Source organism: Schistocerca cancellata, chromosome 3 (genome assembly GCF_023864275.1).
Source record: "Schistocerca cancellata isolate TAMUIC-IGC-003103 chromosome 3, iqSchCanc2.1, whole genome shotgun sequence".
Taxonomy (NCBI): Eukaryota; Metazoa; Arthropoda; class Insecta; order Orthoptera; family Acrididae; genus Schistocerca; species Schistocerca cancellata.
In genome coordinates, this window is record NC_064628.1 from 391,849,936 (window position 1) to 391,922,024 (window position 72,089).

The following is a 72,089-nucleotide window of genomic DNA, read 5'->3' on the forward strand; positions in this document are numbered from 1 at the left end:
GCATGAATTTAGTCAATCCCCGTAGACGTCTTTCGAGAGGACGACGGTTCAAACCCGCTTCCAGCCATCCAGAGTTAGGTTTTCCGTGATTTCCTTAAATCGCTCCCGGCAAATGCCGGGATGGTTCATTTGAAACGGCACGGCCGATTTCCTTGCGCATCCTTGACACAATCCGAACTTATGCTCCATTTCTAATGACTTCGATGTTGACGGGACGCTACACCCAACCTTCCGGCCTTCCTTCCCACCAGACGCCACGCTAACAGTGTGTAATAACGTCCCTAGCCGTGACAGCGGACTAAATTCAGGGAGAAAGCGAGTCCACAAGTTTGTTCAGGTTTTCCACACTCAATAGTAGATACTAATGTCGGTGCTTTTCCACGCTCTCGATGCTTTTATTGGGTCTGCAATTGCATAATCGTTACCGCACAAGTAGGTATGAAAAGTCTGCTCGCAGAACACCGGTTTGCGGGAGGGGGACGGCCGGGAGATGGTTCCCATTTGAGGCAGCAACACTGGATGTAAAGTTTTCGGTTTCGCCCGGACCAGCGACCATTTGTGTAGCCATTCGAACATCTCTCTTACTGTGTCTAAAGCACAGTATGTTAAGCAAAATACACGGTGACAGTTATTGAACTATGTGAAAAAAACGTGAATTAGTTACAAACTACGGCGTGCACACACTTTATTCAACATGTTAACGTCACTACACGTATTCGCATCTACGTTGTGACATGTTCGATATGCCTCCCATCATTGACGATCACATAGTGTACGAAACTCAGTGTTTCCCGGGTCAGAATATATGGCATGGGAGAAGGCATGAATACGATTATAGAGATACAAGATGCATGCAGAAGTATATCTCATTAAAAATATTATGAATGCAGTCATAGATTAAAAACTGATCTATATGATAGTACACCTCGTTATTAAATATGTGGTTGACGAAACCGCGTCAGCATCGTATTATCTCGGACGAATGGAACAATAAATGCATTTTCACATGTACGGTAAAATTAGGATAACGCTCATTTCACACTACTTTCCGCACAGGCGACGTCATGTTCATGTCAAGCGCATTATCGACGACGGCATGATCAGTTATCGAAACATCGAATATTGCAAAATATACGTGAGTTACATTCATAAGACAGTCCCAGAACGTGTCAACAACGTTAAAATGAAAAAAAAGTTTGCTTGTGACGAGACACGAACCAACTACTTTCGACTCTGGTAATCACGTTATCCATTACGCCATCATTAAACTGCGTCATATTTGTCTGCTGTTTTGGTTATCATATTCCCCCTTGAAAGCTTATATCGTTGATGCGTTATTATGTGAAATTTAATGATAATGGTGTCGCGTTTGTGATAAATTTTCAGTGCTCCGTTGCCTTGAAACTGCAAATTATAAAACGAGCGTGTTTCATGCTTAATTTCTAAATTATTGACGAAAAAACTCACTCCTGAGAGCATATCGTTATGGGACATTTTATTGTAGCAATGATTATAATAAATCATTCAAAGAATGTCGTGTTTTTTTAAATCTCCAGTACGCGCGCATCAAGTCTTGTGAGAGGCCCGTATCGAACGCTAACGAAAGTCGATAGCCGATCATGTGGTCGTCGATATTGCATGACACGTCAAAATAATGTCACGTTTGCCGGAAGAGTTGTGAAACGAGCGTCACCCGCAAAGTTCGTAAGTCACAGAGTATATACCTTTTCCTGAGAGTATTTACTGCTCCATTTTCTTGGATCTTTGTTTGCTAAACTCACCCACTGCCACGCACCGTTACCAAATTACCATAGCCACGAGTGCGTGGCAGTGGGTGGAAGTGGAGAAAAGTCTGTCAGTGCGTACACCCACAAGCCTTTCATGTATAGATTTTTCATCGATATGTATTTTACGCTTATGGAAATGTCCGTAGCACATACACATATATTTTAAATTTTTCTCAGGCCAGGAATACTTTTGTAATTGATTCTCAATCCAGAGCCATCTGTGTCTTCGTTCACTCACGAATAACTTTCTCCAGCAGACAATAGAAGTGGATTGCGGAAAGCTGCGCACACTCCGACGCAAAGTGAAAATTTCGTCCTGGAAACATCCCCCAGACTGAGGCTAAGCCATGTCTCCGCGATATCCTTTCTTCCAGGAGTGCATGTTCTGCAAAGTTCGCAGGAGAGCTTCTGTGAGGTTTGGAAGGTAGGAGACGAGGTATCGGCGGAAGTAAAGCTGTGGGAACTGGTAGTGAGTCGTGCTTGGTAACTCAGTCGGTAGAGCACACACCCGCGAAAGGCAAAGGTCCAGAGTTCGAGTCTCGATCAGGCACACAGTTTCAATCTGCCAGGAAGTTTCGAATCAGCACACACCGTGCTGCAGAGTGAAAATCTCACTCAGGTCATTTTCTCTTACACGAGTTCTGATGTCAAATTTTCTCAACAATTCTATTCAGAATTTTACACTACTGGCCATTAAAACTGCTACACCAAGAAGAAATGCATATGATAAACGGGTATTCATTGGACAAATATATTATACTAGAACTAACATGTGATTACAGTTTCACGCAATTTGGGTGCATAGATCCTGAGAAATCAGTACCCAGAACCACCACCTCTGGCAGTAATAACGACCTTGATACGCCTGGGCATTGAGTCAAACAGAGCTTGGATGGCGTGTACAGGTACAGCTGCCCACGCAGCTTCAACACGATACCACAGTCATCAAGAGTAGTGACTGACGTACTGTGACGAGCCAGTTCCTCGGCCACCATTGACCAGACGTTTTCAATTGGTGAGAGATCTGGAGAATGTGCTGGCCAGGGCAGCAGTCGAACATTTTTCTGTATCCAGAAAGGCCCGTACAGGACCTGCAACATACAGTCTTGCATTATCCTGCTGAAATGTAGGGTTTCGCAGGGTAGAGGCATGGGTCGTAACACATGCGAAACGTAACGTCCACTGTTCAAAGGTCCGTCAATGCTAACAAGAGGTGACCGAGACGTGTAACCAATGACACCCCATACGCTCACGCCGGGTAATACGCCAGTATGGTGATGACGAATATACGCTTCCAATGTGCGTTCACCGCGGTGTCGCCAAACACGGATGCGACCATCATGGTGCTGTAAACAGAACCTGGATTCATCCGAAAAAATGACTTTTTGCCATTCGTGCACCCAGGTTCGTCGTTGAGTACACCATCGCAGACGCTCCTGTCTCTGATGCAGCGTCAAGGGTAACCGCAGCCATGGTCTCCGAGCTGATAGTCCATGCTGCTGCAAACGTCATCGAACTGTTCGTGCAGATGGTTGTTGTCTTGCCAACGTCCCCATCTGTTGACTCAGGGATCGAGACGTGGCTGCACGATCCGTTACTGCCAGGCGGATAAGATGCCTCGTCTGCTAATGATACGAGGCCGTTGGGATTCAGCACGGCATTCCGTATTACCCTCCTGAACCCACCGATTCCATATTGTGCTAACAGTCATTGGATCTCGACAAACTCGAGCAGCAATGTCGGGATACGATAAACCGCATTCGCGATAGGCCTCAATCCGACCTGTATCTTATTCGGAAACGTGATGATACGCATTTCTCCTCCTTACACGAGGCATCACAACAAAGTTGCGCCAGACAACGCCGGTCAACTGCTGTTTGTGTATGAGAAATCGGTTGGAAACTTTCCTCATGTCAGGGCTTTGTAGGTGTCGCCACCGGCGCCAACCTTGTGTGAATGCTCTGAAAAGCTAATCATTTGCAAAACACAGCATGTTCTTCTTGTCGGTAAAACTTCGCGTCTGTAGCACGTCATCTTCGTGGTGAAGCAATTTTAATGGCCAGAAGTGTACTTGGGCGTCTCCGACGTCGATATCGATCTTATGACAACGTGTACCGTCTGGGGGTACAGCAGATGTACTGATAATGGTTTCAACGTCGTCCGCCAACAGATAGCATAGTGCCGCAGCTAACCAGAGCGCCGCCATCTGTGTCTACACATTAATAGGGAATGCTCACAGCCAGAAGGCTTAGGGCAGGGCTTCACAACATACGTGCTCGCGGAGCAAGCTGTGAGCAGCAAGGTGCGAGCACAGAGCAGAGCGAGCACGCTACCCCCACTACCGGACCAGAGTTGAGAGTGGGGAGAGTCACGTGGGGCACACAACAGCTGCTGCCAGTCGATGTAAATCCGCGGCCACCTGCAGGGATATCACTCACGAATTATTACTGAGACAATGGAAACAAACAAAAGGAGAATGTACACGTGCCACATAATTTTATTAGCTTAGTGTATGCCTCTACATTCGTATTAATTTGTGAGCTATTACACAATAAAAGGTGTCATTGAAGTGTGAGATTCTCGGTTATCTTGTACGTTTTGCCCTTTACAATTGCGTCTATGTTCGGAGTAATTGTTCTTGTGCATCGTAGGCGCAGCGTGCAGTTTAAATTTTGATCAGACAGTGCATTTCTCAGGCACGTCTTGTTACATTTCATTGCAGAGAACAGTTGTTCACAAACATACGTGGAACCGAACATTGATATTATTGTAGCCGCCAGTTTGTGCAAACGAGGAAATCTATCCTGAGGAAAGTGTCTGTAGAATTCCAAAATTTTTTTCTTGTTCTGAAATTTGTCTCTATATTCTCTGTCACACTGCAGGTCAATAATTTCTAGTTGCAGCTCAGGACGGATCTTTTTCAATATTCATTGAATATGGAGAGTAGAACAGATCAAAATCACTGTCTAGTGCTGTCAGATCTTGAAAGCGTTGATCAAATTGTTCCTTAAGGGCAGCTAAACTATGGGAATAACGTTCACAGTCTTTGTGAACATCTTGCATGGATGATAATTTAGGAAAATGAGCTAGATTTCCTGTTTCCAGCTGACTCACCCAAAGTGTCAATTTCATTTCGTATTCGATCTATGAAATGAGTAATTAGCAGATCTTTACCTTGTAGTAAAATGTTTAAAGCATTCAGATGTCTAGTTAAATCTGCTAAGAACGCGAGATCACATTTCCATGAAGGCTTTTTCAATTCAGGAACACACATGTTATTTATTTCCATGAACATATTTATCTCATCTAACAGGCAAAAAAATCGATTTAATAATTCGCCACAACTAAGCCAGCGGACGTCGCTGTAATAAGGCAGGCTGCCACACTGGCTTTCTACATCCTCAAGAAAGCTTTTAAATTGTCTGTGTTGTAGCCCATGCTTCCTTATATAATTGGTTGTACGAACAACAACACTCATTACATTTTTTAGAGTGATACTCTTTGCACATAAGTTTTCCTGGTGGATCACACAGTAAACGCCCCATATTTCATTCGGCATGGTCAGTTTTTGCATTTTCTCCTTCAACAGCGCAACGAAACCTGATTATTTCCCTGTCATCTCTGGTGCACCGTCTGTAGACACTGAAACTAAAGAATTCCACGACAATCCTATATTTTCAACGCTTTCTTCAATACTACTTAAAATATCACCTCCGGTTGTAGTGTTCTTCATGGGTACTACATTGAGGAGCTCCTCGACCTGCGGGATGGTCCTTTCGGAGAATTGCCGCATACGTTGGACATGTTGTGTCAGTTGTGCAACGATGCCTTGTACCAGTGGACACAACATTCAAACGCCTGTAAACGATGTTCTGGACGTTTCTCACAGCACAGACGGCCGCCAATATCTTCGTATTGCAGGGGTAGCAGTGGCAGATCGTACAGCTACCACAGGACAGATAAGAGGGCTTGTGAACCCAGGCGTATCAACACGACGTGTTGTTGCGAACCAGTTATTAGCAATATGACTACGGGCACGCACACCTCTAGTCCATTTTCCGCTCTCACCACAGCATCGACGTGTATGGTTCATCTGGTACCGTCAACGGATTACTTAGGAGATGGAATGGTGCGTCGTGGTCTTCACCGATGAAGGCAGATTCTGTCTGTACTCAAGTGACGGTCCTCTGAGCATTCAACGTAGACCTGGTGAGTTCTGTCTCACAGCATTCGAACAAGACACATTAGCCCCGTCCCAGGCCTTATGGTCTGTGATGCGAAATGCTGCTGTTCTCGTTCACCTGGTACTCAAGGGAACACTAACCAGTGCTCAATACGTGCTGAATGTTGTTAGTCCCGTTCTTTCGGCGTCCTTGAAAAAGGGAAGTGATCTGTTGTTCCAACGGCATATTGCTCGCCCGCACAATGCTCTTGATACTATAGGTGCTCTGCGAGATGTGCAGCAACAGCCCTGGCCAGCACGACCTCGAGACCTGTTTCCAGTCGTGCAGGTGTGGAATATGACGGGCCGAGAAGTGTCTCATCATCCAGAACTCTTATGGAAGTACGTGAACAGGTGAGCAGCCGTGGCATAAAGTATCCCAGGCTCCTGTGTTGCCAACCGTGGAGACTACACCACGTACCAGTACTGGTGTTTCAGAATGGTTCGATTCCCGGTATCTCAGAACCGCTTGTGTTATTGACCTGTACAACCAGCCGGGGTGGCCGAGTAGTTCTAGGCGTTAGAGTCTGTGTTGTGTACATAGTTCTGCGTAGTCAGCGAGTACACAACTTTCCCACTAGAGCGCGCCCCGCTAAGCACAACAGCGCAGGCGCAGCACTCGTCCGTCTCTGCACTACGAGATGGCGCTGCCTCAGAGACGGACCAAATTCTGCTTCCTCCGATCTGCGTATTAATATGTAACGCAGCCAATGAGATTGCTGCTAACGTAGAACCTTTTCTCCTTGCGGATCACACTCGCACAGTGATACCTGAACGCTCGAGGTATTATAATGAGTGTACAGACCTCTGATTAGTCAGTCTGCATTTATCTGCACCAGTCTGTACCAGTCTGCATTTGTCTGTACCAGTCTATAGTCAAGTTTCAGTCTGTGCCTAATAAGATTACCATATTCCTGTACATAGCCATGAAAATAAATGTATAGACACTTCGTCAAGTATCAGAGATATATGTGAGAATAAGATTAACATACCAGATCCAAAGGAACTTCAGATTGTCAACTGTAAATAGCATCCAGAATCAAGTTACATAATGTTTATGCTTGTTACTATTTTAATAAATGTGTGTGAAAATTAATCAAGTACTGTTTAAAGTTGGTCACCATCAATCTGCTACTCTAAGCGTGCAAGTGGCATTTCTATCGTCTGACCTAACGGCAGAAGATAAACACGCCACGATAAGACCATGAGACATATTGCTGACACTCGCCTACTTCACTTGAGCGACAAGTCAAATAATCTGATGGTGTGTGTACTGAAGGTCTTACAGTACGCACACCACAGTCTGGAACCGCGCGACCGCTATGGTTGCATGTTCGAATCCTGCCTCGGGCACAGATGTGTGTGATGTCCTTAGGTTAGTTAGGTTTAAGTAGTTATAAGTTCTAGGGGACTGATGACCTTAGAAGTTAAGTCCCATAGTGCTCAGAGCCATTTGAACCATTTTGACCTGAACATGTAATAATTTCATGTACTCTATATGCACTGTTGCAACAATAAATCTTGAGCAAACTGGCAACCTCTTAAAGGTTGTATTAATTTTTTTCGGCAATGTATCGGAAGCCATGGAGAAAGGCATTCGTGGCCGTGGATTTCCTGCACTTGGGTGCAATCATGGTTCTGTAATATAATGTTACTCTTTCCTTTTTTTCGTAAAAACCAATCTTGCAGCTGTAAATCTCAATTATGTACTCTTCTAGAATTAGACATTGCTGGTACATTACATATTAGATATAACAGGAAAGAGGCAATATTAACTACATTTCGTAGAAGAATGATAATTTGGTTAAAACTTATACGCACCTTTGTTGCAGTTCTGACTTTCAGGCTCGTCGTTTTCTCTCTAGAGGTAGACCAGAGATCCTTCGAAGTAAAGATGCTTCTTCACAGTATCGCAGTCCAAGGTTTTATTACACTTTTTCATACGACATAACAGTAGACACTTCAACCAGTCGTCCTTTTTGTGTTAAAGAGAGCTTCTGTTCGTGTTCATCTTTTTCCCGAGAACAAAAACGCACAGAGAATTGATACAGAGGACACACAATAAGCGCACTCACTGGCTGCCTACAATAGACTGAGACAAAGAACACGCGCGTGGCGCACACACCGCAACTGATAGCAGGCTCGGTGACAACTGAACAACGACTGACCCATTTGGCGTGGATTCGTATCTACATACGAGTATCATATCATGAAGTTCTTGTATGTTCCAGAAGCGGTATCTGGTCAGATTACTAATAAGGTTAACTTCCTGTTTTTATGTGAAAATTTTAAACAAAACGGCGTCTTTTAACGTTTATAAAATTGTAAGGATAAAAACAGTAATATAAATTACTTTAAATAGTTATGGAATAAAACTTTTTAAATTATAGAATACATCACGTGCAAAATACAGTAAATATTTGGCTTTTTCTGTCAAGTGATTGAGTTTATGAAAAGGTAAGTGGGTTTTTGAAACATTACAATTGTTTTCTATTTAGTGAATAAATATTTTTCGGAACCTATTGCGTACATTTGATCTTGGAAAATATTTGAAATATTTGACTTTTTCCGTAACTCATGTAAAGTGTAATCTATAGGACAACTTATTTTCTTAGCACAACGTTATCTCACATAAATATGGAAAAATATTATTACTTTATGGACAAATTTCAAAAGATAAAAGATTTCGCAAAGAAACGAGTGTGTGCCACAACTATTTGAGAAACATGAGTCTCATACTTCGTAGCCTAAAATCGGATTTAACATTGCTGTAAAGAACGTAGTACCGCAAACTTCGGCAAATCCGGAAAGCAGCCATAAAAATGGCTCTGAGCACTATGGGACTTAACTTCTGAGATCATCAGTCCCTGAAACTTAGAACTATTTAAACCTAACTAACCTAAGGACGTCACACACATCCAGGATTCGAACCTGCGACCGTAGCAGCCGCGTGGTTCTGGACTGAAGCGCCTAGAACCGCTCGGCCACTCTGGCCGGCGGAAAGTAGCCATAATCTCTGGAACAGTTTTGAAGCGAATGCCACGAAGTGGTTGCTTCATCTTCGGAATCAAGTCAAAGTCACAAAGACTTAAGACCGAGGAGTATGGTGGATGGCACAGTACTTCCCAGTCCTATCGACCGAACGGAGCAGCTTGCACATTGTCGTGCAAAATGATGGGTGGGTTGCGCAGAAAGTGTCGCCGCTTCTTTCGGAAAGGTGGTCGTAGGTGATGCTCCAAAAACGAACAGTAATACTGTACATTGACGGTCTGCCGTGGAGGAATATAATGCGTTAGGATAACGCCATCACAGTCGTACACGAGAATCACCATAACTTTCACCATACTGGTGCTCTGACGCACTATCGACTTTCGCGGCGACCCATAATGACACCATTCGTTGGATTGGCGTTTCACTTTTGGCTTCGAGGCATTCGTTTCAGAAATGTGCCAGAGATTCGACAGGCAGTAGACCGCTCCATTCGCACCATCAACAGAACAGGCTCTGCTAACGGTATACTACGCCTTCCACATCGCGGGCAACGGGTTCTACACAACGCTGGTGACTACTTTGAAGGACAGTAACAGGTGCAAACATGTAACTCTTTTGTATTGGTTGTGAATAAATAGTTGGCACTATTTAAGTTCCAACCCTTGTAAGAACAATAAAAAATGTTCAAATGTGTGTGAAATCGTATTGGACTTAATTGCTAAGGTCATCAGTCCCTAAGCGTACACACTACTTAACCTAAATTATCCTAAGGACAAACACACACACCCAGGACTCGAACCTCCGCCAGGTCCAGCCGCACAGTCCATGACTGCAGCGCCTAAGACCTCTCGGCTAATCCTGCGCGGCAACAAGAAAAAATTGTAACTAACTATGTACGAGAAATAAGTGTGGAAAATTCCAAAAAGAAGAACGGCCTAGGAACAGACGCCACTAGGTGTGCGATCTGTCTAGAAACCACGAGGGGATTGTTGACCCAGTCTGTGTAGCAAACCACAAAATGGGTTGTCGTTGAATGTTAAAGCTGTTCTCTCACTGGACATGAGAACGTTCACGGACGATGGACTGGTGAACGCACAGTGTGTAATTCCACGTTCCACTGCGCTCCGAGGTGTGAAAGGAAGACTCTGCCAGGGCAGAGAGGCGCGTAACCACTGAGAGGCAGCATCGGTCTTACGTCACAAGCAGAACTTGGGAAGCACGATGCTGGATTAAGCTACATACAGCTGAACTCCGTATGTCGTGGTTTTTATAATATAGTTTACATTGTACGAGTGTAGGATGTTTCAAAGCAGTAGGATATTGAGAATCTCTCGAAAACGCAGAATTTTTGGTACAATTTGTCGTAGTGAAATGTCAAATAAGTATATTTGTACTTACAGCCTTTAGACATCGTTTATGATATGACTTAGACGCTGCTGTCATGTTGAAGCTGTAGCGTAGTTGATAGCTTGGTAAATTATAAAGATAGCAGGTTTGTATTTAGGTACTTCCAAACTTTTTCTTTCGCATATTATTTTCTAATGCATTCTGTGACTTTCTTATAAATTGAAACTTTCCCGTCCCCTCTATACCTCTTTTGTTAATGATATCCTTCCCTTTTACAATAAATTATGTAACCTTCCCTTAGGATTTCTATCTCTTGCTTAATAATAACAAATGAAATCTTTCCTTTGAAATTTATTCTCTTTCTCAATCTTCGCATACAAATTTAATTGCTGCTTATTAAAAGTGATTTTCTGATTAATTCGACGAAACATAGAATGTGTCGTCGTCGTGGCCCTCAGTCGTTACCTGCAATAACCCTAAACTGTTCCTTACTTTTTTTTACTGTTACTGGATCGCCATCTGACTGCTACATCGAACTGCGACATGAATATACTTACTCTGTTTTACTATACTCTACTAGCTGCTGGTGGGCTGTCATAATAAGTGGCTGTATTTATTACCAAAGCTGACGTTATTCTTTAATTAATTTGACTGAAGTTACGTAATTCATAGTTACACTTTTTCTTGACAACAATAAAATTTTGCAAAGTTTTACGTTGATGGTTTTTGGGATGGATTATAATTAGAAATGCAATATTGCTGGAAAAAGTTAATTATATTCTGAATGAAATGATTTTACAAACGTTCAAATGGGACTTACTTTTTACAATAATCTTACAACTAGTAATGCGCAAACATACCTTCAGTAGTCTTGAGTTTCTCAAAAAAAAATTAATTCAATAAATATTAGTTCCTCTTATTTTAATAGTTAGCTAATGTCTCTGTACATCCGTTTATAATCTCTTGTAAATTATAGCTGGTGGCTGGCAGGCACACCGCTCCTCTCAACCTCTCGCTTCAGACCTGCTACCGACTCGCTTCACTTCTCGCTTACTACTGACTTCCTACGAACGGTAAAGTGCGGTCTCTCCTGCCAACAATGCTTTCTGGTGCAGACAGTCCCTGCTACCATTACAAAATGTATCAATGCGTGGTCTTTCCCGCTCTTTTCTTAAAATGTATCCATACGCGGTCTCTCCCGCCCTTTTTAAAATTATATCAATTTTCGGTCTCTCTTGTCAACAATACTTTGGTGCAGACATTCCCTGCTACCACAATTATTTCCAACATGACAAATATTAATTACTCCTACTTAATCCTATTAATAATATATAAACATCTTTCATAAATTGTGGTTTGACAATAGACAATAGAAATATACACGTCTTACAAAATTTAATAGAAATATTATCCGCAACAGTTCATGTTGTTTATTATAAAAAGGTGTTTGATGCAGCTCTTGTTGCGTAGGCCAGCGACTGGATTGTTTCTCCAATGGCCAGAAAATCTTAGCGTGACTGCCAGTCTGTGTCGGAAACACGTAAACACATTGAAAGTGTTTGCTATAACGAAAATTTGTGAAAAAGATATATAGGCCCTACCTATCTCTTGGTAACGTAATGTAATCGCGAGATAAGCCATTGTAGACGTGGAATGCTGGCACATTAATAACCGGTGTAAGGGTCAGAATGTTGAATGAGAGCATGCAAGCGTGCATGCATAGTGTTGTACAAGTGCCGGACATAAGTTTGCGGGATGGAGTCCGATGCCTGTTGCACTTGGTCGGTCAATACAGGAACAGTCAATGCTGTTTGTGGATGACGCTGGAGTTGTCGTCCGACGATGTCCCTTATGTGCTAGACTGGAGACAGGTCTGGAGACCGAGCAGGCCAAGGCAACATGTCGACAATCTGTAGAGCATTTTGAGTTACAACAATGATTTGCGGGCGAGCGTTAAGATGCTGGAAAACACCCCGGAAATGCTGTTCATGAATGGCAGCACAACAGGTCGAATCACCAGACTGACGTACAGATTTGCAGTCAGGGTGCGTGGGGTGACCACGAGATTGCTCCAGCTGTCATTGAAAATCGCACCGCAGACTACAACTCCATGTGTAGTTCCAGTGCGTCCAGCATGCAGACAGGGTGGCTGCAGGCCCTCAACTGGTCACGTGCTAACCGACACACGGCATCACTGGCACCGAGGCAGAACCAGCTTTCAGGAGAAAACACGACAGATCTCCATCCTGCCCTCCAATGAGCTCTCGCTTGACACCACTGTAGTCAAAAATGGCGGTGATTTGGTGTCAGTGGAATACTCATTACAGGGCGTCCGGCTCTGAGGTGTCCTTCAAGTAACCGATATGTAACGGTTCATTGTGTCACTGTGGTGTCAACGGCTGCTCAGACTGTTGCTGAAGATGCAGTACGATACGCCAGAGCCATGCGACGAACAAGATGGGTCTCCGCAGCCCATTCTTCTTGCGGCCGTACAGTCTCTTGACCACTGCTCCCAGCAATAATGTACAGTTTGACAAGTCTTTCTACTGTATTGCAGAAACAACATCCAGCTTCTGGTAGCCCTAATACACGCACTCGTTCATACTCAGTGAGGTGTTGATAATGACGTCTTTGCCGCCTTAAAGACGTTCACAACTAACATCAACTCACCACGTTCACTATCAAAGGTAAGTAATTCTCATAACCGTTGCCGTGCGTTGGCAGTAGTAGACTGAGGAGCCAAATCAACTTGTACACTTGCCTAATATAGTGTAGGGCTCCTGCGAGCACGCAGATTTGCTGCAACACGACGTGGCATGCACTTGAGTAATGTGTGAAGTAGTGCTGGCGGGAACTGAAACCATGAATCCTGCAGGGCTGTCCATAAATCCGTAAGAGTACGAGGGGCTCGAGATCTGATCTGAACAGCACCTTGCAGGCATCGCAGAGATGCTCAATGATGTACATGTCTGGGGAGTTTGGTGTCCAGCGGAAGTGTTTAAACTCAGAAGAGTGTTCCTGGAGCCACTCTGTAGAAATTCTGAACGTGTGGGGTGTTGCATTGGCCTGTTCGAATTTCTCAAGTCTGTCGGCATGCGCAATGGACATGAATGGATACAGGTGATCAGATAGGATGCATACTTACGTGTCTCCTGTTAGAGTCGTATCTAGAGCCTCCACCAGCTTGAACAGTTCCCTACTGACATGCAGGGCCCGCGGATTCATGAGGTTGTCTCCATACCCGGAGATGTTCATCCGTTCGATACAATTTGAAACGAGATTCGTCCGACCAGTCAACATATTTCCAGTCAGCGAAAGTCGAACGTCGATATTGACAGGCCCAGGCGAGGTGGAAAGCTTTCTGTCGTGCAGTGATCAAGGGTACACGAATAGACCATCGGCTTCGAAAGCCCCTATCGATGATGTCTCGTTGAATGTCTCTCACGCTGACAGATGTAGGTGGATCAGCATTGAAATCTGCAGCAAATTTGGAAGGGTTGCACTTGTGTCACGGTGAACGACTCTCTTCAGTCATCGTTTGTCTCGTTCTTGCAGGATCTTTTTTCCCGGAGATTTGATGTCTTACCCGATTCCTGATATTCACGGTACACTCGTGAAATGGTCGTACGGGAAAATTCCCACTTCGTCGCTACCTCGGAGATGCCGAGTCCCATAACTCGTGCGCCGACCATAACATCGCGTTAAAACTCTCTTAAATCTTGATAAACTGTCATTGTAGCAGCATTAACCGATCTAACAACTACGGCAGACACTTGTTGTCGTATGCAGGCGTTGCCTACCGCAGCGCCGTATCCTATCTGTTTACATATCTCTGTATTTGAAAACGCATGCGTCTACCAGTTTCTTTGGCGCTTCAGTGTACCAATCACTCTTAACCGACTGGCGGGAAATTTGAATAGATATCATCTTTCAGGTGTAGAAACACGCCTACAGTCTTTTGTTCAAGTCGCACAACTGCTTGTTCGTGTTGCGATATTTTTTTGACGGTGTATTTTACTCAAAGCCAAACAGATAATTGCAGCATCCAAGAAGAAATCTTGGGAAGACTTTGGAAACAGGTTGTAGACTTTGCGTCAAGCTGCTTGAAAACCATTCTGTAGTGTAACTACCAATCTACGAGAGGGAGGTAAGAAGGCAATGACAAGTATTTTGGACAGGTCAGGAATACTGCTGGTGAATCCTGTTGATGCCTTGGGCAGATGGAGGGAATATTTTGAAGAGTTGCTCAATGTAGGTGAAAATACGATCAGTAATGTTTCAGATTTCGATGTTCAATGGGATAGGAATGATGATGGAAACAGGATCACATTTGAGGAAGTGGATAAAATGGTCAATAGACAGAAACTTCCTGGCAGATTAAAACTGTGTGTCCGAGCGAGACTCGAACTCGGGACCTTTGCCTTTCGCGGGCAAGTGCTCTACCATCTGAGCTACCGAAGCACGACTCACGCCCGGTACTCACAGCTTTACTTCTGCCAGTATCTCGTCTCCTACCTTCCAAACTTTACAGAAGCTCTCCTGCTAACCTTGCAGAACTAGCACTCCTGAAAGAAAGCATATAGTGGAGACATGGCTTAGCCACAGCCTGGGGGATGTTTCCAGAATGAGATTTTCACTCTGCAGCGGAGTGTGCGCTGATATGAAACTTCGTGGCAGATTAAAACTGTGTGCCCGACCGAGACCCGAACTCGGGACCTTTGCCTTTCGCGGGCAAGTGCTCTACCACCTGAGCTACCGAAGCACGGCTCACCCCCGGTACTCACAGCTTTACTTCTGCCAGTATCTCGTCTCCTACCTTCCAAACTTTACAGAAGCTCTCCTGCGAACCTTGCAAGGTTGGTAGAGCACTTGCCCGCGAAGGGCAAAAGTCCCGACTTCGAGTCTCGGTCGGGCACACAGTTTTAATCTGCCAGGAAGTTTCATATCAGCGCACACTCCGCTGCAGAGTGAAAATCTCATTCTGGAAACATCCCCCAGGCTGTGGCTAAGCCATGTCTCCGCTATATCCTTTCTTTCAGGAGTGCTAGTTCTGCAAGGTTCGCAGGAGAGCTTCCGTAAAGTTTGGAAGGTAGGAGACGAGATACTGGCAGAAGTAATGCTGTGAGTACCGGGCGTGAGTCGTGCTTCGGTAGCTCAGGTGGTAGAGCACTTGCCCGCGAAAGGCAAAGGTCCCGAGTTCGAGTCTCGGTCGGGCACACAGTTTTAATCTGCCAGGAAGTTTCATATCAGCGCACACTCCACTGTAGAGTGAAAATCTCATTCTGGTCAATAGATTGCAGTGCAATAAAGCGGCTGGGGTGGATGAAATTAAGTCGGAACTCATCAAATACAGTGGAATGTCAGGTCTTAAATGGCTGCACGGGATAATTGAAATGCCGTGGGAGTTGGGATAGGTTCCATCAGACTGGACGAAGGCAGTAATCGCACCAATCTTTAAACATGGAAACAGAAAAGATTGTAACAACCACAGAGGTATCTCTTTAATCAGCGTTGAGGGTAAAATCTTCTCAGGTATTGTTAAAAGGAAAGTGCGAGTATTAGTTGAGGACAAATTGAATGAAAATCAGTGTGGGTTTAGACCTCTTTTAGGTTGTCAGGGCCAGATATTTAGCTTACGGCAAATAATGGAGAAGTGTTATGAATGGAACAGGGAATTGTATCTATGCTTTATAGATCTAGAAAAGGCATATGACCATATTCCTAGGAGGAAGTTATTGCCTGTTCTTCGAGATTATGGAATAGGAGACAAACTTTTGCAAGCATTTAAAGGTCTTTACATAGATAGTCAGGCAGCAGCTAGAGTTAATGGTAAATTGAGTTCATGGTTCAGAGTAGTTTCAAGGGTAAGACAAGGCTGCAACCTGTCTCCACTGTTGTTCATATTATTTATGGATCATATGTTGAAAACAGTAGACTGGCTGGGTGAGATTAAGACATGTGAACACAAAATAAGCAGTGTCGCATATGCGGATGACTTAGTTGTGATGGCAGATGCGATGGAAAGTTTGCAAAGTAATATTTCAGAGCTAGATCAGAAGTGTAAGGACTATGGTATGGAGATTAGCATCTCCAAAACGAAAGTAATGTCAGTGGGAAAGAGATATAAAAAGATTGAGTGCCAAATAGGAGGAACAAAGTTAGAACACGTGGGCGATCTCAAGTACTTAGGATGCATATTCTCACAGGATGGCAAGATAGTGAAGGAAATGGAAGCGAGGTGTAGCAAAGCTAATGCAGTGAGCGCTCAGCTACGATCTTCTTCTGCAAGAAGGAAGTCAGTACCAAGTTATCTGTGCACCGTTCAATCTTTCGACCAACTTTGTTGTATGGGAGTGAAAGCTGGGTGGATTCAGGTTACCTTATGAATAAGGTTGAGGTTACGGATATGAAAGTAGCTAGGATGATTTCAGGTACTAGTAGATGGGAACAATGGCAGGAGGGTGTCCACAATGAGGAAATCAAAGAAAAACTGGGAATGAACTCTATAGATGTAGCAGTCAGGGCGAACAGGCTTAGATGGTGGGGTCATGCTACACGCATGGGAGAAGCAAGGTTACCCAAGAGACTCGTAGGTTCAGCAGTAGATGGTAGGAGGAGTCGGGGTAGACCAAGGAGGAGGTACCTGGATTCGGTTAAGAATGATTTTGAAGTAATAGGCTTAACATGAGAAGAGCACCAATGTTAGCACTGAATAGGGGATCATGGAGGAATTTTATAAGCGGGACTCTGCTCCAGACTGAACGCTGAAAGACATAATCAGTCTTAAATGATGGTGTATTTTACGCACGGTCATTTTCGTAATGTAGGTGCGTGTTTGCGCGCCAAGATGCTGCCAAAGACTGCCGCTGGAGAGTGCTGCCGTCGCAAATCAAGACGAGCGTTTTCCGTGCAATGTATGGAGATTGTTTCAGAGCGTACATCAGTCACGGCGGTGAGAAAGACATCGCATCTTTGACCATTATTAGCGGGTGCCTAAAGCCTATTCACCGAGAGCTGGGACGAAACATAAACAGTGTCATGTGAGCGACTACGCTCGTTTCCAGAGAAAGCATTCGGTGTTCACGTGATACGTAGGGGTGTGGAAAATCCTTGGCGCACGCTTTGCAGCTGGCGGCGTTCGGCTGACTGCCGACCTGTCACAGCGGACCGTGAGAAACCTGGGCAACAATGTACGAAATAAATTTAACAATAATGTTAAAATATGTTAAACTGAGTTCATTCTGTCGAAGCAGATTTATTTTCATTCAGGTTGCTGACAAAACGCTCCATTAAAACACAATTAATTGTTAATTTTAATAACAATACCAGCAATAATAATGAGAAAGGACTAAACAAGGTTCACTCTGTCGAACTTGAACTGTTTTCATTGAGATTTATAACAAACCGCTCCTCTCTCTCCTCTATAATGCAGTCTAATTTGCACATTTGAGTTTCCACTTTTTCTACGACATGGAGGACGCACTTGTTCCAATCCTCTGCAGTCACTGTTCTTACTGCTTCTTCTAGCAGTACTTCCGGCATTTTGTATGTTTTCCTTTTCGCTGCAACCTTCTGCCTTTGATTCTGGCCCACACTAACTCGATGGTGTTTAATTCACAGTGGTACGGAGGAATTATGAGAACTGTTTTCCCTGCATTATTCGCCATTTCATCTATTGCGTATTCGTTGTGCGCTGTTCTGTGATTTTTAACTATATCTAAAAGTTCTTTCTTCAACATACCGTCTTCGAAATCGATGTTTTTAGATTTTAGCCACTCTGATATTTCGTGCTTATTGGAATTCGCATTGGGAACTTTTTCTTTTCTCCGAGAATAGTACGGCGCGTTATCAAGAACAATAACTGCATTTTCCTGAAGCTGAGGAAGAACATCTTGAAACCACTTCTCGAATGTTTCGGCGCACATCTCCTCATGATAATCTCCACTTTTCTTGGATTCGAAAGTCCACAAACATCCTTCAACGAACCCTCCTTTGCTGCCAATGTGTGCGATAATCAGATGTTTCCCTTTACCTGATGGGCCCTTGCTTCCGGTGGATAACCCGGACAGAAACACTCGTTTTGAGGAATTTATAGTGTCATCTACCCAGACGTAACTTCGGGTATGTCCTGCGTTCACCTACGTCTCGTCCAAATAGAAAATGGGTCTGCCTTCACCTCTCAACCGTTTAATGGTTCGAAAATAACGCCGCCTCCATAAAAAGATGTGATCCGTGTCTATCAGCATGCTATCGCGCGCACGCCGGACATATATGAAATTCATTTCTCTCAATAACTTATAAAATGTAGTTTTCCGAAAATTGGCCAGATCTGCATCTTCGTTCACGACTGTAACCACTTTGTCAATTGATGGCAATTCGTTACGACAAAAAAAAACTTGTACTTTCCTTCGTATCGCATTTCTATCGAAGTCATCAACATTTTCAGAAAGATTGTCGTAATTTTCCTTTCTTGGTAGACTTCAAAGAGTGTGTGGCCTTGTACTCACTTATCACACGATACACTGAAGAGCGTCCAACACCTGTAGCTGCAGCTGTTTTCGAAACAATATCACTCATCGACTGCTCTGGATGTAAAAGTTCCGTTTTATACACATTAAGCACCATGTGCTTCTCAGAAGAACTTAATGACTTTTTTTTTTTTTTTTTTTTTTTTGCTCGCTTCTTTGGTGGACTCAAAACTGACATGTCGACCTCGCTCGCTGAATCCGTGGATGACATAGTAAGGACAGCCGTATGTGATGCTAATGAAATAAGTGAACATATAAAATAAGAAACCATGTGATGCTATTGGATGCGCACATAAACAGTGAATGCTCAGCGTGACTACAAACACATATACTTACTCTAATAATCAACAACTAGTCTTTCAAGCGTCTTTACAGATGAACTTAAAATATCCTGAAACACCTACTGTACAACACCCACTAACGAGCTCACACCTGCAACTGAGGCGGCCACACTGACTGAGCGCCGCGCCTGCGAACCGCACAATGCATCGCTCATAAAGGACAAACGGTTGCACCCATCACATTCGAACAAACTACAAAATTAAATTCATACCTTTCTGAAACTTTTCTCGCTTACACCCGCACAAAAGAATTTAAAGGGAAAAAGTTTGTCGCCTACTATATTTCGGATGATGATTTGGTAAAAGTTCTATATCAGACGTGAGATTTTAATTCATTGCTTCACTATTACTGACTCTATTGAGCAGAAAATTTGCAGACGTCATCAACATATAGCATTGAAGGCAATTACAAAATTATTTTGCTGTGCGACACACAGTTTAGGAGATATGGCGTGATAAATATAGAGTAACGCGAAAAACAACTTTTCCTGAAAGCTTAAATATTTCTCTTTTTGGGTGACAATAAAATTTAATGTAATGTAAATAAAGGTGTCGGAAGGTAGTTCTCGGATCACTTTATCTTGTTCAGGTGCCAAATTATAAAAAACACGACTTTCATTTTTAATTTCTGACGCCCCAGCCTTGTACACCCCTCGACGGCAGCACTGTGGTCACGCGCCTTGCCGTGTTTACAGTACGTCTCTTGTTTCGGTGAATGGAGTATAGATGGCGGATGGCCGCTGCGCCACGTCCTCTCGCGGTAAGACGAGCCGCCGCCGGGCATTGTCCGCGCTGACCGCACAGCGGCTGGCAGCTGCTGGCCAGCAGGGCCTGCCGCCATTGTCCGCGGCGCCGGCACGTCGCTGCTCACACCCGCTGCGGCTATTGTGGCAGCAGCTGACGCTATGAGAAGCAGTTTTGTTCCGCTGACGCTACGTAACACTGTCATATACACTACTGGCCATTAAAATTGCAACACCACGAAGATGACGTGCTACAGACGCGAAATTTAAACGACAGGAAGAAGATGCTGTGATAGGCAACCGATTAGCTTTCCAGACCATTCACACAAGGTGGTGACGCCTACAACGTGCTGACATGAGGAAAGTTTCCAACCGATTCCTCATACACAAACAGCAGTCGACCGGCGTCGCCTGGTGAAACGTTGTTGTGATGCCTCGTGTAAGGAGGTGAAACGCGTACCATCACGTTTCCGACTAAGATAAAGGTCGGATTGTAGCCTATCGCGATTGCGGTTTATCGTATCGCGACATTGCTGCTCGCGTTGGTCGAGATCCGATGACTGCTAGCAGAATATGGAATCGGTGGGTTCAGGAGGGTAATACGGGACGCCGTGCTAGATCCCAACGGCCTCGTATCACTAGCAGTCGAGATGACAGGCATCTTATTCGCATGGCTGTAACGGATCGTGCAGTCACGTCACGATCCCTGAGTCAAAAGATGGGGGCGTTTGCAAGACGACAACCATCTGCACGAACAGTTCGACGACGTTTGCAGCAGCATAGACTATCAGCTCGGAGACCGTGGCTGCGGTTACCCTTGACGCTACACCACAGACAGGAGCGCCTGTGATGGTGTACTCAACGATGAACCTGGGTGCACGAATGGCAAAACGTCATTTTTTCAGATGAATCCAGGTTCTGTTTACAGCATCATGACAGTCGCATCCGTGTATGGCGACATCGCGGTGGTCGCACATTGGAAGCGTGTATTCGTCATCGCCATAGTGGCGTGATGCTATGGGGTGCCATTGGTTACACGTCTCGGTCACCTCTTGTTCGCATTGACGGCACTTTGAACAGTGGACGTTACATTTCAAATGTGTTACGACCCGTGGCTCTACCCTTCATTATATCCCTGCGAAACCCTACATTTCAGCAGGATAATGCACGATCGCATGTTGCAGGTCCTGTATGGGCCTTTCTTGATACAGAAAATGTTCGACTGCTGCCCTGGCCAGCACATTCTCCAGATCTCTCACCAACTGAAAACGTCTGGTCAATGGTGGCCGAACAACTGGCTCGTCACAATACGCCAGTCACTACTCTTGATGAACTGTGGTATCGTGTTGAAGCTGCATAGGCAGCTGTACCTGTACACGCTATCCAAGCTCTGTTTGACTCAATGCCCAGGCGTATCAAGGCTGTTATCACGGCGAGAGTTGGTTGTTCTGGGTACTGATTTCTCAGGATCTATGCACACAAATTGCGTGAAAATGTAATCACATGTGAATTCTAGTATAATATGAATACCCGTTTATCATCTACATTTCTTCATGGTGTTGAAATTTTAATGGGCAGTAGTGTATGTCCACTAAAGGTAGGTGGGGTCGAGCGCAGCATCACACACTCGCTGTCCTTACCTATCTGCAGTCCGTAGGCTCCAAACTGAAGGGAAGAATGGAGAGACGGCTTCACCAGCGAAGACACTGTACGGTGTACCTGGTACGAGGCGCTGTGGTAGAACCGCTACTGTACGCGACATAAAGAGGGCGAGCCAGCTCCGGCAGCCACATACATTCTTGGAAAGAAGGTATTCATACGCTGTTCATCGTGTACGAGGGTTGCCCAGAAAGTAACGCACCGCAATTTTTTTCCTCGACAATTCTTTATGGTGTAAGACGTGTATATTTCTATTGTCTATTGTCAAACCACAATTTATGAAAGATGTTTATATTTTATTAATAGGATTAAGTAGGAATAATTAATATTTGTCATGTTGGAAATAATTGTGGTAGCAGGGAATGTCCGCACCAAAGTATTGTTGGCAAGAGAGACCGCACATTGATATAATTTTAAAAAGGGCGGGAGAGACCGCTTATGGATACGTTTTAAGAAAAGAGCGGGAAAGACCGCGCATTGATACATTTTGCAAAGGTAGCAGGGATTGTATGCACCAGCAAGCATTGTTGGCAGGAGAGACCGCACTTTACCGTTCGTAGGAAGTCAGTAGTAAGCGAGAAGTGAAGCGAGTCGGTAGCAGGTCTGAAGCGAGAGGTTGAGAGGAGCGGTGTGCCTGCCAGCCACCAGCTATAATTTACAAGAGATTATAAACGGATCTACAGAGACATTAGCTAACTATTATCATAAGAGGAACTAATATTATTGAATTATTTTTTTGAGAAACTCAAGACTACTGAAGGTATGTTTGCGCAATGCTAGTTGTAAGATTATTGTGGAAAGTAAGTCCCATTTGAACGTTTGTAAAATCATTTCATTCAGAATATAATTAATTTTTGCCAGCAATATTGCATTACTGATTATAATCCATCTCAAAAACCATCAACGTAAAACTTCACAATATTTTATTGTTGTCAAGAGAAAGTTTAACTATGAATTACGTAACTTCAGACAAATTAATTAAAGAATAATGTCAGCTTTGCTATTAAAGAATAACGTCATCTTTGGTAATAAATACAGCCACTTATTATGACAGCCCACCAGCAGCTAATAGAGTATAGTAAAACAGAGTGAGTATATTCATGTCGCAGTTCGATATAGCTGTCAGATGGCGATACAGTAACAGTAAGAAAGTTACGGAACAGTTTTGGGTTATTGCAGGTAACGACTGAGGGCCACGACGGCGACACATTCTATGTTTCGTCGAAAGAATGTAATCCTTCAATGGGCCAGACAAGTGGAAGTCCGAGGGGGCTAGGTCAGGGCTCTAGGGTTGATGGGGTAACACTGTCCAACCCTGTTTCACGATATGTTCGGCAGTCCTTAGACTTGTGTGGGGCCGAGCGTTATCGTGTTGCAGCAAAACATCTCCTAGGTTGCGGTGGCGCCCAGGTCGCCCGAAACACGTCTTGAGGTTCGTTAATGCGTTGACATATGCTTCCAAATTAATAGTACTGCCTCTTGCCATCACATCAATGAGAATCATACCTTCACAGTCGCAGAACACAGTGATCATGACCGTACCAGCGGAAGCAGTTGCTTTGAATTTTTTCTTCTGTGGGTAGTGGGAATGGCGTCATTCCATCGACTGTCGTTTTGTTTCGGGCATAAAATGGTGAACCTAGGTTTCATCACCTGTCGCAATCCGGGACAAGAAGTCCTCCCCCCCAGCTTGAAAACGTTGCAACAAATCAAGACAAATGTTTTTTCTGTGCAATTTGTGACCCACAGTCAGACACCGCGGGATCCATCTTGTACACACTTTTGAATATTCAAGAGTGCGGATAACTGGATCCGCACTTACTTTCTGATTGTCAGATGCAGCGTCAACTGCCGAGTCGTAATGCGCCTGTCCTCGCTAATGACATCAGCTCGCTGCAACATGTCAGGTGTGACAGCCGTGGCTGGTCTCCCCGACTGCTGCAAATCGTGGAGCTCCGCCGAACCGCCTTCTGATGATCTCACCCTCCGTGCCCAGCGACTAACTGTGCTTCTGTCGACAGCAGAAGCTCCATAGACTTTGCACAACCGTTTGTGAATATTCCCCACAGTTTCTTTCTCTGCATTGAGAAATTCAGTGAAGGCACGTTGCTCGTAACGTACATCACCTACAGACGTTATTTTGAAACTGCCTGCAGATACGCTATCTATCGGAAGTGACGGAAACTTGGCGCGCGAACTGAGGAAACTTCAAATAACACATACGTAACATTTCGCATTCGTAGCATTATTTTCGGTTGAGAAAAAATATGCGGTGCCTTACTTTTTGGGCAACCCTCGTACAATAACTTTATTTGAGCTAAAGATCCCAAGCGGAAATGTTATTTGGTATGGGTTTTCCTTTCTAATACGTACATATACTGTAGAAGGATTAACTAAATTAGCCCTCTGCAAGAAGTAAACAAAAATTCTGTACCAGCTGGTTGCGCACACTGGGGAAAAAACTATTCAGACAGTACTACAAATAATGACTTCCTTTCAGGCTGTGTAGTTCTTTAGAAGATAGAGGCACGAGGAACAGATGCCGTTCATAAACAGAGAATTCAGATATTAATTTATTCTACATGTAATATCAAACCTGAAAATAATACATAACGATTTAGTTAACAATTTGAGCAGCCGCCTTAGGTTAGTTGTAGATGATGCTGTCGTTCATCGTCTAGGAAAGACATCAGAAGATCAAAGCAAATTCGAAACGATTTAGAAAAGATACCTGTAATGTGCTAAAATTGGCTATTGACCCTAAATAAAGAAAAGTGTGAGGTCATCCACATGAGTGCTAAAATGAATCCGTTGAACTTCGGTTACACGGTAAATCAGTCAAAAGTAAAGACCGCAAATTCAACTAAATACCTAGGAATTACAATTAAGAACAACTTAAATTGGAAGGAACACATAAAAAATGTCGTGGGGAAGGATAACCAAAGACTGCCTTTTACCGACAGCACACTTAGAAAATGTAACAGATCAGTAGATATCCTCGGAGTAACGAAGCAGCTTAAATCACTTAATAAAGGCAAGGCCTCCAGTCAAGATTGCATACCAGTCAGGTTCCTCTAAGAGTAGGCTGATAAAATATCTCCATATTTAGCAGTTATATACAACCACTCGCTCACAGAAAGATCCGTACCCAAAGACTGGAAAATTGCTCAAGTTACACCAGTACCCAAAAAGGGAAGTAGGAGTAATCCGTTGAGTTACAGGCCTATATCACTAACGTCGATTTGCAGTAGGGTTTTGGAACATATGCTGTATTCGAACATTATGAAGTACCTCGAAGAAAACGATGTATTGACACATAGAACGGATTCAGAAAACATCGTTCTTGTGAAACACAACTAGCTCTTTATACTCATGAAGTAATAAGTACTGTCGACAGGGGATGTCAAATTGATTCCATATTTTTAGATTTCCAGAAGGCTTTCGACACAGTTCCTCACAAGTATCCTCTAACCAAAGTGCGTGCCTACGGAGAATCGCCTCAGCTGTGCGACTGGATTCGTGATTTCCTGTCAGAAAGGTCACAGTTCGTAGTAATAGACGGAAAGTCATCAAGTAAAACAGAAGTAATATCCGGTGTTCCCCAAGGAAGTGTTATAGGGCCTCTATTGTTCCTGATCTATATTAACGTTATAGGAGACAATCTGAGTAGCCGTCTTAGATTGTTTGCAAATGATGTTGTCATTTACCGTCTTGTAAAGTCATCAGATGATCAAAACTACTTGCAAAATGATTTAGGTAAGATATCTGTATGGTGCGATAAGTGACAATTGTCACTGAATAAATAAAAGTGTGAAGTTATTCACATGAGTACCAAAAGAAATCAGCTAAATTTCGATTACGCGATAAGTCACACAAATCTGAAGGCTGTACATAAATAAATACGTAGGGATTACAATTACAAATAACCTAAACTGGAACGACCAGATAGATAATATTGTGGGTAGAGCAAACCAAAGAGTGAGAGTCATTAGCAGAATACTTAGAAGGTGCAACAGGTCTACTAGAGAGACTGCTTACACCACGCTTGTCCGCCTTATTCTGGAGTACTGCTGTGCGGTGTGGGATCCGCATCAGATGGGACTGATGGATGACATCTAAAAAGTACAAAGAAGGGCAGCTCGTTTTGTATATATTGCTAAATAGGGGAGATAGTGTCACAGACATGATACGTGAATTGGAGTGGCAATCACTAAAACGCGTTTTTGGTTGCGACGGGATCTTCTCGTGAAATTTCAATCCCAGTTTTCTCCTTCGATTGCGGAAACATTACGTTGGCCCCCACCTACATAGGGAGAAATGATCATCACGATAAAATAAGAGAAATCAGGGCTCACACAGAAACATTTAAGTGCTCGTTTTTCCCGCGGTCCGTTCGAGAGTGGAACGATAGAGAGACAGCTTGAAGGTGGTTCATTGAACCCTCTGCGAGCCACTTTATGGTGAATAGCAGAATAATCACGTAGATGTAGATGTACTAAAGAGACTGCCTACACTACGCTTGTCCGTCCTCTTTTAGAATACTGCTGCGCGGTGTGGGATCCTTACAAGATATGTCTGACGGAGTACATCGAAAACGTTCAAAGAAGGGCAGCACGTTTTGTATTATCGCGAAATATGGGAGAGAGTGTCACAGAGACGATACAGGATTTGGGATAGGCACCATTAAAACAAAGACGTTTTTCTTTGCGGCAGAATCTTCTCACGAAATTTCAGTCACTAGATTTCTTCTCCAATGTGAAAATAGTTTATTGACGCCGACGATCATCATAATAAAATAAGGGAAATCAGACCTCACCCGGAAATATATATCTGTTCATGATTTCTGCTTGCTGTTTGAGATTGGCATAACAGAGAATTGTTGTGAAGGTGATTCGATGATCCCTCTGCTAGGCACTTAAGTGTGTTTTGCGGAGTATCCATGCAGATATACATGGTGTTTCAAAAATGACTTTACAACTTCAAAAATATAAATTTATTGAAAGAAGATACAGAGCTTGGTTTAGTGCTATTTTGTAGGGAAACACATAATGGTTTTTCACCTTAAACTAAAGATGTTGTATGTGGCTTACGTTGGTTATCCTGCAGACATCCCATCGGAAGTCAATTTCTTCTCAAACTCGCTGTAGCATTGTAGGCGTAACTTGCTCAGTGGCGGCGTAAATTCTTTCTCTAAGTTCAGTTAGAGAAGCTGTCACAGGTGGTACAAACACAATATCCTTGATCAATCCCCATATAAAAATCGAGTGGTGTCAGTTTTGGGGAACGTGGGGGCCATGCAGCTGGCGCATCACGGCCAACCCATTGACCTGGAAAGCGGTCACTAAAATCCCGGACGTCGGCCAGGCAGTGGGGTGGTGCACCATCTTGCATGAAGTAAACATTTCATTATTGCCCATCCTCATCGAGCTGTGGTATCAAAAAGTGTTGTAACATATCCAGGTACACTATCCCGTTGATGGTTCTCTCACGGACAAAAAAGGGGCCGTACACATTCTTGCTCAGTGCACAAAAATCGTTCAGGTTAGGGCTATCACGAACATGTTACAATGTTTGATGTGGATTTTCATTGCCCCAAATCATACAGTTATGTGTGTTTACCTTGCCGCTTAAGCGAAAAGTCGACTCGTCAGAAAAGATGATTTTGTCCAAGAAATGTTCTTCTTCATGTAATCGATTTAATATATTCTCACAGAAGTTCTTGAGAGCAATTTTATCAGTGTCTTTTATTGCTTGAACGATCGTCAGTCTGTACGGTTTCAAATGCAAACGGTTGCTCAACACACGCCAAACAGTCGTACGTGGGATTTGCAGTTCGCAAGATGCACGACGGGTCGATTTCGTAGGGCTGTTGACAAAACGTTGTCTCACTCGCTCAACGACGTAGTCAGATGTGCTTGGACGACCTGATGATTTCCCATGTCTTCCCGAGCACCCTGTTTCTACAAAACATTTATGCCACTGAAAAACTGTAAGCCTATTAGGAAGATTTTCAGCGTTCTTGGTACGGAAATTACGCTGAACAGCTGTCGCCGACTTCGATTCTTCAAACCAAAACACACAGCTAGCACGCTCGGGTCCAGTGAAGGCAGCCATCTTTAACCCAACTGCTGCTAGCGCTGCTTAGGGTGCGATTCGGCACTAGCGATCTACGCGAGACAGAACTTGATGTACTTCCCTACAAACTGACACTACAATCATCTATGTAGGTACTATGAATTAATTTATATGAATTTTCAAACTTGTAAAGACCTTTTTAAAACATCCTGTAGATGTAGATGTAGAGTTTTGTTCCTGCATTAGCAGCGTCAGTTGCTAACAGTTTCGTATGTTGAAATATATACAGATAAGAAAGATTTATAAATCTGTCACTCTTCAATAGAATGCCTATTAAGGAGATGTTGAGCCCTGGCCACTACGGAAGTCTGTAAACGTTAATCAACCTGCAAACAGGGACAGTGCCTGGATGTTCGAACTTAGTACAACCGACACTGGGGCTCCTGAGAGAGAATGTTCACACCTCACTGGCAGCAGCGTAATCGTTCGTGGCAGGCAGCGCCCTCATACTGCGGTGGCGGCTGTAGGAAACGCGGCGGCGTAAGAGGAGACGAGCGTATTCGAAAGTGTGCCCGGCCAGATAGTGGCCGACAGAGCAGAAACCATTAACGAACCGCTTGCAACAAGGAACGTCTCCAGTCGTAAGCTGCACCTCGTACATGTTGGTTCTGATACGCGGTGAATGCCGTGCAACAGCAAAACGGGCCACAAAGAAAAGGAAGCAAATGTAGCGGTAATGCAAACAGTGATCTCTCAATATATGTAGCATATAGCATATGTTGGCTATGAAAATTGACCACCCTACCTCAGTCCAAACCAGCCTCATCTGTGAGCAGCATCTTTGTTCTGAATAACGGATCTTCACTGTGTCTTTGCAACAGCCATTGGCGGAACTGCATTATTGCAGACTGACCTTGTCGTCGAAGGGCTTGGGCACACTGTACGTGATATGGTTACAGGAACTGTTCATACAGTGCCACCCAGACTAGAGGAACGTCATGGGCTCACGACAGATACTTCCAATATATACTTAAATTCCAGGTACACCAGTTCCAGTATCCTCTTCCACTCTTTGCAACATCGCTACCAGGCACGAGGCGTGCTAGTAACTGCCATAATCGCCGATAACAATTAGAGATCAGACGCGTTTTTATTACACTTCAGCCTTCTAGGCGCATATTTTTTTGTACAGTTTCAGATGCGGGCATACTTCGTACTTGTAAAACGCACTGTTAACCCGGGGACATTTAATACGTTAACTGCTGTCAGTGTGACAGGCGCCAGTTTGGAAGGCCGCAGGGGCTGCTCGGCTACACGCCACACTCCTGTAACTTCCCACCAGCAGCGGTTAAGGCCCCTTATACACGTGCGATTTCCGGCAGCGCTGCTGAGCAAATATTAGAAGTCCCAAGATCAAATTCTGTTCAATTGCCAACTGACTGCACCTTCTTCACTTGCAAAGAATTCAGCAAATTTATCTCTGATAACAGCGGCTGATTTGTTCCTTGTTCTCGGCATTAGGGCTTCCTCGACTCCATGTAGTCCAACGATGTTCAGTGGCTTGGCTCTGAGCACTATGCGACTTAACTGCTGAGGTCATCAGTCGCCTAGAACTTAGAACTAATTAAACCTAACTAACCTAAGGACATCACACACATCCATGCCCGAGGCAGGATTCGAACCTTTGACTGTAGCGGTCGCTCGGTTCCAGACTGTAGCGCCGAGAACCGCACGGCCACTCCGGCCGGCGATGTTCAGTGTGTCTTCGAATGTATACCCATCTCTACGACGAACGAAATTACGTAATATGCTGCATGCTGAGGCCAAATCAATGGAAACATTGAGTGGACGATGGAATGTTCTCCATTTGTTGCTGAGTATTCCAAATCTACTCTCTATGAAACGTCTCGCTCGTGATAAACGATAATTATATATCTTTTTGATGACTGGCAAATTATTTCCACCATAGAGTCTTTGCATGTATTTTGTCAAACCAAATGCTTCATCACCAACGAATGTAAATGGCAGTGGCTCTCCTCCAGCACATATTGGTGTTGGTCCAGAAATGTTCAGTTTATTGTCTCTTATCTTACTGAATAGCGTACTGTCTTCAAAGATTTGTGAATCTGAACTTTTGCCATAAGACTCGACATCTCTGTAAACGACATTATAATTTGCATCACAAACTGCTAATAACACAATTGAGAAAAAGTGTTTGTAGTTACAGTAAAGTGACCACTATGCCGGGGCTTAATCGAACGCATGCGTCTGTCATCTATTGCTCCCATACAGTTTGGAAAATCTGCATTTGTCTTGAAACCTGCAATATTCAACCAGTCCTCTTCAGTAAGCATCGGGTATGTAGACTCTTCCGGAACACTCCAAATATTTTGACAAGTGTCCTTTACTATGCTTGAGACGATAGAAACTCCACATTTATGTATGTAATGTACATCTGTGAATGTATTTCATGATGGAAGATACCTGAAATCTGAAAAGAAATCTTTTTATTTCAGCAACAGAGTTGCAAAAGAGGTGGAAAAATATAAGAAAAAAAGGTTCAAATGGCTCTGAGCACTATGGGACTTAACTTCTGAGGTCATCAGTCCCTTAGAACTTAGAACTACTTAAACCTAACTAACCTAAGGACATCACACACACCCATGCCCGAGGCAGGATTCGAACCTGCGACCGTAGCAGTCACGCGGGTCCAGACTGTAGCGCCTAGAACCGCTCGGCCACTCCGGCCGGCGGAAAAATGTAAGAGATTCGCACACTCGAGAGCTGCAAAACTGAGAAAAAAGTGAAGAGTGGTTCAGCGGCAGTACATTTTCTTCAAGCAAGTTTCGTTTTTAGCGCCTGTATGTGAAACTAAGCCTCCTGTTGAGAAAGAGACAGAGAATACGACAAATGAAGAGTCAAGCACTTATCAAGAACGATCTCCTAATGTCTCAGGCTCTAGCGTTCCCAAAAAGAGACTTCCAGAAAAGCAGAAACTGTTTAGGATACTTGCAGGAAGTGTTCAAAAGAAATCAAAATTGATGGAGGAAGATCCTGATAGCTTATTTCTCTTGTCTTTTCTACCTCATTTCAAGGCCATACCTGGAGAAAAGAGATTTAATGCGAAATTCCAACTTATGAGTGTGCTACAAAAATACATTACAAACGATACTGCTCATGGAAACGTGGCTGTATCACAGGGAAATGTAGGTGGAACGCACTTTGTGCAACACGACTCACCTGCTTCCGTGGCCACTTATGAGGAACACCGGGCTCAGTCAGCAGAAATGGCGTCGTTGGAATCACCCTCTCAGTTTTATGATTCATCAGTGTACGAAGATTTGTTTCAGGATGTCTACACATTTTGTAATTTTCTTGTTGTTGTTGTGATCTTCAGTCCTGAGACTGGTTTGATGCAGCTCTCCATGCCACTCTATCCTGTGCGAGCTTCTTCATCTCCCAGTACCTACTGCAACCTACATCCTTCTGAATCTGCTTAGTGTATTCATCTCTTGGTCTCCCTCTACGATTTTTACCCTCCACGCTGCCCTCCAATACTAAATTGGTGATCCCTTGATGCCTCAGAACATATCCTACCAACCTATCCCTTCTTCTGGTCAAGTTGTGCCACAAACTTCTCTTCTCCCCAATCCTATTCAATACTTCCTCATTAGTTATGTGATCTACCCATCCAATCTTCAGCATTCTTCTGTAGCACCACATTTCAAAAGCTTCTATTCTCTTCTTCTCCAAACTAGTTATTGTCCATGTTTCACTTCCATACATGGCTACACTCCATACAAATACTTTCAGAAATGACTTCCTGACACTTAAATCTATACTCGATGTTAACAAATTTCTCTTCTTCAGAAACGCTTTCCTTGCCATTGCCAGTCTACATTTTATATCCTCTCTACTTCGACCATCATCAGTTATTTTGCTCCCCAAATAGCAAAGCTCCTTTACTACTTCTAAGTGTCTCATTTCCTAATCTAATTCCCTCAGCATCATCCGACTTAATTCGACTACATTCCTTTATCCTCGTTTTGCTATTGTTGATGTTCATCTTATATCCTCCTTTCAAGACACTGTCCATTCCGTTCAACTGCTCTTCCAAGTCCTTTGCTGTCTCTGACAGAATTACAATGTCATCGGCGAACCTCAAAGTTTTTATTTCTTCTCCATGGATTTTAATACCTACTCCGAATTTTTCTTTTGTTTCCTTTACTGCTTGCTCAATATACTTACTGAATAGCATTGCGGATAGGCTACAACCCTGTCTCACTCCCTTCCCAACCACTGCTTCCCTTTCATGTCCCTCGACTCTTATAACTGCCATCTGGTTTCTGTACAAATTGTAAATAGCCTTTCGCTCCCTGTATTTTACCCCTGCCACCTTTAGAATTTGAGAGTATTCCAGTCAACATTGTCAAAAGCTTTCTCTAAGTCTACAAATGCTAGAAACGTAGGTTTTCCTTTCCTTAATCTTTCTTCTAAGATAAGTCGTAAGGTCAGTATTGCCTCACGTGTTCCAGTGTTTCTACGGAATCCAAACTGATCTTCCCCGAGGTCGGCTTCCATCAGTTTTTCCATTCCTCTGTAAAGAATTCGTGTTAGTATTTTGCAGCTGTGGCTTATTAAACTGATTGTTCGGTAATTTTCACATCTCAACTGCTAAATTAAAATTATTTTACATCAACTATATGTACTTACCTTAATGTGATGGCCAATCTCTCCTCTGCAGAAATACTGTTTCTCATGCAAGTGTTGTGGGGTGTAAAATGTGTTTTCATCAAATGTAGTAGTTCCTCAAAGGCGGGTACTGCAATTCCTGAAGTGGCTGAAGAACTTCGCACTGTCTTCACGTAACTCACTATATACAGTACCTATAGAAGTGCCCATATATTGTACGAGTGGTGCACATTGGGTGTTGCCAGTGTTTACGTTTACGACGTTCGCGCCTGAATTTTCTTTTGATCAACAAAGCCGGAGCCAATACTTCTTCGTCTGAGTTCATATTATCGACTGAGCGGGATGTACACGGCGTGAGCAGCTCCGATTACGCGCAGCAGGAGCGCTGCTAAGCAGGGCGCTGCTGAAAATCGCCCGTGTGAAAGAGGCCTATCGGTTCGCCGGGCGCATCCCCATGCAAGGTCCACCGCTTCTCTCGCTTCCGCTAAGGGAAGAGGAGGAAGAGCTGTTAAAAGGTAGTTGGCAATCGTGTAGCGCCTGCGATTCTCTGGCGCTTCGAAAGACACCCGTGTTACTCTTTCACGCGCTACAATGCTGAAAGTGCTTCATAGTATTTTAGTACATATTATTATTTATTTATTATAGTTTTAGTAAATAAGTATATTTTTAATGATTAACCCTTAACTCGAGAGATGACTTTTCTGTAACGTATACCACGAGGTGGAGTCTCTGGGACCCGTATGTTTTAAACCGAGATTTAAGGCAAAAAACAAATGAAAATTTTAATTTACACTATATAACGTTTATTTTCACAATTATTTAAGTGTTGTTTAAATGATTCAAGTTTATTTTATTGCACTAAACAAAGCTTGCAGAGTTTTACTATTTATCGCACAAAAGCACATAATTTTGTGTGGTTATTTTAAATAGTACACATAAATGGACTGTTAGAGTACTGAATTTTACGTTCTGAAAAACCATACAATGTCTGTAGCAAATAAATTTCCATATAGAACTACATTCCAAAGGTTTAAATTTGCGCATAAAGATTCCACCCGATAGCTACAAAAAGAAGTTGTGTCAGATACACGTGCTTTACTGGGAACTACATTTTTCTTATCACCACTCACAACACATTCGATTTTAACAGATATTTCAAGTACGAGGGCGTTTCGAAAAGTAAAGATACAATGGCTCGCTGTCCTTAAATAGAACATTTATTTAGAAAACGTCAGTTACATCTTATTAACTGGATTATTTGTTATTTTTCGACATAATCACCCCCATTATCCAAACATTTGTTAAGTCGGTGAACAAGTTTTTGCATCCGACAGTCATAGAAGGTTGCCGCCTGTTGTCAGAACCACATTTCAACTTCATCTTTGATCTCTTCATCGTCGTGGAATGAGTTTCCACCAAGATGTGACTTCAGGTAACGGGAGACATGGAAGTCGGTGGGCGCAAGGTTCCGGCTGTATGGTGGATAGTACAATACGTCCCATTTGAATTGTTTGAGTAGTGCTTTGGTTATGAGTGCTGTGTGAGGCCGGGCGTTGTCATGAAGTAAGCGGACTCCACTTGTCAGCATTCCCCTGCGTTTGTCAATATGCAGCAGCATTAATTGTCGTTCCAGGAGGCATAAATTCCAACAGAAGAATGCCTTGTCTGTCCCAAAAAACAGAAGCCATGATTTTCTTCGCTGAAATCGGCGTTTTGCATTTTTTGGCTTTTGCTGAATTCGAATGGCGCCATTGCATTGATTGTTGCTTGGATTCAGGTGTATGGTGATAAACCCATGTCCCGTCACCTGTCACAATGTGATCAAGGAACTCATCACCTGCTTCAGCATAGCGTGTAAGGAAGTCGAGTGCAAAGCCCATCCATTTCTTTTTGTGTTTTCCGTTAACAGTTTTGTAACCAGCGCGCACACAGTTTCCTGTACCCTAACCTGACAGTCACAATGTCATAAAGAGTTGTCATTGACACTTCCCATATGATCTGAATCAATTCTTTCAATGTGAGACGTCTATTCGTACGAATTGCTTCCTCCGTTCTCCGAAGAAGGGCATCAGAGATAACAGATGGCTGACCTGTTCTTTGTTCGTCATGAACATCGGTCCTACCTTCAGAGAAATGACCACCTCATTTCGTTACATTTTGTCGATCCATAATGTTCCCATAAACAGAAACGATTTCTTTGTGAATATCCGCTGGTCGCTGACCTTTTGCATGAAGAAAACGTATGACGGAGCGCACTTCGCATTTGGCGGGATTCTGAATCGGCGCAGCCATTTTAAACACGACCTACTCCAACCAGAAGCAACGTTCAACTGCCGAACGACCGCGAGGAGAAAGCTAACGGTTCAAGGTTAACACCAGTGTAGCCAACTTGGCCGCCAAAACTCTGCTGTTCCTCTGGCGTACGGTGTATCTTTACTTACCGAAATACCCTCGTATTTCATTGAAGAAACAAACGGATCCCCATCACAGCTTTCCTGAAGTTCTTCTTTTGAATGATGCTCTTGTTCCATAGCAGAACTGTGATCACTGGCTAATGTAAAATCTTCGTCTTTTTCCTTTATTTCTTGATCTATATCACTAACACCTTTCTCTGTAGACCGACTAACAATTTCATCAAATTCGGGAAAGTTAAAAACGACATATTCGTGCCAACACCATTTTGAGCTATACGGTACTGCACTGAAGGAAACAGGTACATAGTTCGCGAGGCGTGGTCTAGGAGACTCCAAACCTATCAGTAACACGTGTCAACAGTAAACACAGAAGACGATGACTCAACGGACAGCAAAACATCGTAGGCTTGGCAATTTAAGGAGGGTAGTGGGAGAATAGAAGCATTCCACCACAAGTGGCCTTGGAGAGCGAGTTCGAAAATTTTCGCGCCGCCTGAGAGACCACACCTCGTGAGTTAAGGGTTAAACCCGGCGTGAGTGAGGTATTTTGAAGCGCTGATTATTGAATGTCATTGCTGCCACACAAATTTTGCTGTCACAGTAGCTGGAGGTATGGGAGAGGGGGGACAAGCTGCAGTGTTGAGTTTATTGTTGCGCAAGTGTCAGAGAGAGATACACGTGTGGAAAGGTGGCTAGGGTCGTCACACCCGACCTCGTAGTCAGTGTTTTATTTTTGAGCTATCAGCAAGTTTATGAAATATATAGTTATTTATAGTATTCTTTGATTTATTTTTAGATTTTATGTTTTTTAAGACGTCTTATGAAGATATTGAACGTCGGTTACAAGAGCTACTAGAAGAAGTTTTAGAAAACTGTTCAAGTGCTAGTTCCTGTGACTCCGAGAGCGAAGAAGAGGTTGACAAAGTTTCTCAAAGATGTGAAAAAAGTGATTCAGACCAAGAGGGTATTTTGGATGATTCGGAAGAGCCAAAATCTGCTTTCGCATCTCCTAGTCAGTCACCTGAGGTACGTACAAAATGGATGAAGGATTGTCCTAAGCAAAGCGTTGTATACGTTCAGAGAATATTGTTACCAATTCTCTAGGCGTAAAAGGCGCTGCAAAACATGCCAAAGACAGAGACAGGATGTTGGGAGTCTTTTTATAACAAACTGTGTGTTGAATACTATACTTACATGTACGAATAATCAAATAGGCAATACCAGGAGAAAATATCCAGAAAATAAAGAGCAGTACCACAGGAACGATGCAACTTTGGAGGATTTGAAAGCATTTATGGGACTTTTGTGTATAGCGGGCCTAAACCGCTCTAATAGATAAAACTTGAACGATTTGTGGTGTACAGGTGGTTCTGAAGTTGCAGTCTTTCGGACTACAGTGTCACTGCAGAGGTTTTAATTTATCGAAAATTGTTTGAGGTTCAATAATAAGAACACCCGGGACGAAAGGAAAAAGACTGACGATCTGGCTACTATAAGAGGTATTTTTGATAATTTTCTTGAAAATATTCAACAACACTATATGCCGTCTGAGAACCTTACCATTGATGAGATGCTGTTATCTTTCCGAGGGAAATGTCCTTTCCGTGTGTAAAAATTCCAAACAAACCAACCAAATACGGCATAAAAATGTATGCTCTTGTAGATACGAAGACTTTCTATATCCTCAAACTGGATGTCTACTCGGGAAAACAACCACCAGGACCTTACCAGCTTAGTAATAATGCGTATGATATTGTAAACCGTTTATTGGAAACAATAACGAAAACAAATAGGAATCTGACGTTCGATAATTGGTTTACTTGTTACACCCTTACGATCAGTCTCTTGAAAGAACATTCATTGACGTCTGTCGGCATAATCCGTAACAACAAGGCAGTTGTACCTTAGATTTTCGAAAAAGGAAGTACATAGTTCTCGGTTTGGGTTCCAGAATGACGTTACATTGGTGTCCTACGTACAAAAAAAATAAAGTCGTGCTGATTATGTCAACTTTACACCATGATAAAAAAAGCATAGACCAATCGAGAGGTGATAAAAGAAAACCGGAAATGGTTACTTATTACAATGCAACTAAAAACGGTGTCGATGTCGCAGATGAGCTGAGGGCCACTTATGATGTTGTCCGCAACAGTAAACGTTGGCCTACGATAATTTCTTATGGTATACTCAATACGGCTGCCATAAATGCCATCACAGTCTACACACATGAAGCGCCGAGATTTCATTCGTAATTTAGGTTTGAATCTGATAAATGACAGTCTTCGAATTAGACAAGAAAACGTACGTCTTCCAAGGGAAATTCTAAAGAGGATTGAGAGGATTGCTGATCAACTGAGAGAAACTTCATCGCCAGTTCACAGTTAAAAAAGGCTGGTAGATATGTCAGGTGTGGTGACTGTACTGAAAGAAAAAGACAGGAAAACAAAACATTGTTGTTCGAAGTGTGCGAAGCCAATACGTATGGAGCACGCGATTTTTATGTGCGGAGAATGTGCTGATTGGTAGGTGTAATGTTAATCTCATAAGACCTTTTATTTTCTTATTCTGTTTTATAATTAGAAAATAATATCATTATGTTATTTAATCAAAGAAACTGCACTTTTGTTCGAATTTTGCATGAACAAATGTTAAACTTCTGAAACTTGCACTTTTTCTGAGAAAATATAGACACTTCATTATTCGACCCAAAAAAAGGTTTTTCTCTTAAAGTATTTTCCTTACTCATCTTGTTTAATAGACAACATTATTAATATCCCAATTTAAAAAGTACTTATTACGCGATTATTATATCAAAAATTCATCAGAGTTTCGGGTATCTCACACCCACGTCATAGCTGGTGTAAGAAATTCTCACGTCATTCACGCCGGTTTAAAGTAGTTTCTTACGAATGGATAAGAGTGCGTTTCAGTGTTTGTTTAGTTGAGTGTCTCCTCATATTACAAAGCCGAATACTCACTTTAGAACAGCTATATGTGCAGAAGACAGGCCGACCATAACATTCCGATTTCTTGCTACATGACAGAGCTCCTCTAGCTACGAGTATCAATACAGCGCTCGAATTCCACAGTGCACATTAACCAAAATAATTCCATAAACGTGTGAAATGGTTTATAAAGCACTAAAAGTAGAATAAATGAAGATAAATAAATGTTTAGTACACTATATGGGCATTAAAACCTTTTTTGTTTTCGCAAAGTTTAATACAGTTAGTGTTCCAACAACCTCAAAATTATTAAAAAGTTCGAAACAGATGACGTACTAACTTGTGGCATCCAGAAATCAAAATTACACAAAGTAGAATGAAGAGCTAAGCATTTTTTTTAAAATTTAGTGTGCCCTTCTCCTCTATTCTGGTTTGCTGAAAAGCTGCCTGGATGTTTCAAGATGTAGAGGTGAATGGTTGTAGCCGTGATTGTGGATTTGACGCCACCTGGAGCTTATCTCACCTGCCTGTCAGCAAACGATTAACGGCATGCACTGTGCCTCTTGCTCACCGCGCCACCCCAGTCGCAGCAAGGCTCTTAAAAAAAGAGTCGAAGGAACACACAAACTTTTCAGCCATGTTTACAAACGCAGTACAGGCGTCAAACAGCTGTAACGATGGCAGCGCTCCAAGCGGTTACATTTCACATTGCAGTGAACAGAAGACGAACGACTTTTATGATAAAATCTACGGTGAGGCACTAGGTTTGATCATATTTCTTTGATGAAAGGCGAAATTTTGAGGCACTAGGTTTGATCATATTTCTTTGATGAAATTTGACGAAGTTCCCTATTATACTATCAAATTTCTGTAGCATAAATATTTGACATATCAACTTTGACAAATAAATATGACAGTGTAATACCGGTCTTAGAGTGAGAACAGTGGTACTGAGAGAGTGAATCATAGACTACTCAGCAGAAACGGTAAAGTGCGACTTGCCAGTTTATGGTAGTGGGAAATAGTCAACATTTTACGATAATTCTGTTATTTAAAGGGGGGAGTTATTTTGATAATTGTGGATTTTCTCCACTTGTATGTTTAATAAATTGTTCATAAAAGCCATTATGTTGTGACTGGTAAAATGTAAAAGATGGGGGATTAAACTTTTAATACTGCTAACGGATTGTCTGTGATGTATATCAGCCAATCAGAGGACAGTACGTCCAAGCTTATTTTGTCAGCTAGAGAATTGCTTTCTTATGTCAAAAGAGTGCAGTTCGGAGGTCAGCCATCACCAAGTATGGACGCTTGATAAGGAGGTCTAAGTAGATACGAAAACTTTTACATTTGACCATGGAACGCGTATGAGTGAGAAAGACGAACACGCGAAATTCCGATTTTCATGCGTAAACTGCGACATCTGAAAAACTAAAATCTGCGTGGAGTATTGAGCAACTCGGAACTGAGAACTGAACGTTCAAAGGGTTCGAACTGTGGAGTGTCACAGATAATTTGTTTTGTAATCTTTTTTTGTAACAGATTCGGTTAATTACCTTACGCAGGGCATGATGAGTGTCGTCGCGTTTGTCAAAATTGTAAATTCAGATTAGCACGGACTTAGCTGTGTTTTTGTATCAAAAAAGTCACAATATATTGAAATTATCGAATGGCACAAGTGGCTCTGAGCACTATGGGACTTAACTTCTTAGGTCATCAGTCTCCTAGAACTTAGAACTACTTAAACCTAACTCACCTAACATCACACACATCCATGCCCGAGGCAGGATTCTAACCTGCGACCGTAGCGGCCGCGCAGTTCCAGACTGTAGCGCCTAGAACCGCTCGGTCACTCCGGCGGGCTTGAAATTATTACTCGCAAACATCTATCCTTCAATAGCTCAGATAACCTGATACTGAAAAGTATTTGTTGCACTCAGTGCAACGAAAAACGGGTCCGAAGCTGCAAATTTTACTTTTTTTATTCATTCGACGACTAGTTTCAGGCCGAGACCCATTTTAAAATCATCGTACATGGTCAAAAATAGTATTTCCAAAGATGTGAAAAATGTGCCATGGATAGTTACAGCGCATACAGATAACTCTGTATCTGTATGCGCTGTAATTGTTCGTTGCACACTTTTGACATACATTTCACATCTTTGAATATACTATTTTGACCGTGTTATGATGATTTTAAAATGGGTCTCGGCTGGAAATTAGTCATCGGGTGAATAAAAAAAGGAAAATTTGCAACTTTGGACTGGTTTCCCGTAGGAGCAACAACAATAATAAGTGTGACGTTGCTTGTGTCACTTTGACGTGTAGTTCAGCACTTATTTATTTATTTATCGTATGGCAACAACAGCAAACATTGACAAGTACATAAAGTTTAATTTTACATGTATATATAGTTAAGTATTTACATATACTTTACTTTTATTTTTTGGCACAAATTGTATACACATTTTTAAATTGTGAAAATTATTAACTTAATATTAGTGACTACTTTGACTGATATAATTGCAAGTTAAAAAAGGCAGATACATTTAATCGTAGTTCAATATCTAATGATTGAAGCCAACTAACAGCAGAGGGAGTAGCATTAAAAAAAGTCACTATATGGTCCAAGATACTTCTTCTGAGAACAGTCTGTATGGTTCAATTGGCTCTGAGCACTATGGGACTTAATATCTGAGGTCATCAGTCCCCTAGAACTTAGAACTACTTAAACCTAACTAACCTAAGGACATCACACACATTCATGCCCGAGGCAGGATTCGAACCTGCGACCGTCTCGCGGTTCCGGACTGAAGCGCCTAGAACCGCACGGCCACTGCGGCCGGATAGTCTCTAACAATATGTTGAACAGTTTGTTCTTGGACCCCACAATGACAGGATGGAGAATCTCGGAGTCCCCACTTGTGCATCATAGCGTTGCACCTGGCGTGGCCAGTTCTTATTCTGTTCAGCCTTGGCCACTCACTTCTCTGCAGATTAAATCCTGGTAGGCTGGCAGTTGGGTCTTGGACATCTCGACGTTCTATTGTTGCAGCATTCCACCTCTTACGCCACTCTTCTTTAATGTCGAACTTCTTATCGTTCCTTCCATTATGCCACAGTGGATTTCGAGATTTTAAGCGGTCTGGGGGAGGGTTGTTTAATACTGTGTGAATAGGGAGGTATTTTGGATAGCCGGGGTAGTGTAGTATCCTCCATTCTCGATCGATTGCTTCTTGGCGTCGTAATTCAGATGCCCATTGACTCGTTCAGGTGTACGTCCCGCTTTCTCGTGTGGGCACTATGTTGCCATACTGGAGCACACTAATCGGCAACTGGGTACACCAGCGTAAGTACTGTAGCACGTAGAGTCGATGCGTCGGCACCCCATGTTCTACATCTACATCTACATTTATACTCCGCAAGCCACCAAACGGTGTGTGGCGGAGGGCACTTTACGTGCCACTGTCATTACCTCCCTTTCCTGTTCCAGTCGCGTATGGTTCGCGGGAAGAACGACTGTCTGAAAGCCTCCGTGCGCGCTCGAATCTCTCTAATTTTACATTCGTGATCTCCTCGGGAGGTATAAGTAGGGGGAAGCAATATATTCGATACCTCATCCAGAAACGCACCCTCTCGAAACCTGGCGAGCAAGCTACACCGCGATGCAGAGCGCCTCTCTTGCAGAGTCTGCCACTTGAGTTTGCTAAACATCTCCGTAACGCTATCATGGTTACCAAATAACCCTGTGACGAAACGCGCCGCTCTTCTTTGGATCTTCTCTATCTCGTCCGTCAACCCGATCTGGTACGGATCCCACATTGATGCGGAATACTCAAGTATAGGTCGAACGAGTGTTTTGTAAGCCACCTCCTTTGTTGATGGACTACATTTTCTAAGGACTCTCCCAACGAATCTCAACCTGGTACCCGCCTTACCATCAATTAATTTGATATGATCATTCCACTTCAAATCGTTCCGCACGCATACTCCCAGATATTTTACAGAAGTAACTGCTACCAGTGTTTGTTCTGCTATCATATAATCATACAATAAAGGATCCTTCTTTCTATGTATTCGCAATACATTACATTTGTCTATGTTAAGGGTCAATTGCCACTCCCTGCACCAAGTGCCTATCCGCTGCAGATCTTCCTGCATTTCGCTACAATTTTCTAATGCTGCAACTTCTCTGTATATTACAGCATCATCCGCGAAAAGCCGCATGGAACTTCCGACGCTATCTACTAGGTCATTTATATATATTGTGAAAAGCAATGGTCCCATAACACTCCCCTGTGGCACGCCAGAGGTTACTTTAATGTCTGTAGACGTCTCTCCATTGATAACAACATGCTGTGTTCTGTTTGCTAAAAACTCTTCAATCCAGCCACACAGCTGGTCTGATATTCCGTAGGCTCTTACTTTGTTTATCAGGCGACAGTGCGGAACTGTATCGAACGCCTTCCGGAAGTCAAGGAAAATAGCATCTACCTGAGAGCCTGTATCTAATATTTTCTGGGTCTCATGAACAAATAAAGCGAGTTGGGTCTCACACATCCGCTGTTTCCGGAATCCATGTTGATTCCTACATAGTAGAAAAAAATGGCTCTGAGCACTATGGGACTCAACATCTTAGGTCAGAAGTCCCCTAGAACTTAGAACTACTTAAACCTAACTAACCTAAGGACATCACACACACCCATGCCCGAGGCAGGATTCGAACCTGCGACTGTAGCAGTCCCGCGGTTCCGGACTGCAGCGCCAGAACCACTAGACCACCCCGGCCGGCCTACATAGTAGATTCTGGGTTTCCAAAAACGACATGATACTCGAGCAAAAAACATGTTCTAAAATTCTACAACAGATCGACGTCAGAGATATAGGTCTATAGTTTTGCGCATCTGCCCGACGACCCTTCTTGAAGACTGGGACTACCTGTGCTCTTTTCCAATCATTTGGAACCTTCCGTTCCTCTAGCTAGTTTCTTTACTATGTTGTTTCGGGTCTTTAGTTTTTGGCTTGTTTTTTACAAGTGTTTTTTATACGTCAGGGACCGATCTACAGCCGGCCGAAGTGGCCGTGCGGTTCTAGGCGCTGCAGTCTGGAACCGCGAGACCGCTACGGTCGCAGGTTCGAATCCTGCCTCGGGCATGGATGTGTGTGATGTCCTTAGGTTGGTTAGGTTTAACTACTTCTAAGTTCTAGGGGACTAATGACCTCAGAAGTTGAGTCCCATAGTGCTCAGAACCATTTGAATCATTTGGACCGATCTACTGTGACACCAAGATATTTAGGCTGGAAATTATTTCCAACCTTTTGTTGGCAGAAGCTGACATTCAACTGCTGGTGCAAGCATTCGATGAAAGTTAGTAGGCCAGCCATAATAATGTTAATTTGCTTTTCCAAGACCCCTCGTAAGCAGCAGCAGATTTTGATGTCATACGATGTGCGAAGATGATGCACTTCCGCACAGACTGCCTTTATCTTTATTGTTCCTTTGTTTTTGTCTCACTAGTCCCAGGCTGAATGCGCCATCCATTTCTGTCTGGTGGAGTCGCACCGCTTCCATTCCCTTTTATTTTTCTGCGCGCGCTGAGAAGTGGAGCGCCTCCATTACGCGCCGTTAGGGCGGCCGTTGCTGGCTGCGCGCAGATATGAAGCCCGTATTTTCAGTCGTGACTTATTCAGGCAGTAATGGACCTGAGGTAGGTAGGCAGGAGGGGCCGAGATCGGTCTGCGAAACGCAAGGCCCGCAGCACCGTACGGAAGAACCCTGCCTCATCAGCGTTACTTCCAGATCCAGGACGCTCCTGGAAGAACCGTTTTCGACGAGGGAGTAAGCACCGCGTCCACGCCATAAAAGAAACGGGGCCGCTCACATTATTAAAGAAAGTACTTCTCGTGGCGCATTAGTGCGCGACTGTTTTTAGACTTCGAATTGTGTTTTACAGGCTCACAACGTCGTCAGTAAAGTACGGCGTTCAATAAGTAATGCAATACATTTTTTCCTCGATCAATTTCGGTCGAAAAAATACGGAATTTGATGTGATACATCGCGTTTCAGCGACTGTAATTTCTTGAAGTTCCCACGGGTGAAGCCGGCCGAGCGGTTATAGGCGCATCAGTCCGGAACCGCGCTGCTGCTACGGTCGCAGGTTCGAATCCTGCATCGTGCATGTATGTGTGTGATATCCTTAGGTTAGTTAGATGTAAATAGTTCTATGTCTAGGGGACTGATGACCTCAGATGTTAAGTCCCATAGTGCTTAGAGCCATTTGAGCCATTTGAACCATACGTGACGGCGCTATACGTACCATTCAAAATGGCGTCTGTAGCGGAGGTGTTTTCCAAACAGACAGCTGTCATTGAGTTTCTTTTGACGGAAAAGCAGAGCATCGCAGATAATCATAGGCGCTTGCAGAACGTCTACGGAGACCTGGCACTGGACAAAAGCACGGTGAGTCGTAGGGTGAGGCGTCTGTCATCATCGCAACGAGGTGGGGCAAACCTGTCCGATCTCCCGCGTGCCGCACACAGCTGTGACTCCTGCAGTGTTGGAACGCGCGGACACTCTCATTCCGAAGTGATCGACGGATCACAATCAAACGCCTCGCTGCTCAACTGGACGTCACTGTTGGTAGTGCTGAAACACTCGCCCACCAGTTGGGGTTTTCAAAGATGTGTGCCTGATGGGTTATAACAGAAGGTCAGAAAAAGCAACGAAGGATCATGCGTGCAGAGTTGATGTGCTTCACCAGGCTGATCGAAAATCGTCACAGGCAATGAAACATGGGTTCATCACTTCCAGCTGGAAAGAAAACGGCAATCCAATGAGTGGAGCCACACCACCTCTCCTGTGAAGAAAAAGTTCAAAGCCACACCCTAAACCGGTAAAGTCATGGCGACGGTCTTCTGGAGTTCTGAAGGGGTTATCCTACTTCATTTCCTCCATCATGGTGCAACGATCAACTCTGAAGTGTATTGTGCTATCCTCAGGAAATTCGAGAAACAACTTCAGCGTGCTCGTCGCCACAAAACTGCAAACGAACTTCTCCTTCTCTATGACACGCAAGACGTCACTCAGGTCTGTTCACCGGAGAGGAGCTCTCAAAACTTCATTGGAATGTCCTTATTCATCCGCCTTCCGACTTCCATCTTTTTGGCTCAATGAAGGATGCACTCCACAGAAAGCAGTACGTGGATGATGGGGAGGTTGTTGATGCAGCAACACGGCGGCTTCGACGTAGACTAGTAGAGTAGTACCATGCGGACATACGAGGGGCGTTTGAAAAGTCCGTGGAAAGTCCGAGAGATGGCACCACCAGCATGCATCGATGTCATGTTTAGTTAGTAGCATCTTTGGAAAGAAAGCACACCAAGATCCAGCCATATTGGTCTATTTCTTTGTGCTTGGCATTCGTGTGAATCAAGGAAGTCGAGTTATTGTCAAAAAATGGACGAAAAAGAATTTCGTGTGGTGATTAAACATTACTTTATGAAAGGCAAAACGCCTCAGGAGACTAAATAGAAGCTTCATAAACATTACGGTGACTCTGCACCTTCGATTAGAACAGTTTATAAGCGGTTTGAAAATTTTCGGAGTGGCCATATGGGCACAAGTGATGCTGAACGTTCTGGACGCCTTGTGGAGTTTACGACTCCAGAAATCATTCATAAAATCGATGATATGGTGATGGATGACGGAAGAGTTAAGGTGCGTGAGATTGTTAGTGCTGTGGGCGTCTCGAATGAACGGGTACATAATATTTTGCATAAACATTTGGACATGAGAAAGCTATCAGCAAGATGGGTTCCGCGATTGCTCACGCTTGACCAAAAACGGAATCGTGTGAAGTGTTGCAAGGATTGTTTGCAGCTGTTCAGGAAGAATCCGCAGGACTTGAAGCTTCGTTTCGTCACTGTGGAAGAAACATGGATACATTACTATATTCCTGAGACCAAAAAATCAGTATAAACATTGGGTTACCAAGGAAGAATCTGCACCAAAAAAGGTGAAGACCATTCCTTCGGCCGTAAAGGTTATGGCGACTGTCTTTTGGGATTCGCAAGGGATAACCCTCATAGACTATCTGGAAAAGGGTAAAACTATTACACGTGCATATTATTCATCGTTATTCGACCGTCTGAAAACTGAGCTGCAAGAAAAACGCCGGCGAATGGACCGCAAAAGAATCCTTTTCCATCACGACAGTGCACCAGCAGGCACCTCAGCAGTTGTGTTCTCAAAATTAATGGAAATAGGATTCCAACTCGTTTCAAATCCCCCCTATTCTCCAGACTTGGCTTTCTCAGACTATTATTTGTTCCCCAATTTAAAAAAATGGCTGGCGGGACAAAAATTTTAGTCAAATGAGAATGTGATTGCAGCAACTAATAGCTATTTTGCAGACTTGGACAACTCCTATTATTCGGAAGGGATCAACAAATTAGAACAGCGTTGGACAAAGTGTATAAGTCTAAAAGGAGTCTATGTCGAAAAATAAAAAAGGTTTACACCAAACACGTAAGTAGTTTTTATTTTTGCACGGACTTTTCGAAGGCCGCTCGTACATGCTCTCTCAGTCAGTCAGCGTAAGGCCATGGCATTGAGCGGAGATTATGTTGGAAAATTGGATTTTGTAGGTGAAAGAGTGGAGAATAATATGGTGTATTGGAATCCTGAATGCAACCATCCTGCTTTCAAAAAGAATGTGTTGCATTACTTACTGAACGAACCAGCTTACTGTGGATGAGCAGTTTGTAAACTTTTACAGTGGTCAAAATAAATGTAGCATATTTCTTTATTGTCGGTACTTGAAATAGTGGGAAACAAAACTGATTTTATTCTATTAGATCAAGTCATAAGAAAAAAATATAGAAAAAAATACTTTTCTACATGATAAACTAAAAAAAAAGCCCTTACAAAAGATTCCACTACAGTTTCTTCTTGCTGTCGCCGGCCAGAGTGGCCGAGCGGTTCTAGGCGCTTCAGTCTGGAACCGCGCGACGGTTACGGTCCCAGGTTCGAATCCTGCCTCATTCATGGAAGTGTGTGATGTCCTTAGGTTAGTTAGGTTTAAGTAGTTCTAAGGTCTAGGGGACTGATTGCTCAGAGCCATCTTCTAACCGTCATCGTGGACGACACATTGTTCATTAACCAACTGGCTCTCTTCTTAACTGGAAATGCTTCTCAATGGGGTTAGGCACACTGCTCACCAAATTGTCCAGATAAGTCTTTTGGATACTGTCCCATTCCTCCGCAGCAGCCTCTATGATGCTCTACAAGGTCTCTGATGGGACAGGACGATTGCAAACCGATCGTTTTTGCTTGGCCCATGCTTTCCCAATGTATTTGAGATCTGGAGAATACGGAAGCCATTCCATCTGTCCTCCGCTAAGAAGGTGTTGACAAGACTGTGATGGTGAAGCCGTGCAATGTGGTCCATTAGCGTGAATCGCACTCCAGTGGGCTAACCAAATGGAGCCACTATGCGTACACGGATGCTGCCCTGATATTTCACACCAGTCCTATGTTCCGGCGCCAGGGGTGTCTAGTGACTATATGTTTCTGTCCCAGAACATGAGTGACCCACCTTGATAAGGGTAGTCGTCTACGATACATTTAGGGTGTCAATTTTGTCCTCGTTGCCTCCACACAAGAATGTCAGTATTGTCAGACTGGAGACTGATACGGATCTCATCCGAAACGAGGTTTGTGTCCCACTGCTACATATGTGTAACAAAACTAAACTGTAACTGCACGGCGCTCAAAAAGGAGAAATTATAGACGCGCCAACCTTTTGTTGGCGTGGATGCTTGCCCATATAAGGTCCTAAACGGAGCATTATCTCAGCGTCACATTGACAGTCGCCATGTGACCCTGGGGACCCAGCTGACCTTGGGGACTCATGAAACAGAGCACTGCAGTGCCGCCATGGCTGACCTTGGGGACTCGAAACGAAACGGCACTGCAGTGCCCTGTTTCATGAGTCCCCAAGGTCAGCCGGGTCCCCAGGGTCACATGGCGACTGTCAATGTGACGTTTAGGACCTTATCTGGGCAAGCACCCACGCCAGCAAAAGGTTGGCGCGTGTACAATTTTTAGTATCAGCGCCAACTGCGCCATTAGTTATTCGTATCGTTTTTCGCGCTATGTTTGCATAACATGATAATGGTATATAAGGCCTGGGTTTGGTAGTTGATGTACCATGTTGTCTACAGAATTATCAGCGTCATCTTCTGCATCGTCGTTTGTCTGCATCACCAGTGCCAGAATCCACACCCGTAAGTACGTAACAGAATAATGGTGTCTTAAATAGTAGATTTGTCCCGACATGTAATTGTAGAGAACCTCAGCAATGCATTAGATGTATTGACTTTGCCTCTACCAATAGTATTGAAGAAAGATATTCTTTTTAATTTCCGACGTGAGAAGTTTAATTATGTGTTAGGACGGTTCAGGTTAGATAGCTCTTTTATACAGGGCGTTTCAAAAAGAAAGAGCAGATTTCAAACATTTATTTCTCAAAAACTACAAATGATAGAAACACAATTCAAACGTTTCTTGTCAGAGAAAGGTTCAAAGTTTTTCAATGGTCCGCGCAGAAGTTCCATGCAAATCCGCAGTGGCGCTGGCGTTTGTTTGTAGGAAAATGGCGACGACACCACAGGAACGATCATTTTGTGTGCTGCAATTTGCAAAGTTAGAGTCCATTGTTGGTGTGCAACGTGCATTCCGCCGTCAATTCAACAAACAGCCGCCTCGTCATAAGCAAATTTATGAGTGGCATCACAGATTCGTAGAAGATGGTTGCATCTGCAAGCGAAAAAGCACGGGTCGTCCACGCACATCGGATGAAAATGTCGAGCGTGTCCGTGCAGCTTACGAAAGGAGCCCTAGAAAATCCACGACACGGGCAAGTCACGAACTAAACATGTCTAAAACAACGGTATGGCGCGTTCTGAGTAACCGTCTGCACATGAAGCCGTACAAACTGCAGTTATTGCAAGCATTGCGTCCTGACGACCACAACAAAAGGTTCGAATTTTCAACTGCAATTCTACAGGACATGGAAGAGGACAATTTTGCCGAACGATTAATTTTTTCAGATGAATCAACGTTTCACATTTCTGGTAAAGTTAATCGGCATAACGTACGAATTTGGGCGAGTGAAACTCCGAGGGACGTTATTCAACATGAAAGAGACTCACCAAAGGTTAACGTCTTTTGTGCAATTTCGGTAAACAAAGTTTATGGACCTTTCTTTTTCATGGAGAAAACTATCACAGGAACCATTTACCTGGACATGTTAGAAAACTGGCTATTTCCTCAACTTCAGGAAGATTCAAATCACTTCATCTTCATGCAAGATGGCGCCCCACCACACTTCTCTGAACCTGTACGACGGTACCTAAATAACACCATTCCAGGACGGTGGATTGGAAGAGCAGGAGCACAAGATCAATGTCATCGTCTGTGGCCTCCCAGGTCACCAGACCTTACTCCCTGCGATTTTTATTTGTGGGGGTACATAAAGGACTGTGTTTATGTCCCACCTATGCCCGCTACTCTTCAAGAGGTACGACATCGAATTGTTGCGGCCGTGAATTCGGTAACTAAAGACCAGTTGCGTCGTGTGTGGCAAGAAATGAGATACCGGTTTGATATTTGTCGTGTAACAAATGGTGCTCATATTGAGGTACAGTTTTGATATTTGTTGTGTAACATTTGGTACTCATATTGAGTGAAGGACCGTTGGAATTGTGTTTCTATCATTTGTAGTTTTTGAGAAATAAATGTTTGAAATCTGCTCTTTCTTTTTGAAACGCCCTGTATATACTCAATCTGTTAATGTGCCTATGATAGATGAGATTTTACGAACCGCGGCAGATTGTGGTAAAAAGTTTCGTTCAGAGATGTACAAATCGTGGGATGAGATATGTCATTTAAAAATGTGTAAATTAAATGACGGTATATTTCCCCATAATGAGTTCAAAATTAATTTTCGTTTTTTTTTTAATTGTATGTGGCCTTTAGTCCAGTAGCTGGTAACGATGCTGCCATGTTCAAAATATGAGAACGATGTTTGGATAAATGTATTGCATTATAATTTGATGAAAGTTTTACAACAGTGCTAAGTGTTATACATCAAAGGGTAATATTTAAATCAAGCATACGCCAGTTAGGATACTTCGAACCCCCTTGTGGGCAGGAACTGAGAAATTGGTGCAGATTTTGTGCGAACACACCGTTATTCCGTAGTGTGCTATGTGGTGGGTTTATTGGCAGTGCTAGTGATTCAGAAGATGATGATGACCTTGTTGTAAATCTGTTTGCAGATTGGTAACCATGGACGTGATCCTGGAGATGATGACCCTAATATGGACGTTGCTGGAGGCGCATACAACAACTCCAGCTGTGAAGGCTGTGCTGTTTCTGATGAGCAATATGCAATCGAAGCTGGAGGACGTCGATGGAGTTTTCGGGAAATTATTATCACAGATCCTGAGTTGTTTAATTCAATACGAACACGTTTCGCAAAACTGTTTGTTTGGTTTGAATTCCTTCTGCGAATATGTGAAGTCAGTCAAAAGTGGTACTTCACAGATATCATTGTCACCCGATCACAGGAAGAAGTTGACATAATGTGCAGAAGACTTTATTTCGTTGCACAAAGACACCCTGGTGAAATTATCATGTATCGACAACATTCAAAGAGTCGTTTCATGTCCATGCGACACGAGACCCGCGCCGAAGCTGGTTTAGAGAGGGAGCCTTGAGGAGTCTTCCGCCACGTAGTCGCTGCTCGTGGAGCCGATTTATATTGCTTGTGTTGTAACCTGCACTCCTGTAACTGTTTTTTATTCCAGTCTTTGATCACAATATCAATTTATTTTGACGATAACCGGTTTCGGTCCGTAAAGACCATCCTCAGATCTTTTCAACACCATGTCCTAAAATGATAAGGCCATAATGGACATGGTGTCCACCTGAGTATGGTCATTACGGACTGAAACCGGTCATCGTCAAAAGAAATTGATATTGTGATCAAAGACTGGAATAAAAAACATTTGACAGTATTGGATCACTGCGACTATGTCGCAGTTGGTGACTCCCGTAACTGTTTGGAACTGCCGCTGCAGAGGTGCAGCATTGTCTTAAGGGCTTCTGCTTGCTGTTTGCAACGTTACCTAACGGTTTTCTGCTGAGTAATTATTCTCTGAACAACGGACCACATGAGCAAATCAGTTACGTCTTTATCAGGTGTTCCTAGTACCTTAGGTAATTGGGCTATGCACTGCTCTGTTTGAAAAAGAATGGCTCAATGAAGTCATAGGGTTGAGCCACACTCTTCTGCTTTCTTGTCCAGCAGCTAACTCGCTGGTAATCGTAATCTTTAGCTGTGACCATGCAGTCAAATAGTCTGTCCACTGGTTGGAACTTCCAGTTATTAAAATACACATAAATATAAATAAAATAAAAGGTAAAGAACAATTAAATAAACAGTTATATTATAACATCTGTAATTTATGTAGACTTCAGAGAATTATGTTGAACAATGTTTATTCGTGAAAGAATGTCTCAGCTAAACGAAAATTGGTCAAGCGATAATTAAAAGACAGGCAGAAAATTATCATATCAAATGCATTATGTTAAGAGCATTACTAGAATGGCACCAGAATCCCCAACCAAAATAGTCATATGAGACGTGAAACACTGAGTCCAATTCGTGACCAAAATACCCAAAATATTCACCAGCTCAAAATACTTCAGAGCCAACAGGATGATTCACAAACTAACGCACATGAGCTAACGAGTAGAAACTCATATTCTGTCTATTTTCAATTCTGTAATGTGTCGTAGCAGCCTTTTACTCCCCAGAATCAGTCACCGACACGATCAAATAAACATACTATATCACCAGGGCTTCAAGAACCAATGTAAAAGTCTTCTTCAAGATCTGAACTAAAAGTGCCCAGAATCTCTCCCTTGAGTGCACCATTCGAGAAAAAGTCTGCGTCCACTTGATTCCAGTGGTACTCCACTATTGCTTGGTTTTCCATTGGCTGAAGGCCATCCCAACCAAAAACATATCGTTCTTAAGTGACATGATTTGACTCGACCACTTCCCAGACTAAACTAATATATTACAACAATATTTGAATAAAAAAATGTTGTAAACAGTTTGTCACACTCAGACCACACAGTACATATAAATAAAGGTTTGTTCATAAATAAATAAGTGGTCCTGGGGCTGTCCGCCAATGCTCAGCCCCACGAGCAAATTCACCTCACCCCGTACCAATAACAGGCCGCTGAATAACTAGCCTACCTACCCATAACGTTACATGTGATACACGGATATCGGTCCTGCACACATATTGTTTTTCTTCTGCGGCCACTTCTAGCTGGAGACGTGTTCCAGATTCTAGAGACATCACTTTGACATTCGCTGCGGCGTCCATCTGTCTCATTCCTTGCACCATTAGAGTGATTATACGGAGCCTATGATTGCACGTTATTGTTGTCCAAACCATTGTCAAGCAACACAACTCCTGTAATGACACACAGCACAAGTACTGTAATGTTTACAGGTGACGCAGTTGCCATAGAATGTACACAGTGCCTCCTCACAGTAGAAACATGGACTGTTTCCGCTAGAATTACATTATAAACGAACCAATGTACTTATAACGTAATTTATTTCTAGATCACACCGTTCAATATTAATGTTTCGACAATATGCAACACTTTTTTGATCTAGGTATTTTGGTGTTCTGTCCATTACGAAACTCTGTAATAATGTTGGCTTTCCACCTTTCTCTGTTTCTCTGTCTACTGCTATTATTATTGTTATTATGTAACTGTTTTGCTCTTTCACTCTATCTATCACCTTGTACCCTTTTGTCCCTCTAACTCTTTTTGCTTTCATCGTTCCCTCTAAACGATCTCAGAGCTAACATCATCTCCTTAGATACTGTCCTAACCACTTTTCCTCTTGTTATATTTGTCTTTTTTTCCACTAACCCTTTTTAATATTTCTTCATTCATAACTATATCCGGCTTATCTCCTCCATCTTGCTCTACTTCCACAACCTCAAAGTCCTCTAATTTCTTTCATTTTCGTTCCTTAAAGTCCATGTTTATGTGGCATACTAATCACTGCTCATTTTGTCAGCTGTCTGTTCAGTTTCCCACATACTAGTTTCTTCCTCCTGTTGAATGCTTCCCTAGCCATTGCAATTCTGGTTTCAGTTTCTTGAGTCATGTCATATCCTCCATTGCTAAGATGTCTAATTGTTTGGAACTTTTTACTTGTTCGGTAGCATCCTGTTCTAATCTTATGCTTGTCTCCCATTTCCCTCTTTACCAATGACCATATCGTTGATTTTAATACTATCAGTCTCATCCCATACTCTTGGCAAGCTGCACACAGATCTCCTACCATTTCGTTCGATATTTATTCATCGTCAGCCAACAGCACGATTTCATCAGCGAATTTTATACATTCTACCCTTGACCCACCGACAGATATAATGTTATTCCCATCAACACATTCCTGTACTATATGTATATATATACATTTAACAAGTTGGGACAGAGACAGCATCATTGTTTGAGCCCTCTGCCTAACATATACAGGGTTGTAATTTTTAAACCACATGAAATAAAACCGTCATAACTTCTGAACGGTTAGCGGCAGGATATTTAAACTGCACGGCCGGCCGCGGGGCATGATGGGAATTAATATGCGCATGCATCCTTTGGTTCAGCGACGAAGCCCACTTTCATTTGGATTGGTTCGTTAAGAAGCAAAATTGGCGCATTTGGGGGACTGAGAATCTGCATTTCGCGGTGGAGAAGCCTCTTCGCCCTCAACGGGTAACTGTGCGGTTTGCAGTGTCCAGTCACGGAATAATCGGTGCAATATTCCTTGATGGCACAGTGACTACAGAACGGTATGTGAAGGTTTTGGAAAGTGATTTTATCTCCATTATCCGAAGTGACCCTGATTTCGACAAGATGTGGTTCATCAAGACGGAGCTCGACTCCATCGAAGCAGGAGAGTGTTTGATGTCCTGGAGGAGCAGTCTGGGGACCTCATTCTGGCTCTGGGGTACCCAGGGGCCACTGGCATGGGCCTCGATGGGCCGCCATATTCTCCGGATCTGCACACATGCGACTCCTTTTTGCGGAGCTGTATTAAAGACAAGGTGTACGGCAATAACCCCAGAACCATTGATGAGCTGAAAACAGCCTTTCAGGAGATCATCGACAGCATGGATGTTCCGACACTTCAGCGGTTCATGCAGAATTTCGCTATTCGTCTGCGCCACATCATCTCCAGTGACCTAAATTCGAATATCCGTAGTAAGTTTACATGTCGAATGAAGTGTGTGCACGCCGTAGTCGGCAACTAATTTACGTTTTTTTCTTTCATGTAGTTCAATAATTGTCATCCAGTACACACTTGTGCAATCGAATTTAATTTCCCCACAACGATGTTAACCATATGTCTGCCACAACTGTCAACTGTCTCGTGGACTGAAAGCCATGTATGGTTTGATGTCAGCAATATCGTATTCATAAACTTGTTTCTAATAATTTTTGCGCAATGACGACTCATCTAGTACCCTGCGGCTACTGATACTGTCCAAAAAGTTCTTAAAAGTAGGCTTCTTCAATACGTTCCGTGCCGCAGTAGCCGACGCTAAAACCTCGCGCAAGGCTAGATTAAAGTAGTCCATTGCACTACTTGTCACAGAGGAAATTATTGATGGTTGAACCTACGGTTTGATCTTCTTCCTAGTGGCTCTCGTAATACGAGCTGCGAAATGTTTGTATTGAAGGAAATGTACCTAAAATTTAAACAAACAAACTCTAAGAACATGACAGAAACTAAAAAATAAGAATGTAATCGTAAGTGTCAACTTCAATTCAGTAGTATACACTTGTCAGTAAACAAATTTTAAATTTCGATTTGAACATTACGAGGAATCAGAACAGGAAGATGACTGGTGGATAAAATGATTGATGAAAGTAACCTCTGTTTATTTACTTGTTTTTGACAGGCTTCACAAAAAGTCACTCGGCTGCCAGTTGTGAAACTGGAGTCTTCCCCTAATACAATGGAAGAAAAAAACAGTTTTTGACGATTTATGCTTAAGCGTGATGAAATTGCACATAACGCGCACTATTCAAAGTGGCAGCTGTGCTTCGTAACAAATCAAGTGCCACCGGTTTGTTTCCTTAATATACCTGTCCACTGTCTGGCGGCATTTAAGTAAAGACTGGCTGGGTTTGTGTCAACGCAGCGACGTGAGAACATACGAGTATTATCAAAGCAGCAATGCGGCAACAGTGCTGAGATGTTGTGATGCATACGTAACTATAATAAGTATTTTCCATAAATGATGCGGAGAATGGAAGTGCTTGCCACACGAAAACGTAAGTAAATATGAATATAGGCGCGAAAACATCGCGAAAAACTAAATTACATTCTAGAAGATAGGTTAACTCCCAGCAAAAAACTTTCTCATCAATAATGTTTGGTTGCAGATGAGAAGCTACCTGTAGTAATTAACACAAAAGTGATCCAGAAAATTCATGCACACCAAATGTAAAGGTATTTACAAAAAGAAACGACCTGTTGTTTGAACTAAAAATGTACATAATTTTATAATTATCTAACAAAAATGTTCACATTGCAGAATAAATAAAAACGAAAACTCACTGATCATGGCACAGTGGTGCCGAAACATGTTTGGGTACTGAGAAAAACAGTGTTTTGCATAACTGGCGGACCTCACATCCAAAAATTTTAACTGCAAACACGGCCTGATACAAGGAGCCGCAAATCAAAAAGATGAAAATGTTTCTTATTTGGCTCACAATACGTCTGCTGTTAACAATAATTGCTAGGGAGAGAAAAACTGTTAGTCGATAACGTGAATGATTATTGGAATATAAGGTCGCCACTTACCTAAAATTAGAATAACATCATGCCGATCTGTAGTTTAAATGAGGATAACTTACCTAACACTGTATTTCAACCATTAGTATGTGTAAGGTGAAACTACGGGAAATGTCAGTCCTACAAAACGACACAAGAAAATTTTACTCAAAGTATACGTCAGTTTAAGCGACTCATGAAATAAAAGTGCCACTATAGCCATCTCATCACATTAACAGCAAAATCGTAAAAGTATCTGCACAGCGAAACAACTGCATTGTCAGTCTGCATCAAGAATACGTCTTCACCCTACGGACCGCAGAAATCCCCTTATAACTAGTCAATAAGCAACCTGTATTCCTCCGCCCAGCCTTTCCTTGAATTTCTTTCACAAAAACGCTAAAAGGTGATGAAACTAAGGTTACCATCCTGTACTGGCGACCTAGAGGTGTGAGAAACGTATTTTAATCCATCGCGGTCTAATTTCGTTTACGTATTACGAACAGCGCTACAACGGCTGAAGTCTCCTATCCAGATGCAGATTGTGCCCGACCGTTGATTCTGAACGAACCAAGGTGTCTGTGAGTGAGAAAAGAAAGCTCCTTGCCACGTGAAAAATATAGTCTAGTGACCTAAAAGACAGGTATCACGTAACCAGTACTGAGACACTGACGTACGTTAGGGCGCACTGTGTCTCTAGAACAAACTGTGGATTGAGTCTCCTGAACACTTCTTGTTCCGGCTCACAGTTTCGTATCCCGGGCGTCCCGGGAAAAATTATAGCATATTCGACTTGCCGCGAAAAAACTTCGAGGAACACAAATCGACACTCCATTCACACGTACGTGTAGAAAGACAGAGATATTAAGCACTAATGTCAATACTCTGGTAGATGATACTACCATAGTGCAACAAACATTTCTGATTCCCTAGAAAAGTCATTAACAGTCATAAAGCGAAAATTAAAAGAGTCTGAATCATATAATATCCGTTCCCCGCTAATAACCACAAGTTTTCAGGTTCTGCCTGGCTTGATTGCCAGTTTAATAACTCGCAAGCTCTGAAAGCAATTTTCTACATTCCGCCGACACCGACGAAATTAATTTCGCGTGTCGCCCGCTACTGTTTTAATTTCACTAATTATTTTTAACCAGACTGAAATTAAATGTTTCGCAGCCGGCAAAAGCTAGACTAGCATTCAAAAAAGGTCACGAAGAGGCAAATAGTAAAAAAAAAAAAAAAAGTGTGCAAGGGTTCGTTTCAATCACGTCTATCCTTGAAGTTGTCGGATTTTTCGCGAAACTTTGTGTACTTCTGCGTTCTCTGCTACACTCCTGGAAATGGAAAAAAGAACACATTGACACCGGTGTGTCAGACCCACCATACTTGCTCCGGACACTGCGAGAGGGCTGTACAAGCAATGATCACACGCACGGCACAGCGGCCGTCGAATGGCGCTAGCTGCGCAGCATTTGTGCACCGCCGCCGTCAGTGTCAGCCAGTTTGCCGTGGCATACGGAGCTCCATCGCAGTCTTTAACACTGGTAGCATGCCGCGACAGCGTGGACGTGAACCGTATGTGCAGTTGACGGACTTTGGGCGAGGGCGTATAGTGGGCATGCGGGAGGCCGGGTGGACGTACCGCCGAATTGCTCAACACGTGGGGCGTGAGGTCTCCACAGTACATCGATGTTGTCGCCAGTGGTCGGCGGAAGGTGCACGTGCCCGTCGACCTGGGACCGGACCGCAGCGACGCACGGATGCACGCCAAGACCGTAGGATCCTACGCAGTGCCGTAGGGGACCGCACCGCCACTTCCCAGCAAATTAGGGACACTGTTGCTCCTGGGGTATCGGCGAGGACCATTCGCAACCGTCTCCATGAAGCTGGGCTACGGTCCCGCACACCGTTAGGCCGTCTTCCGCTCACGCCCCAACATCGTGCAGCCCGCCTGCAGTGGTGTCGCGACAGGCGTGAATGGAGGGACGAATGGAGACGTGTCGTCTTCAGCGATGAGAGTCGCTTCTGCCTTGGTGCCAACGATGGTCGTGTGCGTGTTTGGCGCCGTGCAGGTGAGCGCCACAATCAGGACTGCATACCACCGAGGCACACAGGGCCAACACCTGGCATCATGGTGTGGGGAGCGATCTCCTACACTGGCCGTACACCACTGGTGATGGTCGAGGGGACACTGAATAGTGCACGGTACATCCAACCCCGTCATCGAACCCATCGTTCTACCATTCCTAGACCGGCAAGGGAACTTGCTGTTCCAACAGGACAATGCACGTCCGCATGTATCCCGTGCCACCCAACGTGCTCTAGAAGGTGTAAGTCAACTACCCTGGCCAGCAAGATCTCCGGATCTGTCCCCCATTGAGCATGTTTGGGACTGGATGAAGCGTCGTCTCACGCGGTCTGCACGTCCAGCACGAACGCTGGTCCAACTGAAGCGCCAGGTGGAAATGGCATGGCAAGCCGTTCCACAGGACTACATCCAGCATCTCTACGATCGTTTCCATGGGAGAATAACAGCCTGCATTGCTGCGAAAGGTGGATATACACTGTACTAGTGCCGACATTGTGCATGCTCTGTTGCCTGTGTCTATGTTCCTGTGGTTCTGTCAGTGTGATCATGTGATGTATCTGACCCCAGGAATGTGTCAATAAAGTTTCCCCTTCCTGGGACAATGAATTCACGGTGTTCTTATTTCAATTTCCAGGAGTGTAGTTTGTTTTACTCCACTTGACTTAATAACTTTTGACCACCTTTCTGCACTGAAGGCAACTTTACATTCGTATATTTGCTAACTACGGCCAGCTCCTTCATACGAGAAAGAAGCTACAATCTGACCATCATCGTGTAATAATTTCGCAAGCTGCTGGTACAAAAAAAAAAAAAAAAACTGAGTCTGGGCGATCCTAATTTCGATCAGTATAATTAAAATGGTTGTCTATTTGACCTCAGAATGGCTCTTTGAGTTTCCACATATAGCATACACCGGCACACGGTGTCCACTGATCTCCGCGGCACTAGATGTTGCTTGGTTGAACCGCTGGCAAGCAACGGCTCGGAAAATGTGAGAGGCGTTTTTTCCCCCCAAAAATCAGGTTGATTTTATTCGGGAATCCAATACACCATGTTATTCCTCGCCGTTCTGGCTACAAAATCCTATTTTCCAACGTAGTCTCCATTCAATGCGTCGACCTTAACCCCAACTCACTGGGAGGGCCTGAATGACTGCGTGGTACCATTCTACTGGTCGACGTCGGACCCAACGTCCTGCTGGATCAACAACCTCCCCATCATCCACGTACTGCTGCCTGTGCAGTCATCGTACATTGGGCCAAACAGGTAGAAGCTGCAAGGTGCGAGATCTGGGCTGTAGGTTGGATGAGGAAGAACAGTCCAATGGAGTTCTGTGAGCTCCTCTCGCGTTCCGCAGACTTGCATGAGGCCTTGGACTGTCATGGAGGAGGAGAGGTTCGCTTGCATTTTTGCAGCGACGAACACGCTAAAGTCGTTTCTTTAATTTCCTGAGGGCAGCACAATACACTTCCGAGTTGATCGTTGCACCGTGAGGAGGACATCAAACAGAATAACCCGTTCAGAGTCCTAGAAGACCGTCACTGACTCTACCGGCTGAAGGTGCGATTTTGAACTTTTTCTTCAGAGGAGAGGTCAATCCACGGATTGCCGTTTTATTTCCGGTTCGAAGTTATTTACCATGTTTCATTGCTTATGACAATGTTCGACAGAAAATTGTCACAACCAGCCTCGTAACGCGCAAGTAATTTCTCACAGATTGTCCTTCGTTGCTCTTTATCGTCTTGTGTTGGGTGGAGAGAATCCAATGGGCACACAGGTCTGAGTACCCCAGCTGGTAGACGAATGTGTCAGCACTACCAACAGAGCCGTCCACTTTTGCAGCGAAGTGTTTTTTTGCGATCCGTCGATCACCTCGAATGAGAGAGTCCACACGTTCCAACATTGCAGGAGACAGAGCTCTGTGCGGCTGGCCGGCGTGAAGGCGATCGGACATTTGCACGACCTTGTTGTCATTATGACTGACGCCTGGCCCAAGGCCGCGGTGGCCGTGCGGTTCTGGCGCTGCAGTCTGGAACCGCGGGACTGCTACGGTCGCAGGTTCGAATCCTGCCTCGGGCATGGGTGTGTGTGATGTCCTTAGGTTAGTTAGGTTTAAGTAGTTCTAAGTTCTAGGGGACTTATGACCTAAGATGTTGAGTCCCATAGTGCTCAGAGCCATTTGAACCATTTTTGAAGCCTGGCCCAACGACTCAGCGGGCTTTCGTTCACTGCCTGGTGTCCGCAGATATTCTTCAAATCTTCAGTGTCTTCAAATGGCTCTGAGCACTATGGGACTCAACATCTGAGGTCATCAGTCCCCTAGACTTACAACTACTTAAACCTAACTAACACACATCCATGCCCGAGGCAGGATTCGAACCTGCGACTGTTACAGCAGCGCGGTTCCGGACTGAAGCGCCTAGAACCACTCGGCCACAGCGGCCGGCGCAGAAATTCTGCAAGCGCCTGTGTACATGTGCACTGCTCTGGCCTTCCGCCAAAGGAAGCTTAATGACAGCTCCCTGGTTGAACTCACCTTCGTTACAGACGCCATTTTGAATGGTACGTACAGCGCTGCCGCCTATCGCAAGATGCTGAGTAAAAAAAAAAAAAAAAGGGCTATCTGAGTTATTTGACCTCAGAAAGGCTCTTCGAGTTTACACTTGTAGCATACACCGAAACACGGTGTCCACTGATCTCCGCGGCACTAGGTGTTGCCTGGTTAAACCGCTGGCAAGCAACGGCTCGGAACTTCATGAAATTATTGGGGCTAATTGCGAACATTCCACGATGTCCGACAACAAATTCCGCATATTTTCAGCCTAAACTGTCCGAGAAAAAAATTTGTTGCATTACTTATTGAACGCCTCTCGTGTATAAGTAGGCAGCAACGAATGGGGAACCGTTCTATCGGCGAGCAGGCTGCAATCGGGGACATCCGATGATTTAAGTGACTTTGACAAAAGGTCAATTGTTATAGTCTGGTGTGTGACAACGGGTGTAATTGGTCAGCTATTCGCTGTTATTGTTGTGACAAATTAAGGAAAGTGTTTGAAGGTGGCTGCCGGCCGGTGTGACCGAGCGGTTCTAGGTGCTACAGACTGGAACCGCGCGACCGCCACGGTCGGAGGTTCGAATCCTGCCTCGGGCATGAATGTGTGTGATGTCCTTAGGTTAGTTAGGTTTAAGTAGTTCTAAGTTCTAGGGGACTGATGACCTCAGAAGTTAAGTCCCGTAGTGCTCAGAGCCATTTGAACCATTTCAACCATTTTGAAGGTCGCTGAAACCACGAGTGGGCGATAAGGTGCTGGACATCCACGCCACATCCCAGAATGTGTAGGTCAGAGGTTTGCCCCTTCCATAACGAAAGATAGACGGTGATCGCGGGCAGATCTGACGACGGAATACAGTGCCACATCAGGCGCAACTGTTTCAGAATACACAGTTCAGTGCGAACTGCTAAACGTGAGGCAACAGCAGGCGGACCATAAGTGTAACAACGTTGACCCAAAGAGATCGTCAAAAACGACTGCAGAAGGCACAGGATCATCTAAATTGGTTCAGAATGGTTCAAATGGGTCTGAGCACTATGGGACTTAACATCTGTGGTCATCAGTCCCCTAGAACTTAGAACTACTTAAACCTAACTAAGGACAGCACACACATCCATGGCGGGGCAGGATTCGAACCTGCGACCGTAGCGGTCAGGCGGTTCCAGACTGAAGCGCCTACAACCGCACGGCCACACCGGCCGGATCTAAATTGGTCTGTGGGTCAATGGACACATGTCGCCTGTTGGTATGAATCACGTTTCTCATTACACCAGGACGGTGATCGAGTCTGTATACACCGTCATCCAGGGTAACGTCTGCTCAAAGCATGCATCACGCCACGAATGCAGGCCGATTGGTGCAACTATCTAATGTTCCAAAACGCCGCGCATAAAAACTATACCTCGGTTGTATTGTTCATAGAAAGGTAGGGTCAAATGTTTTGGATAGCCCTTGTGCTGTGGACCATTTGCATGCCCAACAGAAGGATCGTCTTACTATGGCTATCCTCCAGTACAGAGTCAATATTTTATTGTTACACACTTCATCCTGCTTAGGCCAATGGAGCAACTCGGTTTGCTCTTTTTGCATAAAATGTGGTCTACGGTGTGCCTTAAGGGGTTTCTAGAAGCACCATTTAGTTTAAGGGCGGCTCTTGACAAAACCCCAAAAACCTATCCGCAGATTCCAACACAGCTACGCACAGTAAATGCTTCTAATTTTTCGATATATTTCTATTATCTAGAGCTCGAAAAAGTTTGGAAATTTTCTTAATATCTTTATCACTTTTCAAGATACATAGTTCAAAGTTACCCTACTTGATGTTGTTGTTGTTGTCTGAAGACTGATTTGATGCAGCTCTCCATGCTACTCTATCCTGTGCAAGCCTCTTTATCTCTCAATAACTACTACCACCTGCATCTTTCTGAATCTCCTTACTGTATTCATCTCTTGGTGTCCCTCTACGATTATTACCCCTACCCTTCCCTCCAGTACTAAATGGTGATCACTTGATGTCTCAGGATGTGGCCTACCAACTGATCACTTCTTCTAGTCAGGTTGTACCACAAATTCCTCTTCTCCCCAGTTCTATTCAGTACCTCCTCATTAGTTATGTGATCTATCCATCTAATCTTCATCATTCTTCTGTAGCACGACATTTCAAAAGCTTCTATTCTCTTCTTGTCTATACTTTTTATCGTTCATGTTTCACTTCCATACATGACTACACTCCATACAAATACTTCAGAGAAGACTTCCTGACCCTTAAATCTATACTCGATGTTAACAAATTCCTTTTCGTCAGAAAATCTTTCCTTGCCGTCGCCTGTCTACATTTTATATCATCTCCACTTCGACGATCGTCCATTATTTTGCTGCCCAAATAGCAAAACTCATCTACTACCTTAAGTGTCTCATTTCATAATCTAATTCCCTCAGCATCACCTGATTTAATTCGACTACATTCCATTATCCTCTTTTTGCTTCTGTTGATGTTCATCTTATATCCTCCTTTCAAGACACTTCCATTCCCTTCAACTGTTCTTCCAAGTCCTTTGCTGTCTCTGACAGAATTACAATGTGATCGGCAAACCTCAAGTTCAAATGGTTCAAATGGCTCTGAGCACTGTGGGACTCAACTTCTGAGGTCATTAGTCCCCTAGAACTTAGAACTAGTTAAACCTAACTAACCTAAGGACATCACAAACATCCATGCCCGAGGCAGGATTCGAACCTGCGACCGTAGCGGTCTTGCGGTTCCAGACTGCAGCGCCTTTAACCGCACGGCCACTTCGGCCGGCGCAAACCTCAAGAGTTTTGTTTCATTTCCCTAAACTTTAATTCCTATTCTAAAGTTTTCTTTGGTTTCCTTTACTGCTTGTTCAATGTACAGATTGAATAACATCGTGGTTACGCTACAACTGTGTCTCAGTCCCTTCTCAACCACTGCTTCCCTTTCGCGCTCCTCGACTCTTATAACTGCCGTCTGGTTTCTGTACAAGTTGCAAATAGCTCTTCTATCAGTTTTTCCATTCTTCTGTAAAGAATCCGTGTTAGTATTTTGCAACAATGAATTATTAAAATGATAGTTCGGTAATTTTCACATCTGTCAACAAAGCTTCCTTTGGAATTGAAATTATTACATTCTTCTTAAAGTCTCCGGGTATTACACCTGTCTCATACGTCTTCCACAACGGATGGAAGAGGTTTGTCGTGGCTGGCTCACCCAAGGCTGTCTGTGGTTCTGACGGAATATCATCTACTCCCGGGGCCTTTTTACGACTCGAATCTTTCAGAGCTCTGTCAAATTCTTCTCGCAACACCATATCTTCCATTTCATCTTTATGTACACCCACTTCCCTTTCTAATATTGCCCTCAAGTTCATCTCCCTTGTATAACCCTCTATATACTTCTTCCACTTTTCAGCTTTCCCTTCTTTGCTTAAGACTGACTTTTCATCTGAGCTCTTGATATTCATACAGCCGCTTCTCTTTTCACTAAGGTCTCTTTAATTCTGCTGTAGCCGGTACCTGTCTTTCCCCTAGTGAAACATGCTTCTAAATCCTTACATTTTTCCTCTAGCCATTCGTGCTTAGCCATTTTGCGCTTCCTGTCAGTCTCATTTTTATAGCTTTGTATTCCCTTTCTTATACTTCATTTTCTGTATTTTTTAATTTTCTCCTTTCATCAGTTAAATTCAGTATCTCTTATGTTATCGAAGATTTCTATTAGGCCTTGTCTTTTTACCTATTTGATTCTTTGCTGCCTTCACTATTTCATCCCTCCTAGCTACTCATTCGTCTTCTACCGTATTCATTTCCCCTGTTCTAGTCATTTGTTGCCTAATGCTCCCTCTGAAACTCTCAACAGCCTCTGGCTCTTTCAACTTATCCATGTTCCAGCTTCTTAATTTCCTACCTTTTTGCAATTTCTTCAGTTTTAATCTAATGATCAATAAATTGTGGTTAGTGTCCACATCTGCCCCTGGAAATGTCTTGCAATTTAAAATCTGTTTCCTAAATTTCTGAAGCCTTCTGGTGTCTCCACGTCTCTTCCACGTATACAGCCTTCTTTTATGATTCTTAAACCAACTATTAGTGATGGTTAAATATGCTCTTGGCAAAATTCCTTTCCTCCACTCCATATTCACCTATTATTTTTCCCTCTCTTCCTTTTTCTGCTGTCGAATTCAATGCCCCCATGACTATTAAATTTTCGTCTGCCTTAACTATCTGAATAATTCCTTTTATCTCTTCATACATTTCTTCAATCTCTTCGTCATCTGCTGAGCAAGTTGGCATATAAATTTGTACTACTGTAGTCCACTGTGTCCACCTTGGCTACGATAATGCGTTCACTATATTGTTCATAATAACTTACCTGCATTCATATTTTATTATTCATTATTAAACCTACTCTTGCATTACCCCTATTTGATTTTGTATTTGTAACCCTGCACTCGCCTGACCAGAAGTCCTGTCCCTCTTGCCAGCGAAGTTCGCTAATTCCCACTATATCTAACTTCAACCTATAAATTTCCCGTTAAATTTTTTAATCTACCTGCCAGATTAAGGGATCTAACATTCTATGCTCTGATCCGTAGAATGCCAACTTTGTTTGTCTTGATGACTGCATGCTCCTGAGTAGTCACCGCCTGGAGATCGGAATGGGAGACCATTTTCCCTCTGGAATATTTTACCTTAGGGGATGCTATCATTATTGAACCATACAGTAGAGCTGCATACCTATGATAAGAGTTACCGCTGTAGCTTCCCCTTACTTTCAGCCGTTTGCAGTAACGGCACGGCAAGGCCGATTTGGTTCATGTTACAAGACCAGATTAGTCAATCATCCACACTGTTACCCTTGCAACTACTGAAAAGGCTTAAGGAACCACACGGCCTCTCAACAGATATCCCTCCGTTGTGGTTACTCCTACGGTACGGCTACTTTTATCGCTGAGGCACGTAAAATACGGACGTGAAATCAGGTGTGATGCGAAAACATTGTTTATAAAGTGACGTAGAACAGAGAAATATGCTATAAAGGGTTCCGTTATCATCGGAAGGATTCAGGCAACTCCATGTCGTTGTAGTACCGTCGCACATGCAAAATTTTTGTGCACATAAAATCCTGTCTGAGGTGTAAAATTGTATGGTTTTGCGTTATTTCAATTTCACATCAGTAGACTACCAAAATTTTACTCGCCCATAAAATTCTTTTCATGTGGGGGAGGTGCACTGCTGTAACAGTGAAAATAAGGGAACCAGCGGAAAAATTCTCCTTTTAGAGAACAAAAAAGGCGAATGTGCTCCGGTTTAAAAGACTCCGGCTGAAACGTGGGGTAGCAGCTGCCTCATTCTAGCTTCCTCGGCACTTTTAAAATTTTGCGTGTTAAAAGAGGGTGAATATGTTCGCATGTCATATTGTTTGGGAAAAATTTTAAAGGTGCTGAGGAAGACAGAATGGCTTTCCAGTCAGAATCTTTTAATAAACAGGATCATATACGCCGTTTTTGTGCTCCGACTGGAACATTTTTTCGCTGGTTATGCTATGGGGAACATTCACCTGAGCTTCCATGGAACCTGTGATACTAATGGAATGGCACCATAATAGCTGTGGACTACGTGAGAATTTCTGTGTGGACTACCCGCGGCCGTTCACGCTACATGTTGCCCCGACTGTGTGGCACCTTCCAGAACGATAACTGTCCGTCTCACATGAGCAGAACCGAGCTACAGTCGTTTGAAGAGCTTGATAGTGAACTCTGTATTGTGTCTTCACCACGGTATTCGCCTGGTCTGAAGTCTATGGGACATTACATCGGACTCTGTATTTGCGGGAAATAGGTGACCTTTGCATACATGTCTGGTGCACAAACCTCTGGAAACCTATGAAAGAGTTGTATTGCGTTCTGGAGCTGGACCAACATGCTATTAACTAGGTCGTTACAATATATAATGAAATTTTCTTTCAGTCTAAACCTTATTTTAAGAACTACACAGAATTCAGTACTGTTTTTTCCGTCAACTAAACTTCCAACTTAAGTTTCGTATTGTAACGGGACATCCTCCTCTAGCATTACTTTTCCTCGACAGTAGTTGTCGATACCAGAATTATTTTTCGAATTTTGGACAGGCCAATATTATCTCAGTTGTTTTTCTGAAAACTTTCATATAATTTTATAGACAGTATGTTATATCTCAAGCTAAACTCTATGAAAAGGAATCACTTTATAAAATTTTTTTAGTTTCCATGTTATAATCTATAAGTACTAGTTCCGAATGTACAGTTAAATTTAAATTTTTTAGAAACATTCAAAATTACACGAATTATTTGCACACTTAAAATTTCTATTATTAATTACGCAATCCTGTACTGTTTACTATGTTTATTTCTGGATTCATTTATGAAATAATAATCGAAATTAATAATGTAACGAAAACTAGCAGGAATTGATTTGTTAAAAAAGTTGTAAATTCTTTGGAACATTGTTATTTCCGCACTGTGTGGAGTCGTAATAACGTGCCTCTGATGTGATCAGACTTATTTCTGTATAATAGGTGCGAGCAATGTAATGTGGCTTAGTTAATGTGAAAAATTAAAATACTGTATGATATATTAGTATGTGAGAAAATCAGTGGAAAAAATATTTACATAAAAAAATGGTGCAATAACAATCTTCCGATTTATTTAGTTCAAAACCAACCGAGAGGACCTGATGTTAGATTTTCAGCTTCAGGAATCAGACCCTTGGACAATAAGAACTGGAGCCATCTCAACATGACAAGCTAAGTAAACTTGGAAGTTCATTGCAATCCCAGCTCCTCTCAAATCTTCATAAAAGATTTTGTTTATTAATTACTTGGACTGGGCATTGTTGAAAGTGGACAATAGATGGAAGAAGGAAGAAGGGGGGAAATTACAGTATCCCAGGTCAAACATCACATCCACGAGCACTTAACTTCTTTCACGTAGTATTGAACCTCTCTTGCAATGTCTGTAGATACGTTCATACAAAAAGAAGTCAGCATGCAGAGGCGTATAAAATATTTTTGAGTCGGCCAATCACAGTGACGTTTCGTTACAACGATTTTATGTAAAGGTACACGCCTAGACGGCAGAAAAATCTGACGACACCAGAGTCCGGAGCAAGGCAGAAAATTATCGGCCTCTCACTCGTCATTGGCCAAGGGTGTCACTCGTATAATTGTGCACAAGAGACTGCGCATATGTTGATTTCAGTCAGTCGATTGAATCATATTTTTTGAAACTACGATAGAGGAAAATAATGCATTGATTTTGTCGACTTATGTTCTCAGCTTCAAATAAATATAATATTTATAAAAAGGGTAACGCTAATAATAAATAGGAAACTCTAATGTTCTGCAAAACTTCAAGGATTCTCTCACGAACCGGCTTTCGGCTTCTTAACCCACCTTCGGAATACATTATTGCTTTACAAGTGAGACAGTGAACAGTTTTCTAAAATACAGGTGTTAAAACTATTAAAATGAAATGAATGTAAAGTCCAATGGTCCGCTGTAGCTGTAATTGTGCACGTCACTTATAAACCCACACAACCGGTTTCGTAACTTTTTAAGTTGCATCTTCAGGTGTAAATATGCTATTCCATAGTTGCAGAATGCCGCAGTGTAACAATTCGTGTGGCTAGGTATTGTTTTCAGCCCTCTTGAATTGGTAGAAAAAGGCATCGCCAGTTGATAAAATAATCATCGTTAATGATGATGTCATGTCTAAGTCTTCGGAAGCCGAAAGCCGGTTCATGACCGAATTCTTCTAATTTGGCAGAACATTAGGAAGAGTTTCCTTTTTAACATTGTAATCTCGTTCTGTCAAGCTCCGACGGGTTAATTCAATTAATTAATGGCTAATATTGTTTACTTCATATACGTACTTACATTAAGATAATTAATAGACTTACGAAGGTACTACTCCAGGCGGGTGTAAAATGCATATGTGCAACGGAAAATACTGAACGCTAAAATGATGATTTGGCCCTGTCTGAGTATCCTCTGAAGCAGATCTTAGGATCTCTTAATGCTCTTTAACATACAAATTACAACCTCAACTTAAATGAATGATTAACGCAACTAATACTACCAAAAGATAAACGTTGTTTCTTATTATACATTTATTTTGGATTTAAAAAAAAAATCCTTTATTACAAATGTCTATATTTCCTAACTAAAATTTCTGATCAATTGCTCAACTCTGCCCCTTTTTATGGCCACACGATCTAACATAAATAACGCGAAGTGACTGACATCATCTACGTACCAAACACTAGAAGACACTACTTTCAAAGATGATCTACAGTGGTGTGGAACCTCAGTGGAAATAAAGTAGCGTGATCACAGCTGTTTAGCTTTATAGCCCTAATAAGCCGAAGCAATTAGCAATATCACCGAATGTATTGCGTCCGGTTCATCGGAGCGATGGTTCTCGTACACGGCTGCGACGATGGAGGAACTCCAGCCACAAAATAAAACTCTTTCAAACACTAGGACGGCAGAAGGCGGTCCTCTTACTAATATACTCTAATACTGTCTTCTCCTCTCTGTGTTCTGCAGACGAGAAACATGAACTCCCAGCCACAAGGACGGAGTTCAAATAACGTCTCAACTTAAGTATAGGCAGAAGAAGTGCTCTCAATCACTGAATGCTGCATACTCAATAACGACTCCCAACCCAGAAGCGAAGTCCAGAATGGTGTAAGTTCGCAACAGTACAGTGCCAGACTGTTCTAACTAAAAACTCTCCTGAGAGCTCACAGGGTTATTTGGTAACCGTGATAGCGTTACGGAGATGGTTAACAAACTCAAGTGGCAGACTCTGCAAGAGAGGCGCTCTGCATCGCGGTGTAGCTTGCTCGCCAGGTTTCGAGAGGGTGCGTTTCTGGATGAGGTATCGAATATATTGCTTCCCCCTACTTATACCTCCCGAGGAGATCACGAATGTAAAATTAGAGAGATTAGAGCGCGCACGGAGGTTTTCAGACAGTCGTTCTTCCCGCGAACCATACGCGACTGGAACAGGAAAGGGAGGTAATGACAGTGGCACGTAAAGTGCCCTCCGGCACACACCGTTGGGTGGCTTGCGCAGTATAAATGTAGATGTAAATGTAGATGTAAATGTAGCAAAGACAGTAAGTCCGCCTGTACCAACAAAGCTGATACTGAGCGACTGTCACATATGGGCGCTCAAAAACGGAAAACCCTTCCTCTCCACCGCTGACTTCCCAGAAAGACTCGGCTACCCTCCCTCGTAATTGCAGAGGGCAAATCGTCTTCTCGAAACCACGGAATATTCTCCATCTCTACAGATTCTTCCGAACGCCGACCAACCATATTTTAGGCTTTTGTCGTCCAGCGCAGAAAGTTTGCGAGGAAATACCTATACTCATACAATGGTACGCTTCTGAGTAATATCCGCGGAAATAACCCAGCTTGGGTGATTTCCGAGGTGACACTTCCTCGTTCCTCTCAGCTGCGTCCAAAATTTTCATAGTTTCCGAAGTATAATCCTCCCGGCCTAGCTACAACACTGGCTAGCCGCTGCCGTATTGTGGCCACGTGGGGTTAGCCGAGCGATGTAAGGCGCTGCAGACTGGTCCCGGCGGAGGTTCGAGTCCTCCTTCGGGCATGGGTGTGTGTGTTTGTCCTTAGGATAATTTAGGTTAAGTAATGTGTAAGCTTAGGGACTGATGACCTTAGCAGTTAAGTCCCATAAGATTTCACACACATTTGAACATTTTTTGCTGTATTGTGTTTCTGCACCCAGGTGTCCGTCTTGGCACTTCCTGTGTCAAGCAGAACCAGCACACCTGTGCAGGCGTTTTTCCACCCAGGGCTTGAGTTCCGCCTGCTGTTTCATCTCCACTGGCGTTCCAACCTCTACCAGTATAGGTAATCATTCATTACGCCATTTTGATAATAAAGACACTGTGTCACCTTTCATGCAAAAGCGTTAACAATTATTTACATGCGTGACAATATCAGTCTTCTTTAAATGTTCATATATACGATGTGCGACCTATCAAAAGATACCTAATTGTGGTTGTAGATCATGGTAAAATATGTAGATGAGTGCTTTTAAGGTGCGAAATTATAGCCACCTTACAACTTTCAATACTTCAAGCACACTGGTGCACAAAACTTAGGGATGAAAGTAACTTTTAGATGGTCAGTGCCAAGTAACGCAACTCGGTGAAACTTGGATAATACATAGAAAGAACTGCTACAGTATAGTACATTACAGAAGGGAGCTGAAATAAATACGCTTACTTTATTTTTTTATTTGTTTAACATGATCACATTAATGCCATCAGGCCTTGTCTTACGTAGCACCAGAAATGACACTTTTACTCCCAGACAATAGTTACACTATAGTCACTGCCATTCATGACGGTCTCTTGGACTTCAGCAACGGCAGGAGACGATTTGCCGCGTGGGATTAGCCGAGCGGTCTAGGCGTTGCAGTCATGGACTGTGCGGCTGGTCCTGGCGGAGGTTCGAGTCCTCCCTCGGGCATGGGTGTGTGTGCTTGTCCTTAGGATGATTAGGTTAAGTAGTGTGTAAGCTTAGGGACTGATGACTTAAGCAGTTAAGTCCCATAAAATTTCACAGACATTTGAACATTTTTTTTTTTTTTTTTTTTTTTTTTTGGACACGATTCTTGATAGCATGTGTGGTAACCACGCACGACAATGTACTCTACGCAACGTGCCCCCATCATGGCCTCAAGGTTGGTAAGTAGTTCTCGTGGTGGGGTGCTCCATTCCTCCTCCAGTGCGGCTGACAACTGCTGAATGGTTTTTGGTGCACGTGGACGTGCTGCGGTACATGTCCCCGACGCATCCCACACGTTCTCGATGTGTTTTTAGGTTGGGAGAACGGGCGGGCCAGTCTATTCTCCAAATTTCCTCTCTTGCGTACAGCTCCTCCACCTGCGCAGTTCGATGTGGTCCAGCACTGTCATCAACTAAAATTAAGTCACGTCCGAATGCACCTCATAAAACACGAACACTGACATGGAGGAAAGTGGCACGTAAAGTGCCCTTCGCCACACACCGTTGGGTGGCTTGCGGAGTATAAATGTAGATGTAGATAGTGTCACAATATGATTGAGTGCTGAGTATATCGTGTTTAAAGCTCTGGAGGTCAGTGCAACATTATGCCTCCTCACGCCATAACACCTGGACCATCAGAACAATCATGTGGGAGAATGCCGGACGTACGCTCATATGACGAGAATCTGTAATGCATCCAGGAACGAACATGATCGTTTTGGCAGTGGAGCTCTTGCAACGAGAGGGTATTCTGCGAATGGACTGGCCTGCCCGTTTCCCCAACTTAGACCCCATCGAGCACGTGTGGGATGCTTTGGGAAGATGTACCGCAGCATGTGCACATTCACCAACGACCATCCAATGTTTTTCAACTACACTGCCACAGGAATGGAAATCAGTACCACAAGAACCCCTTACCCACTTTGTGGGCAGTGTGGCAGCAAGTTGCATAGCACGCAGTGCCGTCACTTGTCATCATGCACCCTGTTGGTTGGTTGGTTGTTTTTGGGGAAGAAAACCAGAGAGCGAGGTCATCGGTCTCATCGGATTAGGGAAGGACGGGGAAGGAAGTCGGCCGTGCCCTTTGAAAGGAACCATCCCGGCATTTGCCTGGAGTGATTTAGGGAAATCACGGAAAACTTAAATCAGGATGGC